The 70121-nt window shown below is 31.9% G+C and overlaps 10 protein-coding genes and 1 non-coding gene across 16 annotated transcripts in view; 6 read left to right on the forward strand and 5 right to left on the reverse strand.

Moving 5' to 3' along the window:
• The first annotated feature begins 5612 nt into the window (after nt 1-5612).
• LOC130969555 (serine carboxypeptidase-like 34) lies at nt 5613-16970 on the forward strand. The gene is made up of 10 exons (XM_057895330.1): nt 5613-6024; nt 13151-13261; nt 13948-14043; nt 14134-14226; nt 14374-14462; nt 15229-15540; nt 15636-15775; nt 15862-15954; nt 16058-16163; nt 16538-16970. Exons 1-10 carry the CDS (start codon nt 5751-5753, stop codon nt 16700-16702), a joined length of 1479 nt encoding a protein of 492 aa, XP_057751313.1. The 5' UTR covers nt 5613-5750; the 3' UTR covers nt 16703-16970.
• Nucleotides 16971-17591: 621 nt separating this feature from the next.
• On the reverse strand, nt 17592-17662 carry TRNAG-GCC (transfer RNA glycine (anticodon GCC)). Its single transcript has one exon. It is a non-coding gene; the product is annotated as a tRNA-Gly (tRNA).
• A 670-nt stretch (nt 17663-18332) lies between these two features.
• On the forward strand, nt 18333-20139 carry LOC130968661 (NADH dehydrogenase [ubiquinone] 1 beta subcomplex subunit 2-like). Of its 2 annotated transcripts, none has more exons than XM_057894055.1 (4): nt 18333-18507; nt 18595-18640; nt 18740-18796; nt 19735-20139. In XM_057894055.1, the coding sequence occupies exons 1-3, from the start codon at nt 18404-18406 to the stop codon at nt 18794-18796; spliced, it is 207 nt and encodes a 68-aa protein (XP_057750038.1). In that variant the 5' UTR covers nt 18333-18403; the 3' UTR covers nt 19735-20139. The 2 variants fall into 2 exon arrangements, with proteins under 2 accessions (XP_057750038.1, XP_057750039.1); XM_057894056.1 differs by having other exon boundaries at nt 18341-18507; nt 19738-20139.
• A 235-nt stretch (nt 20140-20374) lies between these two features.
• On the forward strand, nt 20375-21844 carry LOC130968660 (thioredoxin-like protein YLS8). Of its 3 annotated transcripts, none has more exons than XM_057894054.1 (3): nt 20375-21046; nt 21213-21227; nt 21295-21844. In XM_057894054.1, the coding sequence occupies exon 3, from the start codon at nt 21295-21297 to the stop codon at nt 21601-21603; it is 309 nt and encodes a 102-aa protein (XP_057750037.1). In that variant the 5' UTR covers nt 20375-21046; nt 21213-21227; the 3' UTR covers nt 21604-21844. The 3 variants fall into 3 exon arrangements, with proteins under 3 accessions (XP_057750037.1, XP_057750035.1, XP_057750036.1); XM_057894053.1 differs by having other exon boundaries at nt 20550-21046; nt 21169-21227; XM_057894052.1 differs by lacking the exon at nt 21213-21227.
• A 157-nt stretch (nt 21845-22001) lies between these two features.
• Nucleotides 22002-24984, reverse strand: LOC130968659 (uncharacterized). Its single transcript, XM_057894051.1, has 10 exons — nt 24647-24984; nt 24506-24567; nt 24120-24263; nt 23758-23868; nt 23418-23622; nt 23271-23329; nt 23053-23105; nt 22752-22974; nt 22559-22667; nt 22002-22461 (listed from the first exon to the last, which is right to left on the reverse strand). Exons 1-10 carry the CDS (start codon nt 24888-24890, stop codon nt 22199-22201), a joined length of 1473 nt encoding a protein of 490 aa, XP_057750034.1. The 5' UTR covers nt 24891-24984; the 3' UTR covers nt 22002-22198.
• Nucleotides 24985-28032: 3048 nt separating this feature from the next.
• Nucleotides 28033-29849, forward strand: LOC130969248 (protein ELC-like). Its single transcript, XM_057894892.1, has one exon. The coding sequence runs from the start codon at nt 28215-28217 to the stop codon at nt 29478-29480; it is 1266 nt and encodes a 421-aa protein (XP_057750875.1). The 5' UTR covers nt 28033-28214; the 3' UTR covers nt 29481-29849.
• Nucleotides 29850-32445: 2596 nt separating this feature from the next.
• On the forward strand, nt 32446-35421 carry LOC130965421 (lysine-specific demethylase JMJ13-like). Its single transcript, XM_057890187.1, has 10 exons — nt 32446-32641; nt 32779-32935; nt 33028-33220; nt 33305-33358; nt 33444-33523; nt 33627-33904; nt 34199-34594; nt 34674-34867; nt 34974-35026; nt 35400-35421. Exons 1-10 carry the CDS (start codon nt 32446-32448, stop codon nt 35419-35421), a joined length of 1623 nt encoding a protein of 540 aa, XP_057746170.1.
• A 204-nt stretch (nt 35422-35625) lies between these two features.
• Nucleotides 35626-39252, forward strand: LOC130967679 (putative pentatricopeptide repeat-containing protein At5g59900). Its single transcript, XM_057892647.1, has 2 exons — nt 35626-38744; nt 38848-39252. The coding sequence occupies exon 1, from the start codon at nt 35824-35826 to the stop codon at nt 38521-38523; it is 2700 nt and encodes an 899-aa protein (XP_057748630.1). The 5' UTR covers nt 35626-35823; the 3' UTR covers nt 38524-38744; nt 38848-39252.
• A 270-nt stretch (nt 39253-39522) lies between these two features.
• LOC130969343 (uncharacterized) lies at nt 39523-42648 on the reverse strand. The gene is made up of 7 exons (XM_057895016.1): nt 42224-42648; nt 42042-42100; nt 41192-41251; nt 41047-41116; nt 40591-40660; nt 40079-40105; nt 39523-39927 (listed from the first exon to the last, which is right to left on the reverse strand). Exons 1-7 carry the CDS (start codon nt 42428-42430, stop codon nt 39878-39880), a joined length of 543 nt encoding a protein of 180 aa, XP_057750999.1. The 5' UTR covers nt 42431-42648; the 3' UTR covers nt 39523-39877.
• A 20589-nt stretch (nt 42649-63237) lies between these two features.
• On the reverse strand, nt 63238-64137 carry LOC130968650 (peptidyl-prolyl cis-trans isomerase). The gene has a single exon (XM_057894042.1). The coding sequence runs from the start codon at nt 64047-64049 to the stop codon at nt 63531-63533; it is 519 nt and encodes a 172-aa protein (XP_057750025.1). The 5' UTR covers nt 64050-64137; the 3' UTR covers nt 63238-63530.
• A 1735-nt stretch (nt 64138-65872) lies between these two features.
• Nucleotides 65873-70121, reverse strand: part of LOC130967358 (uncharacterized) — an 18608-nt gene continuing 14359 nt past the window's right edge. For all 3 annotated transcript variants that reach the window (XM_057892172.1, XM_057892171.1, XM_057892173.1), the window contains 5 exons: nt 70089-70121; nt 69381-69759; nt 67286-68812; nt 66840-67044; nt 65873-66712 (listed from right to left, as the gene is read on the reverse strand). The exon at nt 70089-70121 is cut by the window's right edge and continues 26 nt beyond it. In XM_057892172.1, coding sequence (XP_057748155.1) covers nt 66612-66712; nt 66840-67044; nt 67286-68812; nt 69381-69759; nt 70089-70121 — 2245 coding nt within the window. In that variant the 3' untranslated portion in view covers nt 65873-66611. The remainder of the gene's footprint in view (nt 66713-66839; nt 67045-67285; nt 68813-69380; nt 69760-70088) is intronic.

Here is a 70121-nt window from a genome sequence, read left to right on the forward strand (position 1 = left end):
GATATTTTACTTTTCCTTCATTTGTAAATGAGTTAGTTACTAGATATTTAATTAGCAATCAGGTATTAGTCTAGCTGGCAATTAGTTAGCTAAATTGTTCATATGTAATCTTCCATATATATAGCGTTGGGCACTAACTAATTTGGTTAGCTTGCCATTTACCCCCTCACAAACCCTCACTTGTAACTGCAAGCACCGTCTCTCTCTCTCTCTCTCTCTCTCTCTCTCTCTCTCTCTCATAGCACGCATTTATCTATATGGCTTAAAAGTCACACTACCAATTGTTTCGTTGTATCTGCTATTCTTACCTTTTTAAACAATATTCTAAGGTCTTAATATGTTTTGAGATAAGTAAGATGATGAAAAGGCCGTACGTCTTGTTGTGTGATCATATGCTGCTTTTAATTCATATTTTTTTACTGCTACTATATTTCTATTTTTTTTTGTGGTCTCTAACCTATGCTTGCAAGTAAGGGTGGCAAACGAGTCGATATTCATTGTGCCGACTCACGTAACTCACAAAAAAAGCGAGTCGAGCTAGAAATTTAAGACCGCTATAATATGAAAGCTCGCTTAATCCGCACCGCTTAATCAATGGGTTTTGACGGGACGGGACGAGTTTGTCCGGCAGGACTTTTGGCTTTAAAATGATAATTGAATTTGGAACATTACTTTTGTGTTCGTATTTGAAATGTTTGTTCATTTTACTTTAAGTTATAATTTTGACTATATTTGATTGATTAGAGATTTGGACAATATTTAATTATATATTTTGGACAATATTTTGCGTTGGAAAATATTGATTTCATTATTTTATTTAAAAATTTTTGGTTAATGATTATGTTTTAGATATTTAAGACTATAAATACTTTAGTGTTTGTAAATTTAAAATTATAATTTTTTATGTCTTTAAAAATTATAAGTTTATTGAGATGTTGGTAAAATTATATATATTTTTAATATTTAATGGTTAATAATTAAAAAAATTGACAAATTTAGTCTGCCAATCCGCCATTAGACAGGACGGATAAAGATTTGAGATCGCCTCAATAAACAGGTAGGACAGGGCGGGCTTTTAATGAGGTGAGGTGGGACAGGACAGGCTAGCTCGCTTGCTATCCCTATTTGTAGGTATTTAATTTGCTCGCTTGATGATAAAAAGAGGAGTAATTGGAATAAAGAGAAAATAAGGATAGAGAGACTTATGGTTTATGTTATAAACCTTTATGCTGAAAATGTTTTGCGAATTTTTTATTTAGCTTTATTTTGGATGATTTGGGTTTATTGTCATGATTATTGTATAGCTACATCTATTATGAGGGAACTTAAATCTTTAACTCAGAGGAAATCTTTTTGTAAATAAAAAGGAAGTTATCCTATTCTTATTAATTTTCTTTAAATGCTCTTTATTTTTTAAAATGTTTGTGATCAAGAGAGACATAATTGTTAGAATCGAACCAGTGATCAAACTAGTTAGGTTACTATTTTGTTGGTTCAATCGGTTAATTTGATCCTATGTAAAAAAAATTAGTAAAAAATTTAAAATACATATCTTTGTTAATATTTCAAGAACCATTAACTCTCAAATTCTTTTTTTTTTTAATGAGTAAAGGGGCATAAAGCCCAAAAAACAGAGAACTACATAGAAATCACTCTGAGAAATTTAACCCCAGAGGCATCTGCCATAAGCGCCGTAGAGAGGAATGCCGGAGGATAAGAGAAACAGGTGAGCCCAATCTTACAGAAATGAACCTTCTTAGCTAACAAATCCGCACATAAATTCCTTTCTCTGTAGACATGGGAGACGCGAACATCCCATGGATGAGCAAGAAGCATCTTGATGGCACGCAGTAGGGGGTTTCTGCATCTCTTGAGGAAGCAAAGTTTTGGATAAAATTGGAAGCGTAGAGGGAGTCCGTCTCAACCAGGAGCTTCTCAATGCCTAGGTCACGAGCCAGCTTAATCCCTGCGTACAGGCCCTATATCTCAGCCAAAGTGATCAAACAATTCTCCAAAATCATCATGAATTCTGCAATCATTCTGCCTTGACAGTTCCTAATCATACCACCACAACTCGCCATGCTTGTTAGTGGGGGATAACTGAACCATCAATGTTCAACTTAAACCAATCCTCAGTTGGGAGTTTTCATTCAATTATATATTCTTTATTGGTACTCAATATTGAAACCCCAACTTTAGAAATGGCAAGACAATCCTCGTAGTTCTTGGCCAGGTAAATAGCTTGATTAAGTAATATATTAGGGTTAGAGAGGGAGTATTGAAATATGAGTTCCTTTCTACTTTTTCATGTTAGGTTGCAGGTGGTGATAAAAATAATGGGCCAACTGGTTCCATTTCTATTATGAGAACTCCACAAATTCTCTTTCAGCCAGGTTTGGATATCTGTCTGAAAAAAATATTGCTACCAATCTCTTTCAAGTTCTGCTGATGAAAGGGTAATCGTGCATAACATGGAACAAGGTCTTGTGGTTATTTGAATATTTTGGACAATTCGCTACTTCAGTAAGTCTTCTTCTAACTCTAGTCTCATTAGTTAAGAGGGCATTTTGAGATAGAAACCAAGTGAAGGCTCTCATATTTTTTCAAAAGAAAACTCACTGCTTAAGTTGGATTGGTATATTGCTAAATATGTGGATTCAATAGAAAAAATTTCTGTACTTGAGGGGATCCAACAAATCATATCATCTTCTAAATCCTATTAGAGTACTTTAATTGATCTTATCATAACGATAGTTTCACTAGGTAGAATTTGGTTTAGAATGCTAAGCTTCCAGGTATAGTCACCTACCCTCCAATTTAGGTGAGGTGTGAATTTATTCCATATTTTAATGATACCTTACCACGTATTAGAGCTACTATTTTTCAACCTTACTTTAGGCACCAATGCTTTTCTGCAGCCATACTTACTGCGAAGTACTTTCACCCAAAGAGATTTTTTGTTAATAAACTCTCAAATTCTAAGAGTAACTAATATAAAGATAGACATAAAATTAGTCAGTACTACTATAATAATATTTTAATTTAACAAAATAAGAATAACAATTCATGAAGTATATCAAAAAGTAATTTCAAAGTTTGAGTATCAATATATAATTAAATAGTTATATATAAGATTTTTTTTAGAATAAGTAATTTTTATTTTATTTTTATATTAAACTAGTTACTATTTTTTATTTTAGTAATTCATCAATTAATTTGTATTTATTACATTATTCAAGTATGTGTTGAGAAAAAATTAATATTAATAGATCATATAATTATAAATAGTAAAAGTATTTTATGATTAATAAAAGTATTTTTATTTATTTTTTAATTTATAGATATTTAATAAAATTTAATATTTATGTTAATAATTATATATAATTAAAAAATAATTAATTTAAAAATATTAAATATAAAAATTATTGAATTAAATTTTGCTATATATATATATTTATGTGTATTAATTAGAATATTATATAAAATTAAAATATATACTTTAAAAAGCATAAAAGATAATCGAAAACAAATTGGTGTAGTAGTTGTTAACCTGGTTTTTTTATTGATACCGATTTATTTTTTTAAACGGTTAAAACACTAAATTAGATCGAATTAGTGTACAGTTACCGAATCAATTGGTTAGACCGGTTCAACTTTTAAAGATTTATAATTTGTGATCTTTTGATTTATTATATGCTTCATATTTTCATTGTTCTGTTTTTATAAAGAAAAAATTTGTAATTAGTGATTGTATGATTCATGTTTTGATTGTTTTGTTTTATAAACAAAATTCTGTTTTCATTGTTTGGTTGTACTGTCCCTATTCTTGATCTCCACCGACTTGCTACCCCTTCTCCGTGTTAGATTCTTTTTGTTTCAGGCTTTGTTGTGTTTTTGTTTGTTGTGTTGTGTGTTTGTTTCGGACTCTGTTGTGTGTTTATTGTACAACACTATCATTTTTTATTTTACTTTTTGACTTAGCTACATTAAGACAATATTCTCTATTTTTAACTTGTGCATTGTAATTCAATCCAATTATTTTTAATAAAAGTATAATTATGTTAATTGTTAACAAATTTGCAGTAAGTTATTACATATTTTGATGATTAATTACATTTAGTTGGTGATATTTTACGCAGGATTTTAAATTTGAAAGATATTTAGGATGTTTATTTATAATTTATTTATTATTTTATTATGGAACAGTTTTTTCAATTAAATCACGATTAGACTGGTTGGACTAATAAATCAATAAACCAATAATTAAAACGGTTTGATGATTGGTCCGATTTTTAAAATCTTGGTACAGTTCATTAGTTTTTTTGTCAAACTAGTCGGTTTAGTTTGATTTTTACAACTATAAAGAGAAGAATTGTTGAGTTTGAAATTTTTTTTTATTATTTATTGTGATGACAAATATTTGGTTGATTGATTAAAAATTGATTCCAATTTATAGTGTGATATTTATGTTACAAAGTTTTAGGATTGACATTAATATATATAATAATTTGATTTGATTTAGAAAGAATCATCCATTAAAAGCAAGATATCAAAGAGATTAATATTGATAACTACCAGAGAAATGAACATAATATTAGTGTCATGGTTGTTTTCTTTTTTATTTGGTAGCATTAATCTCTTTGATGTATTACTCTTAATATGGTTGATTCTTTCCAAATCAAATCAAATCACCATACATATATTAATGCTAATCCTAAAATTTAATAACACAAATAATTACACTATAAATTAGAATAAATTCTTAACCAATCAACTAAATATTTATCATAACAATAAATAATGAAATCTTTTTTCAAACTCAACAATTATTAATACAATAATAAAAAAACAATTACTAATACAAAAAAAAATTATAAAAGAAATGTACAGAAAAATAGTATATAATATTTTATCTTGTTACAATGATACCTACTATTGTTAAGTCAACAAAAAAAAATGGTAACCACTATTTTTTACTTCAATCTATTTGTTTTAATTTTTTAATGCTTCACAAAAGAAATGTGTAATTGTGTGTGTATATATATATATGAAACTTTTTTTTCCTTCTTTTATTAACCAAACCTTTCTTTTATTTATTCACCTAATTGCAACAAATAAAAAGATAAAAAAAAACTCATACAAGTATACAATACTTGAAGAACAAAACTGTTACAAAACTTCCCTACATAATTAAGTGTTGTATGTATGTCCCGAATATTTGCCTTCACTATAGTCGAATGCCAGTTTCTAAATTAAAGAAAAAAAAAAATCTAAACAATATTTGTTACGACTCTTTAATTAATTATTATAATCTAAATTTAATTAAGTGGATGAAGAAACGCAAGATGAATTGATCCGAATGCATTGGAGGAGAATATTCAAAGATTTAAAGGAAAAGCAATTGACGAGTCCGCAAATGATGGCCGTAGGATCATATCCTATCCAATCAATGAATAAACATTAAACAGGTTTGAAAAAGTCCATCTTGTTCGTATTGATTGTATTGAAAGCAATGAGCCAATCACAAAATACATACACAAATTAATTAATAAATTTCCCTCTTTCATATATATATATATGTGGTACAGTTCATGCCATCCACACTACTTACTACTTATAACAAAGTAGTTTTCACAAGATAAATACTAAACTACACATACATGAGTTTCATTAATATATAATATAATTATTAATTACCTCTTTATCCTTATTTATACCAAAGCACAAGCCACATTCGTGAGATATCAGATATGGCTTTGTGTTCAGATATAAGATTCAATAATAATATTGTTTTGGTTTTGTTGTTGCTATTTGGCAATGAAGCTTTGGGTGTGTTTTCTTCGGTGGTGGCAGAACAAGAGGCTGATAGAGTTTACAGGCTACCGGGGCAGCCTGTGGTGAAGTTCAAGCAATACGCTGGTTACATCACAGTGAATGAGACTCATGGAAGAGCACTCTTCTACTGGTTCTTCGAGGCTACCGACAAACCTGAACACAAACCACTCCTTCTATGGCTCAATGGAGGTATCTATCTATTTCCTCTGCTCTGTTTTTTTCTTTCTGTTTAGTATATAGTTTCAAGAGGAATGTTAGGGGTCAGCAACTTTGGTAATTTGTAACTAGCAATTAGCTATTAATAGTGTTTTTAATGGTATAAGATTATATTCAATGGTGAAAAATTACTCACTTTTCTTTTGATGATTAAATACTGACTAAAAAACACAAAAATTACTGTCCCAGACTTTTCTTAGTTTCAATTTATTGAACTGCTACTTAAACAACCTTAATTTTAGACATTACATTACAAATTCGGATACAACATATTAAAAGGCACATAATTTATCGTTTGACCTAAAACCTCAATTGCATCTGGTATTTCATTTCACAAAAGTCAGAAATGCTGGTTCTAGATTCTAATACCTTTGGCAAAATCTTCATTACCACGTACACTCAAATTTTATACTTTTTATTAACTTTTAACACATTCGCATCTACTCATGATATTAATATAATTTCTATCTGTATTATTACATAAAATTCATTAGCTTATTAATAAGAACTGACGCACCTATTTAGTCAATCTTTTTATAGATTAAATATGTATCTTAAGTTTTAATATTTAAAACAGTAGCAATATTTTTTTTTTGTAAATTATATATAATAAAAGATATTTCAAAAAAAAAGGTTTATCGTCCAAAGTCTTCTATATTTCTTTTATATATATCTAATAAATTTATTTATAAATGAATAAAAATTATGGATACATTAATGCATGTTATTTAAGAATGTTTGAAGGTAGCGTTTGAATGAAAGACTCATAATGAAAGACAAAAATTTAAAAATAGAGATTGAAATAAGTTGTAGTATTATGTTTGGTGTAAAGTGGAAGACAAAAATTGAAATAAAAACGAAGTTTTAATTTAATTTGTACAAAAAATAAAATTAAAATTAATTAATTGAAATATAGATATTTTAAATATAGAATGTTATTAAAGTTTCAGTCTCTGTTCTAACAATTTCAATCTCTTATGTTCTCACTTTTTGAAAATAATAAAATACTAAAATTTTAGAGATATAGAGACTAAAATTATAGTATTAATCTCTAAGTCAGATATTAGTTTTTTAATTTTTGTTCTAGTACTTCAAAATAAACACTATCTAAGAGTGTTGGTTATATATTGTCCAAGAGATTTTTAGTTTGTCCAAAATAAAATAAGCATACAAGACAAATTTTCGATTGGGTAGCAGCCTTTGGAGTTTATTAACAGTTTTAATTGTATGGAATGATTGTATGCTTAAAAAAAAAAGAATAAAATGAGTATGACAATGAATGTTATTATGTTAGCAGATAGTTAGTTGTATAGAAAATTAGAAATATAGAATATTAATAAATAATATTATATATTTGAGTATTTTTATGAATAAAGTCTAATCAAATTAAATGATAAGAGTATAAAATTTAGAATAATATTATTTATAATTAATTTTTTTTATGTCAAATAAATTTGCTTGAACTTGATTAACTAAAATACTTGAATATATAGCATTATTTAATATTACATTTAATTTGATAAAGTTTTTTTTGAAGAAGTACAAACACAATGAATGTTTTTGAAAACATCTAAGGAATAGCTTTTAAAAATTGACTTATACTTATAAAAATTAAAAAAATTAATATAATCTTACACATTAATTAAAATTTAAATTTAAAAATTATTATAGTTAGTAGTCTTAGTACGTATGTATATTCATATCAATCAGGAACAATGACTGACAGTACTATATATGTGTAATATATTAAGTTAGTTGGAAACAATAATTGCATTAAAAAAACTAGATCCGTTCAAAACGATCATGGATGAAGACACATACATGAAATTAACAAGCTGCCAAGTACACGCCACTATGTTAATAATGCCCAGATTTATGTCACAAGAACTTCATCACAATATCATGATTATCCTTGATAGTAATGGACTAATAATGGTGTGTTTCATAAAATTAATATATTTTCAAAATTTTTTATTCTTTTTAGTTTCTTAATAATTATTTTTTGAAAGTTGTAGAAGTCATATATATTTGATAAAATAAAATAAAAAATAAAAATATTTTTTAATAAACATAAACAATAATAATAGTGTTTAATAAAATTATATTAGACATTTTAATTTTATAAATATTTTCAGTTTTTTACAAATGATTTCAATTTAAAAGCACTCCCTAATAATTTTTAAAGTCAAAAGTGTATAAGCTCATGATGAATATTTTGTTTTACCAAAGGTAATTGATTCTTTTAAAAAGTTTAAGCACATCACTAATAAGATCCATCCTAAGTCATATTGAAAATTTTAATTTCTTTTTGATTTGTGAAATAATATGTGATATTTGACATTTTTATATTTTCTATTTTCTGAATTTTTTTTTATAAAAAGCAGAACTAAAAATAATTAAAACAGAAGATAAAGGTATGTTAATTATTTTTTCCATAATCTAAAAAATAAAAATATTAGAAAAAATATTTCATATTATGAACATATATATCTGTTCCTATAGAAGGTATGATTCTGTATCTAGTTATCAATGATGAGTCCAATTTTAAATTTACACGTATATTAAGAAAATAATTAAATGTACGTCATTACTAAATTGAAAAATAGTTTAAAAATTGCCATCAATATTAAGTCATTGATAGTGGTAATATTAAAAAAAATTAATTAGTTATACTGGATAAGAGTTGGTGAAAAAGTTTAGACTGGATTCTTTTAAAGGACAATTATTTAATTTATAGCAAAAATAAAAAAAATCAAAATGAACACACCCAAAAGGCACTATTATATTATAAGTTAGTTTTCAAATCATATCCACTGGTTTTGAATTTACAATATTATTGTGCTACCAAAAGCAGGGACTTGTCAAAGAGTATAAGGGCTACAAGAAAAACAGCATTAGAAACATAAGTAAGCAAAATCAAACTTTGCCACATCCTAATAAAAATCAGAGTCATGTTATCATTATTAATGAATTTGAGTATAAGTTGAAAAAAGAAACAGAAAAAAAATGTTTGAGTAATTTATTCTACAATCGATTAATCCAACTCAATTCAAGTTAGTAATTAAAATAATTTTTTAAAATGAGGAAATTGATTAGACAAAAAATATAAAAATTAAATAATTACTTTTAGATTCATAACTTTTATTATTTTAATATTAGAACAATTAAATTTTTACTTTTTATATTACTAACTTATTCACATGAAATTTGGTAAAAAAAAAAATACATGAATTTAATAATAATTTATTAAACAAAAAGAAAAATATATAACACACATGGAGATCGAATAAAATTTTAGTTTTCACTCTCATACATATTTAAAAGCTACATAAAATACAGATTGAAACGAAATAAAGATAAAAAGGAAAAAAAAGAAAAAAGAAGACACCTACCATAATATTTTACACACTCTTGTATATATATCTGTATTTTCTCTCTCTCTCTCTCTATGTGAATAAGAACCTAAAATTTTATGTAGATTCTCCAAAATATAATACAATTTACTACTTTTATCCTAATAATTGAAGTTCAGATATGTAAAAAAAATTTGCAACGAACTTAACATATTCAAAGTTAGACAGAAACAACATTATAGTTACTTTTTTGTAGGGTTAAATTACATGTTAGTCTTACACTTTCAGTGAAATTATAAATTAGTCTCTACACTTTAAAAGTTTGTAATTAAATCTTTAAAGATAATTAAAATTTGTAATTTAGTCCCCGTTGTTCAAAAAGTATTTGATTTAACAGAATATTTTCAGCATATTCTGAGAATATTCTATTAAATCAACACTTTTTGATTGATAGAGACTAAATTGTAAATTTTAATTTTCTTTAGGAACTCAATTACAAACTTTTAAAGTATAAAGACTAATGTGCAATTTCACTAAAAGTGACCAACTGTGTAATTTAAATTTTTTTAATACTAAGAATTATAGTTAGTTTAGTTTTAGGGTTTACATAATAACTTTTCAGCCAACGACCATTTAGTTTGGCCATGAAAATGCACACACAAAGAAAGTTACAAAGAGAAAAGGAAAGGGAAAAGATTATTGAAGATGGCCTATATATATATTATAGTCAAGTAATTAATAAAACGTAATAAAAGTATTGAGTGTGTAATAATAATAATTGAAGATGGTGAAGTGGGCATGCGGGTACTGGAAAATTTGACTAATAAGTTGAAGTCAGTGGCTTCAAGTTGCAGCAGTAGGAATAGCCATAATGATTTTTCATAAGAGTAATAAATATTGCTTTGCATCCAAGAGATCAAGCCCCACCTTTGATAGCAACGTTAAGTTAGCACCATTATATATACCTTCACACCTTTTTGAAACCAACCCAATTTTTCTTGTTTCTTTGGCTATTCTTTATATATAAATACTAAATTATAAGGGAATCAATTTTGGTTGTTCGGATAGTTAATTTATTTATTTTCTTAAATAAGTGTTGAAAATTTGAACGTGTATAATAATTTTTCTGTCGAATTACTAAGAAGATATTTAAAAAAAAATACTATATTATCTTCTGTTATATTTTAAATAGACTAAATAACAAATTGATATTTCAGAAATTTGAGTTAGCAGCTAAGCCCATTAGTTTTGTATAAGGTACAAGCTTATTATTAACTTTTTCCGCTACATTTCATGAAAGTTTAGCATAAAAAAGAATTGTTAATTAACTATGGGGGAAATATGAGGGAGAATATATACTTAATACTCTATCCAATCCTTACTAGTCCTTCCATAATTTCAAACATACTATTATGAAAATAGATAAATAAAAAAAAACTAACAAAAATTTATTATTTTTGGCACTTTTAGTATTTTTAGTTATGACTCTAATATTTTTAGTCTATCGCTAATAATCTAATAATATATTTTTAGTTTATACTTTTAGATAATGACGATGGCTAACCTAAAAATAATAAATTTTATTGCTAACATTATTCGTAAACAAAAAATTACAAATTAAACGTCATCGTCAATGTATTTTTGTCTTTAGTGGTTTGATAAGTACATATGTTTGAACTTTGAACTCTAAATAATGCAACCAGGTTTAATAACAATATTTAAGCTGACGATAATCTTAATTTATTGAGAAGGTTATTAATTAACTATCTACGAATGCCCTCACTGAAAGATAATTTTTTTAATAGAAATTTATTTTTAGATTTTTGATAATATAAAAAATATATAAAAAATTATTTACTTGTATTACGAATATTTTTGTTAAAAATTAAAATTCTTAAAATATAAACAGACGTTGATCGATAATAATTAAATATAGAAAAATATAAAAACTAATTTTTAATTAGTTAATATTAGTAATTTTTTTTAATTCTAAAATTTTTTAATTTTTTGGAGAATTTAGATTGAGAGTTTATAATTTAGATTTAGTGTTTAAGATTTCTAATTTAAGATTTAAAATTTAAAATAAATGAAATAATTTTAAAAAATGAGCTAATATTAACTTAAAAAAAATTCCTAACATTATTCTAGTTAAATAATGCACAAAGTGTAATGTAGGTGTAACTTTCATATCTTCATTGAAAGTTGTCAAACAAACCCCCATAGACAATGATTGATTTTATCAAAGCTAGAAAATTCACGGCAAAATGGAACTAATTAATACATCAAATCAATTTTGGAATCTTAAAAATTGAATTAATAATAATAATAATCCGAGTTGGAAATTGGAATATATACGTTACTGATTAATAGAAAACTTCATGTACAAGAGAGAATAGTCATGTATATTATGAAATGTGACTAAGATGGTTTCTATGCATGTGTGTAGCTTTTATTCTAAAAATATCGCCCTTTATGAATGTTACTTTCAAAGTTAGTTATGCATTCACATCAATGTATTGAATATAGTTTTATTGCATTTATCATTTGAGCCAAAGATGAAAAAATGAGAGAAGGGGAAAGGATAATCTAATATATTTTCTCATCCATTGATTTCAGTAAGGACCAATCTAATAATCCAATATAATAGTCTATAGTTGAGACTTGAGACCAAGTAGAACATTTTTGTTTAATGAAAACCATGAAATAAACTTCAATTATATAATTAAACCAATCATTTTTTTTTTCTTGTCAAGGGTTTGACCAACCGAATTAATAATGATTCTACCAAATAAATTTTCTAGAAGGAAATTATTATTGTTTGCACACACGTAATTAGTCAGAAGTTAAATCACATGAGATGTTGATCAATAATAATAGGAAAAGTATATGGAACCAACTAATAATCAGCTAAGAATGGAACAACATAATTAATTATAATTAGTTTTATTAATTTATAATTTAATTTGTTTTTTAAATTATTGTTGACCACGTTCAAAACATGAGGGAAGATACGCTAGTGATAGGAGAGAATTTAGGGAACAGATGCTTTGATCATTAATTAGTTGGTTCCATATAATTAATTATGTTTTATTAATGCGTAACACATGAAACATAGAAATTATATCCAAAACAATCCAATTTACAAGAAAAAAAAACATCCGTGTGGCTATCAGTAGCAACATCCAGTTAAAGTCACCAGTGCCTCTGGTTTACCAGTTGGCTGATTCTTGGCTTATATAGAGTTGGTTCCCTAGCATTATTGATAATAATATACTTGCCCCACAAAATGAATTTCATCTCCTATTTAACAGTGAAAATTAAAGTCACTTTAGAAATAATTCTAAATAAAGTTTGTAGTCATAATTATTAACTGCCCAACCCTATCATTTTATTTTCTAGAATTTGTGCCTCTAGATTTACTTTCTTCAACAAACATGTGCAGGTGAATATATATACTCTCCTTCAATTTCATACTAACAAAGAAACTCTAAAGTCTAAACCTATTTATCCATATACGGTATTGATTAAAGAATTAAATTAATGAAAAAAGTCCATCTTTTTTTTTTTAAATATTGAATACATATATAGTATATAGTGTATTTTTTTTTAATTAAAAGCAAATAAGAAGTACTTTGTAATTTGCTACATGAATTGATGACCCATTATATTAACTATTGTGATGGTAATTGTACATTGGTAAAATTAATGTTACTGAAAAAGTTTTATCTATTATATCATTGTTTTAGGACCAGGCTGTTCCTCAATTGGTTATGGAGAAGCAGAGGAACTAGGACCCTTCTTTCCCCAAAATAGCAGCCAACCAAAGCTAAAGTTAAACCCTTACTCTTGGAACAAAGGTTCGTGGATATAATGATGAATTTATATTTAATTTCCGAAATAACAAAATTTATAGAATACACTTCCGAATTGATCTTAAAATTAATTCATATCAAATATTTTAGTTCGCAATAAATTTTTATTCTCTAAAAGTTTTCAAGAATTACTTTTGTTAGATAAATTAGTCTCTTAATTGTTTTAGAAAATAATAAATTTATCTTATAATAATATATTTTTTGAATATCTAATTGTCTTGTAATAAAATTTATTAAAAAATTATTTATCTAATATGCATATTAAAAATTTAATTGAAAATAAAAAAAGGTTAATTAATCATCTAGAATAATTTTTAACAATTTCTAAAGAATAAAAATTAATTGCATACGAAAGTATCTGATCTAAAATTTTTAAAAACTATTTAGTTTAGGTGTTTACTCAAATTTCTATTTCATTTTTATTGTTGTGTTGCATATTCATACATGACTAGAGCCAAATATTTTTCTTCTATTGTAAAATTAAGACTTCAAGGAACTGTTTTCTTAATTGATAACCTCAAAATAATTTTATGTTTATAAAATGGCGTCATATACATACAATAATTTAAGAAACTATGATTTACGAGGCACATTAAAAATAGTAATAAAAACCTAATTAATTGAATAATGAAACCATCCATATTAATTTTTGAGGATTTTGACTTATACAGCCGCAAATCTTTTGTTTTTGGAATCCCCTGTGGGAGTGGGATTCTCCTACACCAACACCAGCAGTGATATTAAGGCTCTTGGTGACAAAATTACTGGTAATTCTGCCATCAAATAAAATAATCTTAGGATTTATATTTTAATTATACTTAGTCTAACTCCTTTTGGATTTGGTGTTACATGGGCAGCTATTGATTCTCACATTTTTATCACCAAATGGTTTAAGCGATTTCCACAATTTAGATCACACGAATTCTACATTTCAGGCGAAAGCTATGCAGGTATATATTATTATTAACATAAAAATATATATAAACTTCTACAACACTATACATAATCCATTTCTTTATGGAAGGAATACTTTAGATTTTGGCTTCTTCAATTTTCAAATAATTTTTTTTTTTGGTTTATGTTGTGCCACATTTTAGGGCACTATGTTCCTCAACTTTCAGAGCTCATATTTGATAACAATCGTGATCCTTCCAAGGAAGACTACATTAAATTCAAAGGATTCATGGTGAATACAATCTTCCTATTTTCTCAAACTATGCATTAATTAATAATTTCTTGTTTTATTTATATTTAATACGTGAAATACTGTGTTGATTCATATCTTGTTTATCATTAAATAAAGCATGAACTAAATTTAAAATAAGTTTATGTTAAAAGTTGTGATAGAGTAAGAGAAGAAAAATAATCGAAAAAACAAAACGAAAAGTGAAAATTTACTAAAATAAAGAAAGTAATTATAAGATGGAGTCTAAGGTGGTTATTATACAGTATCAGGATAGTTATATAACTTGAGTTGGTCAAGCGGTCCATTCATTGGACAAATCCGTGACGGATTAGTCTTTAGTGTCGAACTAGAAGATATATCATGAAAAAAAAATAGTTATGCAATTTTAGTAATATTTAAAATGTATTATTAAAATTAAGATCACACTTTTTTATATTTTTATAATACTTTTAATTTTTATTTTTAAATAAAAAGTGTGTTTTTAAAATATTAAAAAATATTATTTTAATTTTAATAATATTTTTTAATTGTTGTCAAAGTTGATTAGTTGTAGTCACCATAACACCCACCCATTAATCTCTCTTAATTTATAGAAAATGTAACCAACTATCCTAATCTTCTAACTAATTTCAATCATTATAATTATATTCTTGAAGAATTTTATCATCGAGAATAGACAAAATAAGATATGAACTGACATAATATAATCATAGAATTAAATAACAATGTTATAATGTGACACACTTGTATATATGTATGTGTGCAGATTGGGAATGCACTATTGGATGATGAAACAGATCAAAAGGGAATGGTAGATTATGCATGGGACCATGCTGTGTTATCAGATGGTGTATACCATAACATCACATCAAATTGTGACTTCAGATATGCAAATCTAACAGATGAAGGTCTATCAAAGCCATGCAATGATGCACTCAAGAAGTATTTTGATGTGTATAAAATCATTGACATGTATAGCTTATACACTCCAATGTGTTTCACTAACACCAACAGCTCCACCAGAAGGGATACCCCTAAAGTTATCAAGGGCGTTGCTCCTCACACTTTCTCTAAATTTGTGAGATTTCATTTTATTTTCTTTTGTCACCAATTTAATTTAATTATGTTATTTTTTGGTACTCACCCTACCTAGTTTATTGTTGTTTTGAACAGGAAATGTGGCATCAAATACCAGCCAGTGGATATGATCCTTGTGCATCAGATTACACCGCAGCATATCTAAATAGGCCGGAAGTGCAAGAGGCACTACATGCCAATGTCTCCAAAATTCCCTACAAATGGACTCACTGCAGGTATCATCGGCTACATAAATCAAACGATGTTAAACTGTTTTGTTTTGAATTATTATATATGTTATCATTGTTTTTTCCCCTCTTAGTGATCAAATCAATACTTGGAATGGGTCACCTCAGTCCATGCTTCCTATTCTCAAGAAGCTCGTTGATGGTGGAATTCGCATATGGGTTTTCAGGTAAAAAGATATTGCATCATGCATACTATTGTACTAGTCTCTCTTTAATTTCAACTGAGACATTACAATAATTATTTTCCCATTTTGTAATTTACTTATATAGTGGAGATACCGATGGAAGAATCCCTGTAACTTCCACAAGATTAACATTGAGAAAATTGGGGCTTAGCATTGTTCAACATTGGACTCCTTGGTATACCAGCAGACAGGTATGTTAGATTATGCACAACTTATGATCAATGATTAAATTATATAGGTTTATTTATTGAATTTTCAATTAGGTATCTATACTTTTTTTCTTTTTCAATTGAATCCTTATACTATATCAGATTTTGTAATTAAGTCCTTGCTAACACTTGATTGAATATTCTGTATAATTTTATAAAATATTCTGTTAATTTTAACGTTTTTGTCACGGTAGGAACTTAATTACAAAATTTGATATGGTATATATAGAGACCTAATTGAAAAGAAAAAAAAGTATAGAAACTTAATTAAAAATTCGATGAAACTATAGAAACTAATAGAGTAATTAAACCAATTATATATTATGGGATACGGTTTGAATATTGTATTTTTACAGGTGGGAGGATGGACGATTAAATATGATGGGCTCACTTTTGTGACAGTAAGAGGTGCTGGTCACCAGGTTCCAACTTTTCGTCCTAAGCAAGCTCTTCAGCTAATTAGACATTTCTTGGTGAACAAGAAATTACCGGAACAACCAATTAAACAAGGTCCCTTTTGATTTAACATTTTGATGTTTGCTCCACATCAACATTATTGGAAATGTATTTTCTGTTCTTTATAGGGGTTTAGAATTAGTTTGTTCCACCTTTTGTTGTTGTGTGCTTATGTCCTGAGCCTTTCTATATTGTGATTATTGTCCTGTGTTTGAAATATTCATGTAATATAGATCAATTCAATAGTCTTCTTCTGTACTCCTTTTTACAAGTGTTGAGTCTTTTCTCAAATTATATATATAAAAAATACAAAATATGCAAAGTTCTATATCATTGTTTCTTTTCAGTTCATATGTGATCATGGGAATTGTAATATGTACCAGCTACTACTGTTAACAACACTGGAATTTGTTTACCTCACAAGTCCCTTCTATTTACAAATAAATAGACATGAGTCACGTTAAATTTCAGAAAACCTCAATTAGAGATGAGTTTAATTTGTCCATACTTAAAAGAGCACCAAATGAGTTAGCTATGATAATCCAAAACAACCTGGTCTAAGAGAGTTGGTTCAAAACCAATGAAGATGTAGTAAAGTAATGTCAGTTGAATATACTTGACTTGAATATGAATAATAACAAAAATGATGTACAAACAACCCATTTTCACAAGAAAAACGTTAGTTTGTTAAATGTCTCACTCTCACAAAATCCACACTTTTTATTATTTTCTTCTCCAGATTTCTTAGAGAACTAATATTTGTGTTACTAATAATTAGGTAATAAAATAGAAGATGAGCAAAGATTTGTTCTTAACCTTTTCCATTTTTTAAAATACTATGCATTCAACAAAAATTAACTCAAATAGTATAGGAGCTCGGTCGAACTTCTAATCATCAAATTGATGAGATGTGAAGGACCCTCCATCACAAGTTCTTTTCGTCATGGCTCCAAATGCACCAGCCGGGAATCGAACCCGGGTCTGTACCGTGGCAGGGTACTATTCTACCACTAGACCACTGGTGCTTGATGTTTAGCGATTAATATTGATGAGTTTTGACATTATTTTATTTTTTGATCAGGACCCGGGCCATCAACCTGCCCCAGACCCAAAACAGAAGCCCGATGCCCCAGCCTAACCCGGATTTCAAACCTACGTTTTCCTCTCCCCTTGGCAAATCGGCTAGATGATTGGAAACGTCCCCGTGCGGCGGCGCTCTGAACAATGACAGCGTCACCGAAAGTCCCCCTCGCCAGTCTGCTATCGTCCTCCTTTATTCACCGGAATAGCATCCGATCGTCCTCGTCTTCCTCGCCGGCAGCAACTAGTCGATCATGATTGTTCGTAGGAAGCGGCACAACTGATTTCATCCATAGCACAACCAGCAGTGGGCGATGGAGAAGATAGAAGCGTTTCCTGCTCGGCATCGAAGGTCGCTCTCACCCTCTTGTCACCCGATCATCGTGTTCATCATTGCCGGCGTAATCTCCACCTCCTCCCATCGTTCCCGTCTTTGAAGCTCTTCCCTCGCCGTTCTGAGGTACGGTTTTTATTTTTGAACAAAATCCTGAGGTACGGTTTGAATGGGCCATTTTTAAATAGAGGCCCAAATTATATGGGCTTTAGTATGGGCCGGGTGGATAGGATAGGGAGGGTGTTTGTGGTAGCGGGTCGGATCTGATTTGATTACTGGTCGTGTGTGACTGTGAGATTCCACTCTGTACTGAATCATTCCGATTTTCCCAATTCGCAGATCGAAGTCGAAAATGGGGGGAGGCCACGGCGAGGGCACAACCTACAAAGGCATAACCATACACCAACCTAAGCGGTGGCACACCGTCGCCGGCAAGGGTCTCTGCGCTGTTATGTGGTTAGTTTCGCTCGTTCTTTTTCTCCGTTTTGATCTGCACTTGCTACTGATCCATATTCACCATGTCTCGGCTTTTGTGTTCTTTAGGTTTTGGGTGTTTTACAGAGCAAAGCAGGATGGTCCTGTAGTGTTGGTAAAATCTTCAATTCTAACCTCTCTCAAGCTTTCTTTATTTCCATTTCGATCAAATTAATCAATCCAATTATTGATTTTTGTGTGCGTTTTTTTCTAGGGTTGGAGGCATCCTTGGGAGGGCCACGATGATCATGGCCATGGTGGTGGACACTAGGTATGATCTTCTTCAATTTCCTCATCAATCTTAGTGTTGGAGACTTGAGTTAATGAAATGTGTTATTATCTTCATATTGTATATAAGTTTTATGCACACCCTACTTGTTATAGTAGAAAAAATGAATATTGTCCACATTCAACGTGTCAATGCTCATCCAAAAACACACTATGTTTCAATGATGGTCTGTAAGTACATCAAAGTTAAACTTATTGGTTATTGCAATAAAATCCCGAATTCTACACCCGATCTGTCCATTCTGTTGCTGGCATATGCCATGTCGTTGCAATATTTTTGTAGTTGATGGTTATTTTGTTGTCCGAGATCATTGTTGTTACTTATTAATCAACTTATCAATAGTTAATAGATCATTATAGACATCTATGTGTTACAAACATTAGAAATCAAAGTCCGAAAACAGAAGAAAGGGAACCATATAATCAAATCTGATGATACATTGATTTTTTTTACCACCATTATGTTTATGGAAAAAGATTGGGAAGCAACTTTTTATGCCAACATTTTTCTTTCCCTTTAAATTTATCTTCTACACTTCGTTGGCTGAAAAAAGTAGGTTTCCTAGCAAAACTATACATTTTTTATGATTGTTATTTTTTAGTGGTGACACCATGAGATATAACTGATTCTCGTTTAGCTGTGGGAGTGCAAAGATTATGCGGTTTTCCTTCAAAAGTTTCTTTCTATTTTTTATGATATACCTGGTCAGATTGGTTGTTGGTTTGTTCCTAGTTTGTATATAAGAGATATATGGTATATACAATATACAACTTAGTGTTTGGCAAACATTTTGACAATTGATTGAGATTTAAAATTTCATCTAAATCTAGAAAGTCCATAGATACACAAACAGGGAGAAAAAAAATTTCAGAGGATAATTTACATAGTGATGTCTAACATGTATGCATTTGATTTTGCAGCAGACATCAGCTCAGAAAAGGGGAACAACAAATCTTGAAGAGTCTGTGTTTGCCGTTAGTTTCAAATGTTTACCTTATGGCATCAAATAAATTTAGCAGTAAAAGAAGAGATTTATTTTGCATAATTTCATGAAAAATAATATTGTACTTTCAGAACCATACCCTGTCAACTTTGGTGATAGTTATGATTGTTTGGATAAATGTTTCATGTCTTTTGGCTTTGGGAGTAATTTATGTTATAGACTCAATATTTGTGTATCTAATTGAGAACTTTGGTGTAACGGTGTTGTTGACAATCCTTTTCTTAATCCTTGCCTATAATTTGTTCCACCAATAACGATATTAAATTACTCCCAAAGTAAAGTAAAACATTATGATATATGGTTTATGATTTTATCTGAAGTATGGATTATCTCACAAAACCATGTATACAATAGAATTGTGTTAGGTATGCTCTCTCCACACACATTATTGTGATAGGATATTTTGTAATGTATGTTGATGGTTGAACTCTGAAAAATACATGGATTTTATTGAATGAAAAGGAAAATCCTTTTCATTTGTCACCACTTTGAACTATTAAACCCATTACCGTTCTCCAAAATTTATTTGTGGGAGTCAGTTAATGCATGAAATAAATCTTTCATTTTAATATGGAATATCATATTTGAATTGAATTCTGACAATTAACTTACGAAATTATATCTATTCTTATGAAAGTATAGAATTTATAAATACTTGTATAATTTTAAAACAAGTTTTATGCATATTCTAAAACTTATTTTACAATGGTTTTTTAGGATAGAATTTTCTAAAATAAACATAGTTGTGAAATTCGGAATTAATAACTAATTTCTAAAACGTTTAATTGTTCAGTTTTGTGGGCGTTCTGATAATTTTATAATTGAAATAAATTTTATTTCTTTAAAGAATCCTTTTAAAAAATAGAAGATAATTTTAGAAGGAAAAAAAGAAGTGTGTTTTTGGAGAAGGTCAATACGGCTGCGTTTTGAGGACGCTGAGAATATGCAATATAACGAACTTTTGTGAAGCGCGCTTCTAGACACTTCTGTTTTCTGTTGGTCTCTTCTTATATACGCGAGTCGCCATTATATCTATATAGAGATATAGAGAAGAAGAAGAAGAAGTAGAAGGATTGCGATTTGGGAGAGAAGTGAAGAGAGAAGAAAGGATGTCGTACTTGCTGCCGCACTTGCACTCCGGTTGGGCGGTGGATCAAGCCATTCTCTCCGAGGAAGAACGCGTTGTGGTCATCCGCTTCGGCCATGACTGGGACGACACCTGCATGCAGGTTCGTAACCCTATCCCTACTCTCTCATTTTCATTCATGCTCGAGGGATTCATTCATTTATCTCTATAATTATATACTCCTATTTGCAATTTTATCTCTTGCCTTCTTGTATTGTTTTGAAGGATTCATCTAATCTAATCTCAAATTGTTTGTTGCTGATGGGAAGCTTTTAAATTAAGAGGTAGATCACACTGCTTACCCTTTCATTTCATCTATTACTATGCGATTAACGCCTTCTGAAAATTCAGATGGATGAAGTGCTGGCGGCGGTTGCGGAGACCATAAAGAGTTTTGCGGTGATATACCTGGTGGACATCACGGAGGTGCCGGATTTCAACACCATGTACGAGCTCTACGATCCATGCACAGTCATGTTCTTCTTCAGGAACAAGCACATCATGATCGATCTTGGCACCGGTAACAACAATAAGATCAATTGGGCACTCAAGGACAAGCAGGAGTTCATTGACATCGTTGAGACTGTGTACAGGGGTGCCAGGAAGGGACGTGGTCTTGTTATTTCTCCTAAGGATTACTCCACCAAGTACCGCTACTGATTGCTACTTGTTCTTCTCTTTGATTTCATGCGCTTGAAAAATCTTCATTCAAAGTTATTGTAAACCCTAAACTCATTAGCCTTGTAGTTTGATTAGCTGAGTAGAAAACTAGAAATTGATCCTGCGGCCTCGGCCATTGTCTGAGCCCTATTCTAATGGTTGAATGTTAGTGAGACATGTACTTTATTCACGGATTCTGATGTTAAACATATGAAGTGAGTTCTTATGAACTCTTTCTTCACTGTTGTTAATAATAATCTTCCAAGCTTTGCCTCATGCACCCTTTATATTTTAAACTTGCTAAATAAGTAAATATACAATTTTACACCATAAACAGATATACTTCTATTAATATTCATAGATGTGCTTTATTTGAAAATAAGTTCAACAGAAGACTATTTTTCCACCATTTGGTAATTTAGGGGGTTAAGATCATGCATTTTTTATAAGAATGAAGTTGTCATAGGTTAGTGGAGAGAGATTAATTGTTATTTTCCCTTATTACGATGAGAAAGTTATACCACATGAAACTCTTACAATAAAATATAAACCAAAAAAGCTCTAAAACTACTCTTACGTTGGCTTTATTTATATTTTATTGGAAAGGAACTGGAGCACCCTGTTTCTTGTTCACTATTGCCATTGCCTTGTAGCGGGTACCCATGCCAATTGGAACACAATCATCTGAGCCTTCCCAAAAGGGTGCTTCACCATCACCTACAAGGCGCCAATAACCTGTCCTCAAAGATTCAGCCTGCTCCTCTGTGCAGTTCTGAAGCAGTGCTTCAACACGGAAATTTATTCCAAGGTTTCCAAGAAACTGAGATTGAGTAATTGGCCCGTGTACAGACACCTCTCCTGCATTCATATATTATTAAATTAGTTGGAAACTGAGATTTAGTTTTTGAGCAAATGTAAGCACTCCTCCTCGAATCGCGAGGAAATGCAAAAACACCTGAAGCTTCCTCCGCAGAATGTCTGATTGATGCAAAATCAACATAGGCACTAAGATCAGCAGATCCAGGATTATCTAGTATGTCGACAAACTGGTGTTTCCGTATCGCCTGAATAAATTCATAATCCATTGAACAATGTATTCACCAAACACATCAATTAAAGAGAATTTCTAAGTAGGGAGAGATATTAACCTGGAGACTGTCTGAGATGACTCCGTCCAAGCCATAGTCAATGATCAAAGCGCCACCGCCATCGGAACTTATCCTATTGACAATGGTCTCAGTTAACTCCATAGCTTTGGGGCAAACTTCAATTTGATTAAGTTTTGATATCTCCTCAGTTGTTGCCCACTTGCACCGCTTCAATAGATACAGAGTAGCAGGTGTCGGCTGTGGAGATAGAACAAAACGAAACCTGTCCATAAAATGTAAAAAGGTATCAATTTTGTCTAAACCAAGCATAGACAAAATTAGATTAAACTGAAACACTCACGATGAATCTTCAGCGACATCGACCATTTTCTCACACCAGCCACGAGATGCTCTCTGTTCATAGAAAAGAAAATCACACTATAGAAATATGATGCCAATAAAATGGAAAGCAGAAAGGTTGAAATAATGTGAAAATGACAGACAGCCAAAACACAGTGGAAGATAAATTGAAGAGGTCCTTGGTTTGAATTCATCTAAGCAACACAAGCATACTATTACCTGAAATTGATGGATAGGTAGGGCATCAAAGAACTCGTGTGCAATGATAATTGTTGGCACTGCCAATCAAAGGAAGAACATGGTCATGACATTCTTTGAATATAGTATAACAATACAATATCTATGTTATTGCACAACATAACATACTTCCTGAAGGAACCTCTTCCAGCAAGGTATGCCATGAAACAGGAGTACCAGCCAATGAGCTGATGGTTCTTTTAACAGTATCTTGGGCTTCATTCTCTTCGTCAACACATTTCAACTTTTGGTGCTGAAGCTTCTGTAGTGCTGGACTACATTCCACCAGGTGTACATTCAATGACTTTGTGAAATTCTTAAATTTTGAAGCACCCTATAGGATGTTGAAACTTTGCTAATCATAATGATATCTTGTCTTTAAATGCACAATTAACAGTATAACCAAAAGATCCAGAAACTTGAATAGAGGTTCCAATATAAAGCATATCAACATTGTGTGGTTTCATACCCGAAGAAGATCAGCCATAAGAGTTCCTCGACCTGGACCAAGTTCAATCAGATTTACTCTTTCGGGTTGCCCCATTTGCTCCCATAGACACATCACCCAGACACCAACCATCTGATTTTTACATAAACAAGATCAAAATAATCAAATTCGAGACTTCACCTAAACCCTGGAGGTTAGATAAACATTAATCATAAAACTCAACTCATAAGCTCATAAAAGTTTAGTCTCAAGATGGTAAAGTTAGCTTCTGGACCTAAATTTGCACCCTTGAACAGGACATTAGAATCCATCTACCAAGCTATGAAAATGGAAAACACAATAGAACTAGAGTTCATGGCTCATAAAAGAAAAATTGAACTTACCTCACCAAACATCTGGCTTACTTCAGGAGAGGTTATAAAATCACCTTCTGCTCCAAAAACATCTCGATTGATGTAGTAGCCAGCTTTAGGATTCGTCAGAACTTCTGACATGTACTCACCTACTGAGATTGGGCCTCCACGAAACTGGAAATTCAACAATAATAAGCACCAAGCCACAAGCATTTACTAAAGCTGAATATTTCAATACTACCATAAGGGTTTAAAAGGGGGAAAATAGTTTTTTTTTTTTAATATGATATAAAATTGAATTCAAAACTATTAGTTATAGATTGTCAAGTTCAATGATAGGATATAAAGTTTACAACTTTTAACATACTACAATGATAGAATCCAATTCAAGCAAGGAAGGGAAGAAAAAGGTGAACCTTGATGATCCCTTTGAGGTGCTTGACGAGGTCAGGATCCGAATTGGGCGTGTGGGAATGGTCTGAGAGAAGCAGTAAGAGTGAGTGGTAGAAAAAGAAGGAGCAGAAGAAGAAAGGAATGGAGGTTGAGGAGAATAATACCAGGTGGGTTGTAAAGGGAAGAGCGGTCGATGGAGATTGAAGAGGGTGCAGAATGAGAATCAGAAGAAGAGCTCTTTGTTGGGTCGTCCACGTTTTCGACGAAATGAGTGTGAGGAGAAGAAGAAGAAGAAGAGGATGTGGCGGAGAAGAAGGAGAAGGGAGAAGAAAGCATGGAGCGTTTTGGCGATGGCAAGTAAGCAGTGTTGGCTATGTAACTGCGATGGCGTAGAAGTTTTCTCAGCATTTTCGGTGCTCGTTTCTCTCTTCCCTTCGTCCCAGTAACTTTGCTCAATGTTCAGGCCTCTTTGGCCTTCGCCTTTTTTGCACAGAATTGAAGCTTTCTCGATAATCTAATAACACTTGCCAAAACCAAACCGGTTAATAAATCGATTGAGTAACTGGTCATGGTTTAATGGTTTAATCATAGGGAGATGCTCTCGTAAAGACGCATAAAATATTTTTCTGTAAAGACGCTTATGTGTCGCATTATTATTGAACGTATTAATGAATCGATTATTTTTTAACTTTTTAACAAGAGCAATACTAGGGGCCAGCAATATTTGTGATTGATAGCTATCAATTAACCATTAATGATGATTTGATGGTGTGAGATTGGTGTGTGATTTCATCCAATGGCTCACCTTTATCTACTGGTTACATGCTGGCCAAAATGCAATAAAATTACTGGCCCCTTAGATTTTTTCTTTTAACAAATTAGAATAAAACCGATTTTTTATAACAATAACAATAAATCTAATTTTTTTTAGACATTTAATTGTATTTTTAAATTTTTAGAGATTTAAATGTCTACAAAACAAAAAGTTAGAGATATATTTGTTTTTTTATCAAAAAATTTAAAGATATTCGGTTTAGATTATGTAATTCTATTGGATCAAATTTGGTCTAATAATTATAATACAGACAATTGGATTTATTATTGTTGCTATAATAAACCGATTTTGTTCTGGTTTATTAAAAAATAAATTATTAATCGGTTTAATAAAGATGTCCAATAATAACATAACATATGTAAACGTCTTAAAAAAATATTTTTAATGTATTTATTAAAGTGGTCTACTTAAGATAATCAGACGATAATGATTTAATTAAATATAAAATAAAATTATTAAAAATATAAATAAATGTTCAAACACTTAAATTTAATAATTTATATAACAATAAAATTCAAAATTTCACTATTCAACATAATAAACTGTAATTGTTGGGCAACACAGATTTGTGTTTGTTGATCATTGTTTTACATCCATCTTCAAAACAAAATTTTTTTAACAATTTATGACAATGATCAAAATAATTTATCATGTTTAGACTAATTTTTAGAGGTAGCTAGGCAAATTCTATACTTAAAAGATCAGATCAAACTCATAATCACAGAATCAATCCAGAAAGATCAATATCCATAGTAATTATTGTACATACATTTATTGGAGACAGGTTATTAACTTGTTATTTACAAGCATTAACATGCAAATAGTAATTCAGCAGCTTTTTCTTTTCTCCTCAGCTGATATTTGGTAATTAACATGCAAATAGTAAGTACTAAGAGTCCTTTGGAAAGTAGTAGAAGTTACTCTTTTTTATTTTTGGATTATAAAAAATCACAATCTGTGTTGTGTGTTTAGCATCATTTTAAAAAAAGTTTTTAACTTTTTGAAAAAATAAAAATATATGACTTTTCTACTTCTCGATAAATTATTCTACCACTTCCTTAAAAAAAAATTTAATTTCAAAACAAAAAAATCTACTTTTCTTCTTGATTTTGTGAAAAATACTGATCCTTCACCACTATTTTCACCCAAGATCTGTTAGAAGCACTAACCTTCTACCATCATTCCTCCAAATCTCACCATATTCAGGTAATGATTTATCTGATGGAAGTATTGATCCTCTACCATCATTTTTATTTTCAGACAATATTACATCTGACTGCATATATTCCTTCTAAGTATTTTTTTATCATTTTATCATTATTTTTTATTATTAAATTTGTATTTAACTGTGGTATGAAATTTCAGTTTTAATTTTATTTTTTTCACAAATGATTTTATAACTTGCTATTATTTTCATAGTTAATTATAGCAAATTCTTGACCTCAATAAAAGAGAAGGAAGTTCTAATAGGAGTAAAATAAAAAATAGCAACATAATATACATGGACACACATTTTATAATTATTTTTTATTTTTACCTACCATATCATACACAATATTAGTGATTAGGTTAGGTAAAATCAACATTCAATATTAAAAAATATTTGTTATCATCGTTATTTTAATATTCATTCTCTTCTGTAAATAAAAATTACTTTTTGAGTTATTTATCCAAATACTATAACTTTAAAAATTCAAATATAAAATAACTTATTTATAAGCTACTATTAATAAAAGTTATTATATTTTAAACTCTTTTTCCAAATCAACTTATTTAAGTAATCCTAAATATACAAATCAAAACAATGATCAAGACAATGCTTGTCGGCCTTTCCAGTTTTTCCAAATAATGCTTAACAATGATGTTAGTTCTTAACTATATTGTTGATCAAAATAATGCTTTTCCTTTATATTTTGATTTTAAAAAAATGGATTTTCACAAATATTTTTGATAAAACAAATCTTTAAATATTTATTTTGTAATTTGATAAAATGACCATAGTGATAGGTTAATAATTTTGTCATTTTGTGAAACAAAACAAATATTTAAAAAAATTTATTTTATCAAAAACAAATATAAAGATTTATTTTGTTAAAATTAAAGTTTTTAAAGTGTCAAAATAATTATTTACTCCACTAAAATGTACCACACTATTTTTCATTTTAATTTTACTAAAGCATAAATTACTATTTGATCCCATTTGACAAATGAAGATAATTTTATATTTTTCTCAACATTATTATTTTTTTGAGTTTTGTTATTCGAACATAGTTAATTTTTAGAATATATGTGACGTTATTAATTCTAAACATATGATGCTTTCGTTAATTACTTCTTTCTCATTTTCTTTCAATTAATTTTTTGAAAATGATTTCAATAAGTATAAAGTCTATTTTAATTCAGAAAAATACAAATAATATTAAAAATTGTATGAATAGAGCAATTGTTTTTGATACAGATATTTATTCGAATTGGAGCCAATTATAAAATGAATTTTAATGTCTAATAAATTTAGATATAAACCTAATCAATTAATTTAGTTTTATCTTTTTTGTTGTTTAGTCACAAAAAAATCTATTTTAATTTCTAATTAAGGAAAAATAGCATTTAACCCTAAAAGAAAGGTTAGAAGAAATAAAATAAAAATTGATTTCAGTTGAAATTGAGAATTGTATTGAATTGGTGATGAATCTCACACATTAACGCACGCGTAAAACCAAAACGTTAAGCAACACAAACAGAAACTTCCTCTAACTAAGCAAAGCAATTTCCTTTCATTCTCAGTTGCCCAAAACACGTTCTCCCCACTCTTCTTCAATTTTCCTCACTCCAAATTCAACACACAAAATCCCCAAACCCTACTTTCACCACCACCACCACTCACCGCCGCAGCCACCATGGTCCCACCGGCGGTGCAATCGCCGAACCCACAACTAACCCAGCAGTTCCTAAGCTCTGTCCTCTCGCAGCGTGGCCCCGCCGCCCTGCCTTACTCCGAAGACACAAAGTGGCTGATCCGGCAGCACCTCGTCGCCGTCACCACCACGTACCCCTCCCTTGAGCCTAAAACCGCCACCTTCACACACAACGACGGCCGCTCCGTCAATCTCCTCCAAGCCGACGGCACAATCCCGATGTCGTTTCAGGGCGTCACTTACAACATCCCCGTTCTCATCTGGCTCATGGAATCTTACCCTCGCCACGCGCCCTGCGTCTACGTTAACCCCACGCGCGACATGATCATCAAGCGCCCCCACCCTCACGTTAATCCCTCTGGCCTCGTCTCCGTCCCTTATTTGCAGAATTGGGTTTACCCTAGCTCCAATCTGGTCGATCTCGTTCGCGATTTGGGTGTTATCTTTGGCCGCGATCCTCCTCTTTATTCCCAGCGTAGGAACCCTCAACCTCCGCCACCTCAAAGCCTAAATCCCAATTCAAATTTCGGATCTTTATCGAGTAATTCGGGGAATTCCCAATCTGGTTATGTCCAGCATCATCAGCATCACCAGCACCCTGCTCCTGCTTCTCCTGCGAGGAATAATTATCCTCCATCACCTTATGGAAGCTTTGGTGGTGGTTCTTCTAGGGTTCAGAATTTGCCCCACACTGAGGATCCAACTGAGGTTTTTAAGAGGAATGCGGTTAATAAGATTGTGGAGATGGTTCATGGTGATGTTACTGCTTTGAGGAAGACCAGGGAGGCTGAGATGGAGGGTTTGTTTAGCTTGCAGGGTGTGTTGAAGCAGAGGGAGGAGGTTCTCAATAAGGGTTTGAAGGAAATGCAGGAGGAGATGGAGGGTTTGGAGCAGCAGTTGCAGATGGTTTTGATGAACACTGATGTTCTTGAAGGGTGGTTGAGGGATAACCAAGGGATGAGGTTGGGTAGTTTGGAGAATGCCGAGGATGCTTTTGATTGTGTGGATGTGTTATCTAAGCAGATGCTAGATTGCACTGCTTCGGATTTGGCTATTGAGGACACACTCTATGCATTGGATAAGGCTGTTCAGGTTGGTTCCGTGCCTTTCGATCAGTACTTGAGGAGCGTGAGGGCGCTGTCGAGAGAGCAGTTCTTTCACCGGGCGACAGCCGCAAAAGTTAGAGCTGCTCAGTTGCAGGCTCAGGTTGCTAATATGGCTGTTAGGACACACCATTATGGCAGTTGATAGTTTTGGTTGGTTGTGCACAAGATGGTTCTTCGTTTGGCGAAATCCTTCTCCATATTGTGTTGTGCACTTGTGCTGGATACAGATTCCTATTTGTTGAAGTCAGTGATTGTAGCCTTTAGCATAAATTGGTAAGCCTTAGCCTTCAACAGCTTTCGGATTATTATTGAGCACAAAACTTGTTTGGGGAATGAGGCTGTATCGATGATCATTATACAGGCTTAATGATATGATTTCCTTCGAAGACTTGGTTTAAGAGGTTTTTAGAGCTAGAAATATACATGCTTAGTTTACTTCTTATTTATTTGTCTCACTTTTGTATTTTGGAATGGGTATATTATGATTCATATAATTTTTTGCCTTCATACACAGATATTAGGAATTGTGTTCTTATATATAAAGAAAGAAAGAAAGAAACGTGTTGAATAGAGGACCCATAATCATAATTCAATAGCTCTTTTCCATGGTTTTTCAGAATTTTGCAAGCCATCAGAACTAACAACTAACAAGTGCCTCCATATAGTTAATTAATTCTCCTCACATGACTATATGCACTTGTGAAGTACTCTTTCAAGAAAAAGGTTATACTACGTTGAAGTTCAATAGCGACACCAAACACTTCTGACACCTGTGTAAAACCACAATTTTTATTAATTAATTGTATATTCACATTAGTTTTTAATTAATAAAACAAAGAGATTATGTGTTGATTATTAAAAAAAATACTGGTGTCGAAATGATGTTTATTACAAGGGTCTATGTTTTGGGGAATTTGTTGAAGTTTATGAAGTTTTGGCAGGGAATAGGAGAAAAATTCATGTGTGGCTGGTTAGCAGTTGGCAATTGCTTTTCAAAAGTAGCATATTAAACTATATTTTATTAGAGCTGGGAGACTTTGTTTAATCTAGCAATTTTGCATATGATGAAAGAGAAATAAGTTTGCATATTAAAATAGCTTATAACAAGTCTAGTAATTTTGGATATAATGAAAGAAAAATAATCTTTCGCAAAAGGAATTGCATAGCCTCTTCTAGAGCTCTATCTCCAAAATTGTCCTTGGTGGCATCTGTGAGTTCTGTTTGGACTCCCCCCTCCCAAATTCAGTTAAGATTAAATGTGATGCTAGTTCTAAGATGGTGATGACATTGCGGGGTTTGGTTGTGTTATCAAAAAGTCTGATGGTTTGTGGCAAAGGGGCTGCTGTGGAACACGATCTTTGCGATCTGGAGAGGGCTCCTCCTTGCCTGGGAGGTAGGTTACTGGGAAGTTACCTGCGAAACAGACTGCCTAGAAGCTTTCCTCTTGATCCGAGACAGTCAAGCTCGGTTTTGCAGCTCTGATAATGAGCCGGTGTCCAAAATTCAGGATGTTCTGAAGTGGAATTGGAAGGCTGATGTTGCTCTGATTCAAACCGAGGGGCTGATGGTTTAGCAAAGCTTGCAACCCTGGATAGATTTCCTCATGTTGAGCTTATTGACCCCTGGCAAGACCTCAGTGCTATGATGCAAAGGGGCCTAGCTGTTGTTCCTTAGTTCTGCTGTTCTTGTTTTTCTTTTCCATCCTTGGACATGAAAAAGAAAAAAGAAACAAAAGTATTTGTTTTGAAAACGTTTAGAACCAGTCAAATGAAAAGAATTAGTTTCCTAATTGGAGCAATGTTGTTTTTTGTTAGTTATTTTGAATATAAAGGAAACGATTTATATATTCAAATAAGTTTTACCATTTCGTCTTTTTCTATATCTTTTCTGTAACTTGTCTTCTTTTATCCATTCATCATTACATTTGAATGAATTCTCCCTTTTCTTTTGCTGAAAATACATGAGTAATTACTAAAACAAAAGAAAAAGGTGAGGAGAATGAATATAATGTAAGGGTTTATTGCAGCACCGAATAAAAAATAAACTTGAATGGTAATGTAAGGAGAAAATAAATACTTATACAACAATGTTTATGGGATGTTATAGAATTGTAAGATGTTAACCACTTATTTATGTGATATACTGAAAATTGTATGTTTTTAAATTTTAATTACTGTTTGGTGTCGACTGGATCATGTAGGAGAGTGTTTGGAGTATTTTTCTAAAATTTTGATTATTGCTCTATCATTTTTCAAAAAAAAAAAAAACAAAAGAACAGACACTTAAAAAAAAAAAAGTAATTGGGATGTATATTTTTTAAAAAAATCAAATATAGATATTTATTAAAATAAATATCACAGTATAGTGACATATGAATTATAAAACAATCATTTATTTTTTCTCTTCTTTTCTATTTTAAATAAAAAAATATATTTATTAAAATAAACATTGCAGTATAATGACATATGAATTATAAAGTAATCAATGATACTTTTTTTTGTTAGTAGATACAGATGGAAATATAAAAATATCGAGTTCACTATTGACCACTTTTAATTGTGAGTACTGAGTACAAATTCAACAAAGAAAAAAAGTTAAGGGATCAAGAATGAGTGCAATTTTTCAATAAATAATCTTGTATACATGTGTACGATCATGCAATTTTCTATAAAAAAAAACTAATAATTTAATAAGCTAATCTCTAAAAAATTTCTTTTATTAACAAATGAATCACTGAATTATCTTTATTAATATTAAATAAATAATTAAAAATAATTGATAAAAATTTCATCATTAATTATTTAACTAATAAAGATAGCAATATAGTAGTTGAATCCATAGGTAACTGAGTTAACTAACTCATATGAAATTGACACGTGTCTTTTGGCAGGTTACTCAACAAATCAGTGGCAGTTTTGGGCCAAAAGAACAGTTAATATTCTGATATTAACCTATTTCATTATAAATTTCCTTCTTAACAAACCCAGAGAGAACAAAACTGAAGTAACAGTTAATAAGGAAAATTAACAACACTGAAGAGCACTTTCACTTGGGCTCATACATTATTCTTTCTGTAACTGGATAAAGCATCATATAGAAGAAGTTTTATGGGTTTTTGTAGATTTGGAAGAACCAAAACAAAAATTGGCAGACACAGACAGTGTGAAGAGAGTATATTTGTTTTGAATGATTTGGAATGGATCTCTAAAATTCCAGAATGTCCAGTGTATCATCCATCAGAGAAGGAGTTCAAGAACCCTCTGATATATCTACAAAAGATTGCTCCCGAGGCTTCAAAATTTGGTATATATATATGAATCATCATAACACATTATCATGTGCATGGTGACTTAGGACAAGTAGTTTCTGCATTTCTAGGCCCCTTCTTTTTCCTACTTCATCAAATCTTTTTGTTTTCTTATTACATACTTATGCTGCAGGAATATGCAAAATTGTTTCTCCTGTAATTGCTTCTATTCCTGCTGATGTTGTCTTAACGAAAGAAAATAAGAACTTCAGGTTTGAAACAAATGTGCAGCCTCTTCGGCTTTCTAAATGGAATGAGAAAAATATAATGAACTTTTCAATGAGTGGAAGGTAAGAGAACATTCCCATCATTCTTTAAAACTTTTATGGTTCCCAAAAGTTGCAAATATTTTATTTATTGCTTCTTAATTTATATATGTCAGAAAATACACATATCATGAATTTGAGGCTCTAGCAAATCAGGCTTTTATCGGTTCGGCCGATGTGGAAAAAGAATTCTGGCATGAGATGGTGAACGGAGAGAAGGGAACCGTTGAGTACGGAGTCAATATTGAGGGCAGTGCCTTTTCATGCCATCCTAATGACAAGCTTGGAAGAAGCAAATGGAATTTGAAGGTTGGATTTTTATTTTTTGCTGAATCTATATTACAATTTGTTTCTGCATGTGTTTATTTTTCTAACTCACTGAATTGATATCAGAATTTTTCAAGACTGCCGCAATCTACATTGAGATTAGTTGGCAAAGAAATTCCAGTAAGAAAAAGTTTCCAAAGATTTTTTTTTAAGTTGAAGTTAGAACCTCTCTTTTCTACTAATTTCCATGTGAATTTGCTTCTAGGGAATAACTGATCCTATGCTTTATATTGGGATGCTGTTCAGCATGTTTGCATGGCATGTAGAAGATCATTACTTGTATAGGTATTTTTTCATGATTCAGTTTGCTACTCCGTTAATTATCTTCATCACCATTATTGCTAAACTAATTTTCTTTCATGTTATTTCTGTTTCACTTTATTTGCAGCATAAATTATCACCATTCAGGTGCTAACAAAACTTGGTATGGAGTGCCTGCTCATGCAGCCTCTCAGTTTGAAAATGTTGTATTGCATCATGTGTATAACCATAAAATCATGTCGAAACATGGCGAAGACGAGGCTTTCCAGCTTCTTGCGCATAAAACTACAATGTTCCCTCCAAATATATTGCTACAACATGGTGTTGCTGTTTACAAGGCTGTGCAGAAGCCAGGGGAGTTTGTCATCTCCTTTCCTAGAGCATATCATGCTGGATTTAGTCATGGTAATGTATCTATTTTAGATCCATGCCATTTTTTTCTCTGTGTACTTCGTGTTGTATTTTGTAAGTATCTTAAGACAGAAAGTATGAGATATTGCCACAGTGACAAGATAGAAAAGTTGTGTCTCTATTCTTATTCCATTGTCCCTAGTTTTTGAGTGGATAGAAGATTGCACAAATTTTTTTCTAAGAATGTAATCTTTTGTGTACTTTTTATCTTGAGATAGTTATCAAATGGAGCATTATGCAAATATATGAGTTCTGAAGGTAGAGTAATTTGATCCTTTGTTTATGCAGGTTTTAACTGTGGAGAAGCAGTGAACTTTGCTATTGGAGACTGGATTCCAATGGGGGCTATAGCTAGCACTCGTTATGCATATCTCAAAATGCTTCCTATAATTCCATTTGAGGAACTTCTTTGTAAAGAGGCAATGCAGTTTTATAAGTCCTCAAAAGTAAGAGGTTCAATGAGCAAAAATATTGATTTCCAATCTTATCTTGCAACTGTTGCGTCTTTCGTGCAGCTTATGCAATTTTATGAGAAGGCCCTTTCGCGACTTAAAGCTTCCAGAGAATGTTCAATTTCTTCGAATACTGTAGGTACCTTGATTTGTAGCAACTGCCATAGAGATTGTTATGTAGCTTACTTGATGTGCAAGCACTGCTATTCTCTTCCCATTTGTCTTTACCATGGTAAGAGTATTATTATATCTTTGTTTTGAGAAATCTTACCATGAAAATTTGAATCATACTCTTTATTTTGTTGTTTTAGACATTGCATTGCAGAGGTGTTCATGTGGGAGAAAATATACTGTTTATAAAAGGGACAATTTTCTAGAATTCGAGGATGCTGCTAAGAGTTTTGAACAAGAAGAATGTGTTAAGTTAAAACTTAAAGGGAAGGTGAATTTTGAAGTAGACATGTTATCCCCTGGAAATGATTATGATTGCATCCAAGATTCCCATGTAAGAATATACAAATTAAATCATGAGAATGACTATAGTTTTGATGGTTAGGAATGCTTTTTTTGGCATTGTCTAAGTAATGTTTTCTTTTGAAACATGAATACAGAACAATCCTTGGCATGAAGAAAAAGGTAGCATCCAAGCAATTACTTCCATGGGGTTAGTTTCTGAACAGAAAACAAGAGAAATGACCTGCTTAAAGATCAAGTTAGAAAAGATGAAGAAGGAAAAAACAAAGCATGGTAGAAAAAGATGCTCTCCAACAGTGAATGGATACCAGAAAACAAGTACAGTAAAAATTGAGAGAAAAGCGAAGGTTAAAAAATGATGAGTTGCTCATGCATGAACCTGGTCACTAACTTTTAGACAAGTCCATGCATCTGTAACTATTCTTATTCATTAATGATGTGCATATTAGTTTAGAGCTTAGAATTTGTTTTGTTGTAATTAGTTTATTTTTGCTATTGGTTTAGGCAGTATAGGATTTATGAAGGAATGTACATTGACTTTTATTTGCATCAATACTTTGCAGTTTGCATAGTTCCCTTGTGTAAGCTATTTTTTTTTTCTTTTTAAGTAAATGTTCATTACATGAAATAAATCTGTGCTAATAACAAAACACCAGAATAATATTTCTAAGTAACTAACACAGAAAAAAAAGAGTATGACCAAGTTGGTTAGATATCTAATTTTTTATTTTTTTGATTCTCAAGCAATTTTCAAGTAAAAAAATAATCTTTATGAGCAAAAAACTGTTTTCCAAAGTGTTTGTTTTTAGAAAGATTCATATCTTATCAAAATAAGTTACGGATCTGGGTAGGGTTTTGTGGGCACAGCCCAAGACCAAAAGAATATTGAAGAGGTGAAGAAGAACGTTAGCAGCGGGGTTCGTTCGAGTGTTGCAGCATTCCGATGAGAGAGTGAGAGAGAGAAAGTAGCTGTTTTTGAACACCGCAATGAATATCACGCTTCCACGGAGGGTTCTCCTCAACAACCAATCTTTCCTGCGAACATTCTCATCGTCACCATCATTCAAACTCGAAGACCAAAACGACACTCGTTTTGTCTCACTCCTCTCCGACATCGTCCGAGGAAACCAGAGCTGGAAACTTGCCTTCAACGACCCTTCTATTTCCTCCACATTGAGGCCCCACCATGTTGAACAGCTCTTGATCCGAACCCTCGACGATTCCAAGTTAGCTTTGAGGTTCTTCAACTTCCTCGGTTTGCACAAGAGCTTCAACCATTCCACAACATCCTTTGCCATCTTGGTTCATGCTCTTGTTCATCAGAAGCTCTTCTGGCCCGCCAATTCGCTCTTGCACACTCTTCTCTTGCGTGGGTCGGAACCAAAATTCGTTTTTTCATGCTTCTTGGATTCTCATGGCAAATGTAAGTTTTTGTCAAATTTGGGTTTTGATTTGTTGGTTCAGAGTTACTTGCAAAATAGAAGGGTTTTAGATGCTGTGGTGGTTGCAAAGCTCATGCTTGAAAACAAGTTGTTGCCTGAAGTTAGAACACTGAGTGCGCTTTTGAATGGTTTATTGAGAATTAGAAGGTTTATAATGGTTTTGGAATTGTTTGATGAGTCGGTGAATGTGGGTGTTCGACCGGATTCTTATACTTGTTCGGCTGTCATTCGGAGCTTGTGTGAATTGAAGGATTTTTCCAAGGCTAAGGAGAAGGTTTGGTGGATGGAAGTGAATAAGTTTGATCTGAGTATCGTAACTTATAATGTCTTAATTCATGGGCTATGCAAGGGTGATCGCGTTTCGGAAGCTGTTGAGGTTAAAAGATCATTGAGTGAAAAGGGTCTGAAAGCAGATTTGGTTACATACTGCACCCTAGTTCTTGGTTTTTGTAGGGTGCAACAATTTGAGGCTGGATTGCATCTTTTTAATGAAATGATTGAATTCGGGTTTGTTCCGAGTGAAGCTGTTGTATCAGGGCTAGTGGATGGGTTAAGAAAGCAAGGAAAGGTTGATGATGCTTATAATTTGGTTGTTCAGGTAAGCAGATTTGGTTTTCTGCCAAATTTGTTTGTTTGTAATGCATTAATCAACGCTTTGTGCAAACGAGGAGATTTGGATAAATCAGAGTTGCTTTATAATAATATGTGTTTGGTGAACTTGCATCCCAACGATATTACTTATTCTATTCTGATTGATTCCTTTTGCAGAAGGGGGAGGTTGGATGTCGCGATATCTTATTTTGATAGAATGATAGAGGCTGGCATAGCAGAAACTGTATATGCATACAACTCTATGATAAATGGCCAATGCATGTTTGGAAATTTGAGTGCCGCCGAGTCTTTGTTCGCTCGGATGATCAATAATGGTTTGGAGCCTACTGCGACAACCTTTACGCCGTTGATTAGTAGATATTGCAAAGATCTACAACTACGAAAAGCATTCCAACTGTATGATATGATGATTGAAAAAGGAATTTCCCCAAATGTGTATACCTTCACTGCGCTTATTTCTGGGGTTTGCAGTGTAAATAATATGGCTGAAGCATCCAAACTTTTTGCTGAAATGGTGGAAAAGAAAATCACCCCAAATGAGGTAACATATAATGTTATGATTGAAGGGTATTGTAGGAATGGTAAAATTGACAAGGCCTTTGAATTACTTGATGATATGCTTCTGAAAGGCCTTGTTCCGGACACATATACGTACAGACCTCTTATCAGTGGCCTTTGTTCTGCTGGCAGGGTTTCAGATGCTAAAAATTTTGTTGATGTTCTACACAAACAGGACCGTAAATTAAACGAGATGTGCTATAGTGCACTTCTACATGGTTATTGCAAAGAAGGAAGATTGGTGGAGGCATTGAGCGCTGCTTCGGAGATGATTCAAAGAGGAATCAATGTAGATTTGGTTTGCCATGCTGTTCTCATCGACGGTTCACTGAAGCAACTAGATAGGAAAACACTATTTGGTCTCTTAAAACAGATGCAGGATCAAGGATTGAAACCTGATAATGTAATATATACAAGTATGATCGATGCATTCAGCAAAGAAGGATCTTTCGAGAAGGCTTTCCAGTGTTGGGATTTGATGCTTACAGAGGAATGCTTTCCCAATGTTGTAACATATACTGCTTTGATGAATGGTCTATGCAAGGCGGGTGAAATGGACAGAGCAGGTCTTCTTTTTAAAAAAATGATGGCTGCAAATGTCCCTCCAAATTCAATCACATATGGCTGTTTTCTTGATCGTCTTACCAGCGAAGGGCATATGGAGGAAGCTATGGGTCTCCACCACGCAATGCTTAAAGGGCTTTTGGCGAACACTGTAACATACAACATCCTTATTCGTGGCTTCTGCAAGTTAGGTAGATTTAACGAAGCCAGCAAGGTGCTTTCTGAAATGACCGAAAATGGCATTTTCCCCGACTGTATTACCTATTCAACTTTAATTTATGAGTACTGCAGAAGTGGCAACGTAGGAGAAGCAGTTACATTGTGGGATACCATGCTAAACAAAGGTCTTGAGCCGGACTTGGTTTCATATAACTTGTTACTATATGGTTGTTGTATTAATGGAGAGCTCAACAAAGCATTTGAGTTGCGCGAGGACTTGCTGAGGAGAGGGGTGAAGCCAAGGCAAAATTTTCGACTACTGCACAAGGGACAATGTAGGAGCAGTGGTTAAACTGGCATACCATACTAGACAAACTAGAATCTGATTTGGTAACAAGTAACTTCTGCAGATGTGGTTTTTGTGTAACTAGAGAGTTCAACATGTCAATGGAGTTACACAATTGAAGATTGCTATGCCATATCAAAATAGATAGCATTGCTCTCTTGGGGTTGAATTATCTGAAAAAGTTTCAGCATTGCAATATGGCGTCATATTCAAATCGGAAGGACCTGGTAAAATTCTTGTTAGCTTTGGTTTCAATTTGCTTAATATTATGTATTACTTACATTTAGCTCTTTCATCTCCTACATATACCATTTACAATTTTTGGTGCAGACTAAACGCGCCAAACATGAATACTGAGGAAGCTACCTATCAATACAAAAAGGGAGACAAAACATTGTGTCTTCCTTTGGTTCCACACACATGCACTAACTGCTAGTTTATACTCCCTGTCAATAAGTGCCTTTTATGACTGGTTCATGATGGATTCTTTTTTGAATTGCTTGTACGAATACTTTCCCCTTGTACATACACAAACCTCAAGATAATTTTGCAGACTTGTGGAAGCTTATAGCAAGAATCGTGTATATTATAATTCTTCCTCAATGTATTCCAGAGGCCTTTGCTTCAAATTTTAGGGCCAATGTTTCTGACTTAGTTTATTTGTTTTCCATCCCTTGTAACTGTTACTTATATCTATGAAGAAAGAAGGAGAATGCATGGCATGTTTCCAAGTTATGGTGATTATCAGTGAATTATAATATATGTCCTGCATTTCTTTGTTTGATATTAATTACTCTTATATTATGCAGTAAGATTAATGATTTAATTTCTATGTGCTATCTTTGTAAAGATGGTTTACTCAATTTATGAATTTTTACGATGATCTAAAAACACATTTGATTGGATGCTTAGAAAACATTTACTACTATCATTGATTAACTATTAAATGAAACTTTAAAATGAAATAAATTTCTAAACATGTTCTGTAATTTTATATCATAACAATAAACACGTTCTAATTTAATTTTGTATTAATGATGGTGAAATAGAATAAAATGGAAACCGTCCACACACTTCCCAATGTCTTATTCTTCCACCTGGCATATATCCCACTTATCAAAACATTTCACATAAACTTAATTGCAGCATTCTGTATTTTCAGTACAGATGATTCCTATTTTCAAATTAAAGTTTTCATCATCATCATTAGTATCAACTAAATGACTAATTGCAAATTCTCTGTGGGCATGCAAATCTAAGAAGGGATGTAATCTTGTAATCTCCAAGAAGTTTGATCAGTTAACCTTCATGAAAAGTTGAGAACTTAGGTAAAGCCTAATCATCTTGATTGGAGAGAAAACTATAGCAGTTTCAGTCCACCTGTTACATCATCTACCACTTCAACAGGTCCTGCATATTAATATATATCAAAATCAGATTAAATCAAACTATACTTTGGGCTGTTTATATAATTTGGGGGGCAAGTGGATGAGAAACTGCTACTGGGGCATGACAAGAGGGGGGGATGAAAAAAAGAATGATAATTAGAGGAGACCATTACCAAGAATTGCCATCACAGTTCTGGAATCTGGAAGAAGAAAAAAATGGGAACAGTAAATTAAGGCAGATATCATAAAAAGTAGAAAATGGAACAAATGAATCAAGAAAATCCAGCTAGATTTAGTTATGCATTCTATCTAATATTGAGCATGTAGATAGCGTTACACATAGTCCAAGGGATTGGATTAAGCGTCTCTTCTGTTAGAATGTACGCATGATCGTGCAATTTCAAGGATGAATTAAACTCCAAGATAATAGGTAAGCGGAAAAGGGGGCAATAAGAAAACTATTTCATTTTAAAATGATTGCAGGAAACTATCTCTACTTTCAATTCTAGCAATGGATGGCCCCATACAAAGATACCGGACATCAAATGCAGGACATCATTTTTTATTTCATATGACGCTGCTATGAAGTAGTAAATTTAACAAAACACAGTGGTGAAATTTCCAACTATGTGGTGGATACTAGAAATCAATTAGCTACAAACTAAAGGAAGTTCCCACTACTCACTTGGTGCAATCTGTGTTCTCCCAGCATCAATTGTGATATGGGTGGGTAACTTCAGTGATTTAGCCCTTTCCTGACACATTAAGCAATTTTACTAGAGCAAACCAAACTTCAGAGAGAAGAAATATGCATTAAAGAATTCATGGCAAAAGGGAAAGAAAACAAAGGTAATATTGGTGCTTGAGGACAAAGTGAATCAAATTTATGGAGATGCAAAATTGAAGAATAAGAAGGCAAATGAGTGAAATGACTAGTTGATTTGAAACAAATATATATATAAAATAAGTGGTAAAGAACGGTTTAAACAACTTAACAATTTAACATATTTTACCCTTACAATTCTTTTCTGTTAAAGTATAAGAACTGTTATATACAGGCAAGTATTCAATGTCAAGATCTTAAACAGCTTAAACGATAACATAACTAGTGCAGTGTTAAATTGCAGTGAGCAATACTTACTTGCAAAGCTAGCATATCTTCTTCACTTTCAATTTTCACAACCACCTTAGGCTGTGCACACATCTCCCACCTGCACATTGACAACATCAGACTTAAGTTAGCTATTCATGATGACCTACAAATGCTGCCAAGGTTGCTATAGTACCTATTCAAAGCCTTTGGTGCTCGATGAAGGACCTTTTTATATAGGCCTAAAGTTGCATGACTGCACCAAATGAAAAGGTAAAAAAGGATAGTTAGGTTTGAACCATTAATCAATTAAAAAATGTTCACAAAAATGAAACAATATAATCAAAAATATTTTCTTGTTTGGGGAGATGGGGAGGGATGAACAACAAATAAGTAATAAACAAAGTAGAAGCAATACATTAGTTCATCGTGATCTTTATACTAGTGTCCTTCTACAAAATACAACAGCTTGTCATGTCAGAAGCTCAGAATATTAATCAATTTGAACGTTACTAAAGCTTCAAATTTGCAAACAAAGCAAGTAATATCATCAACTTCAAGCATTTTCCAAAGTTCAAATTGAAGGTTCACTTAGTAACATCTGTCCTCGAATGAAATATTCTATAAAAGGCAGAGCTAGCTATCCACTGTCATTTTCAGAAGACATATACAAACAATCTAACAGTGGCATAGAGCCATAGAATAAGACGCCAATACTTGATGAGCATAATTACACATTCTAAATAGTAAAACTCAAAATTCAGTTAAAATATTACACATTCAATTTTATGAAGATTTAGAATCATTCTATCCTGGTCTCACCCAAAAAAAAAAAAAAAATCTTTCATTAGTCTTTACATTTACATATCATGCTTTTCATGAACAAGCACATAAAATAAAAAAATAAATAGAAGCAAAACATATACAAGACACACTAAGCAGCTGATAATAAGTCAGTAACCACATTGGTAATTTGAATAACCAAAAGTAATGTAAATAATATCATAATAAACCACATATGAATTCAAAATAACACCAAGCATTACCTGCATTGAGCAGCAATCTTCCCTTTGCCCATTTTAAGATCATTCCGTACCACCAATACCTGCATATATATAAAATAGGGACAAATCAACAAAAGAAAGCAAAAAGGAGCAATTTTTAAGCTACCCATTATGATTCACCAAGTGGGTCAGTGGAGAAAAAAAATGGGGAATTTGACGAATACCATTTTGAAATCATCGAGAATGTTAGCGAGCTGTTCAATCTCAAGGGACTCTTTGGGTTTAGATTTCGTGTTGCTGTTCCGGTTGGTGTTGTCAATGGAAAGTTTAGGTGAGAAGAGGAAGCGAGGTGGGTATTTGGAACCAATGAAGTAACCCAAAGCAAGGTATCCAGCACCAACAATAATGGCACTCAACCATGTTAGTTCCATTTTTTCAAGCACACCTCAGATTGAAGAACCCTTTGATTTGATGGAACTGCTACTGAGAAATGCTTTGAAAAGATTAAAGGGAACAAAAGAGTGTAGGTTCAGAGAATCAAGATTAAAGGAATCAGTGAATTAGACGTTAAACTATCCTACGGTTATGGTTTATGGCGTTTATAGGGTTTTCGGAGTTAAAAGAAGTACAGCTCTGTCAATGAAGAACCATAATTATGAATTTTGTTTTATATCGATTAAATATATGTGTAATACTTTCTTATAGGAAGTTTTGGTGTTTTTCTTTGATATGACTATTTTTTTCTAAATTGATATTAATTGAAACGGATCATCCAATTTATGTAAAAAGGAAAAATAAACTACACATTAAAAGGTTTAATTTATACTTTTATTTTTTTATTTTTTGAAAGCGAAAATCGAAGAAATCTGATTTTAATATAATTTTTTTATTTTTAAAATACTTAAATCGGACAACGTGATTAGTAATTTTTTTTAAAAAAATTAAACAATGTAAATTGAAAAGAAAATGGAAATCAATGCTTCCGATTTTCACAAAGTCATAGTAGTAATTAGTAAACATACATGTTAAAAAAAGTTGACAATATAAAGTGTAATTTTTAATTTTTGATTGTTCTCTTTTTTATATTTATTTTTAGTTCTATTTATAAAATTAATGATAATAGATCACATTTTACTCCTTCAATTATTTTTAAAAAAATTGAAAAGATTCATTTTATAGATACTCAAATGAGTATATTAAAAATAATACGTGTATTCACTCATTCTCACTTATGTTATGACTTTTTTATTTTTTTTTAAATTTATTTAGATTAATTAAAATTTTTTTTACTAAAAATATAGATATTTAAACTAACAATTTTTTAGGTAAATATAAAAAAATTATACCATTTAAATTATAGCTCATTAATATTTAGAGCGATTAACTTGCATTGTAATAGTCTTGTTAGAGTATAGCTAACAAAAATTGTTTACACATGTTCAAGATTCTAAACTAGATGCTCTTTTCTTTCTTTGAATAGAATTTCTCTGTTTTTTTTTTTTTGTAAAATTACATGTTTTTTCTTCAAAAAAGATAAATACAAAAAAATCACATAATTTATTCTTTCTTTTTTGTTTATTTTTTATTTTTTTAGAAAATGAAATAAAAAATTTGAGTGTGAAATAAAAAAATTATAAAAAAAAGAGGAATTGTTGTTTAAAAAAAATATAAAAATAGAAAAATAATACCAACATTTTTCAACTGTAATATAAAATTTTTTTAATTTTGATATTAAAAATTTTTAATTGTAACATAAAAAATTTTTAATCGAAATCTTTTCAAGATTTTGGGTTTAACTTTGACATTGAAATTAAAATTTTTTTAATTGTGATCAAATTTCTTAACCAAAATTTTCTCAAGGTTCAAAACTAGAAGAAAAAGACAAAAAAATTTTAATTTTACAGAAATTTTATAATTTTAATATTAAAATTTTTTAACTGTAATATAAGAATTTTTAAATTTAAAGAAGGAAAATTTTTTTTTCTCATGTTCCAGAGTTGAAGAAGAAAAAAAAAGGTTATGGCACATTAAAATTTTTTAACGATTACATAAGAATTTTTTAATTGAAATTTTTTCAAGATTTTGGACTTGAAGAAAAAGAATAAGACATATGTCAGCTGAATATAAAAAAAAATCACAGATTTAAGATAAAATGGTTAGTGGCCTGACGATGGAAGTAGGTAATGGTAGAAAAATCCGATTTTGGGAGGATAACTGGGTTTAGGGTGGTGCTCTGAAAGTGAGTTTTTTAAGACTCTTCTCTATTTCAAGCCAACAAGGATGTTGCATTGGGGATTGCGGGTTTTGAAATGGATTAGAGTGAATATGAAATTTTCGATGGAGAAGGGAATTGTTTCAATGGGAGTTGGAACTTCTCCGTCAGTTCCATGAGAGGTTAAGGCCAGTGAAACTATCATCCGGGCGCGAGGACAATGTGGTGTGAAAGTTTGACAATAAAGATATTTTTTCTACGAATTCCTTTATGCAGGCCATATAATCGGATACGTTGTCGGATGACATCACGAGCTATAGCTTCACAAGTCCACTTTGGAAAGGTTTCGTACCTCCGAGGATTGAGTTTTTTGGATGGTTTGTGCTAGTTGGTAGAGTTAACACCAAGGAGAGGTTGACTAAACTAGGAATTAACATTCAAAGTGATAGCATTTGTGTGATGTGTACTAAGAAAATCGAATCTGCTGAGCATTTATTTCTTCGATGTGAGGTAATATGGCATGTGTGGTGCAATTGGGTGCGGTTGTTTCGTAGAGAGTGGATAATTACTGGAACCATTAAAGAACTGTTTGAGAGTTGGAGTGGCATGCACAATAGACAACAAGGGCAGAAGATGTGGATGACAGCATTCTTTGTACTGATTTGGAACATCTGCTTAGAACGTAATGTACAAATCTTCAATAATAAAAGAGCAAGCATTGAGGTAATTCAAACAAGGACGGTGTTGAGCTATACAGAATGGCGTGGTTGTGATCCAGTGGGTAGCTGATGGCAATACTAGAGTTGCCAGGAGATTGATTTATTTTGGCTGTTGCTCTGTATGTTTCTTTTTGTTTCTGTGTCTGTTCCACTTTATTGTGTTAAGCTTCCTTTATTTCCAAAAAAAAGAAGAAGAAGGTGGTATGAACTTGAAGAAGAAGAAGAAGACGACTTAAGACATGTATGTAAAATTTAGTTATATATGATTTTGTTTTAATTGAAATAAAAGTAACATATGAGTCTTAGATATATTATTTTAATTTTGTTGAACTTAATTAACTAAAAGACTTGAATGTATAATTTTTCTGAGTATTTTAGGTATAAAAATTTAAAAAGGTTTAAAGTTTTAATTTTAAATATGTTGTTTTACTCACTCAAATTAGTAAAACCATTAATCATTTTTTTTTGTTAGATGTTTTAATTGTAAAAAAAATTATTATTTAAGATCGTTATTTGATGTAAGGGATTATAAGTCAATTTTATCGAGTATCCTCTCTCGGCCAAGGGAAGGCTTCTTGTCTTTCTTAGGTGTTCGATGTTCAAGTTTATACTTGACTAAAGAAATAGTCTTTTTTCTTATTTACACTTTGACTAAGTCATGCGAAAACGAGAGAGGATGCTTTTCGACTTGTTTTTTTATTTCTTACGATATCTCTAAATTTGACATTTATTTAAATAGATGAATAAACAAATTATTTAAATAATTTAATTTGGTTAAATTCTAGACTTCTTAATTAAGAAATCAAGTGATGAACTACCAGTTTATAAAGTAATTTCATTGTTCTTTTTGGGCACTGAAAAATTTATTGTTATGTTCTTGCTACCTATAAAAAATTGCACGGGCCCATAAACACCAAAATCAAGACTTAGATGGGTCTAATGTCCCATCCCATTGGAAGAATTGGACACCATTACAAAAAGCCGAAGCGATACAGGGCTGGGAATTAAGGATTTTGAAACATAAAATATTGCCTATCTTGCCAAACAAGTGTGAAGGGCAATGAAAAATGTAAATTTAATTTGGGAGCAAATATTAAAATCGCTATATTTTTGGGATGACAATTTTTAGACAGCAACATATAAAGGAGACTCCTCATGGGTTTAGAGAAGTAATTTTATGGAATGGAAGGAACTATTAAGGAAAAGAGTCCCCGGAGATCAATAAAGAGATTCTTAGCAACAAAGAGGACTACTTATATTAGCCGTACAAAAAAGATGAAAACTATACAATCAAAATAGAATATTATATTGCCAAAGAAAATAGGCAGGATAATAAACATAAAAATCTTTCAACAAGTGAAGACAGCAAGGAGTTATGAAAAAAAATATGGAAAATGAAAGTTCCACCAAAAATCAAAATTTTTTTGTGGAAACCATGCCATGATATTTTACTAGTAAACTTTAATTTGCACAAAAAAAATGGTGTATATATATAAAATTATAGGAAGTACCACAGTACTTTCTTAGTATATTGATATTCCAATCTTTTTTAGCATTAAGATATATAATAAAATAATTAGAAGGCTAAGATTGAATAGATATATATTGAGTAGTTTTGCTTTTTTAAAGAATACCATACAACAAAGACAAGTTGTTCCCTTAGCCCACAGAAAAGAATGAAGAAATTACTATCTTGTACTTGTGTTGTGTTGTTTCCTTTTGATACACTCTTTACTTTTCTTTTCTTTTTCCTAACCAATTTTCATTGATCATTTTACCTCTCTGTTAGTTTTTTTTCCTCCTTTTCGTTCCTTTAAAACAAATGACTTCCTTTGGCACGATGTACTTTATTTATCTATTTATTTTACAAGGATATTATTATTATATGAGATAATACTATTTTGTAATTAGTTTGTTTCTCTTCTACATATATAGTACTTACTTAATTCAATTTTCTCTTATATTAAATATATTATTTATTAAATGCATATTATTTTTCAAAATTTTAAATATGAATTGTTTTAATATTAATCTATTTTTATTAAGTTATTTAAAAAAGAGAAAAAATAAAAAAAGGGTAAAACGACCATTTTAATATTAGTATAAGTTAAATTTAATTGCTCAAGTAAGTATTATAATAATATTAGTAAAATTTGTGCAAGAATAATATTACTTATATTTTAATTTTATCAACTAAACTCATTTTAAAGTATAAGTATTAAATTTATTGTGCTAAATTTTTAAGGATAATATAGAATTTCACAATAAATTAATTTTATGATATTCGTTAATTAAAGAAATAAATTTATTAAAATATTTTAATTAATTAATTAATGATAAGCCTTAAAAAAAACTAATCTCATCATTCTTGTTAATTAAATTATGATATAAGATAGTGGTATGGATAGTTTTATGGGTAAGACTTGGCAAAAAATAACTTAAAAATTAACAATAAATAAGTAATAAGGGATTGATAGAAAAAATAAATAATAAATTTTGTGCATCATTAATATTATTGGTGAAAAATATTTATTAAAAAATTAAAATATTAAGTCATTAATGAACATCTTTAAGTGAAAAACATCTATAGTCAAATTAAAAAAAAAGCTAGAATTATAGACTCGTGAATTTTGTCAAGCTATAATGAATTAATTTTTTTTGTATATAAGAAACTATTTAATAAAAAAAATTTAAAATTAATATTGTTACGTAGGTAATCTGAAATAGGTGAATTGGGCTTGAAAGATTAGCCCAAACGTCAATGGAAGGTGGTCTCCAACTTGGTTTACGTCTGGGAGCCGCCATCTGAGTTGTATGTGTGAAAGAATGTGGGTGGTACCTGCAAAGACACTCCGATGCTTAAGTTAGCAAGGGGGTAAGCAGGTTTAGAGAGTATTGGAACTTAGAGATACTTGAGGGGTGTCAGTGTATTTATAATGGTGATCCAATAACCACCGTTGGAGTAGTTCCACTTTTGAAGGTGGATAACCGTCCCTTTATCTTAGGGTAGTTGGGATATGGCTCTTGGAAGTAAATTGAGAGATTTCAGAGATAGTTACTTATTTGAATAAGTGTTATCTGACAGCTATCCATCGAGCCCGACTTCTTTGGGAGGTCGGTGGGTGGCGAAGGTCATTCTTTGGAATGGGCCTTTTAGCATGTGTTTGGACCTGGGTCATAGTGTTGGGTCAGGATATGAAAAAATATTAAATCTATTTTTGTTAAATTATATTAACTAATTGCTTACACTTATAAGTTAAAAGTTAAAGATATCTACTTATACTATTTATAATTGATTAAATAAAAAATTTTAGAATCATAATTGTGCTAAATTAATATTATTTTGTTTTAAGTCTTTTCTCCTATTTGTTTTATGATAAAATTTAGTTTAACATTTTAAAAATAATGATAATTCTTATCAAAGAAATAAATGAGCATATATGAACTTTTTTGTTGTGATTTTTTAGAATCTATTTAGAATAATCATTTTAATTTAGATTTTAATAAATATTATTATTAATATTTTTTCATACCGTATGATAATTAAGAAAAGTAAACGAAACAAAAAAGATTTTAATATTAGTAGAATGAAGAAAATATTGAATAGAAAAATATATCAACTTCACTATTAAGATGCATGTGCAAATTTTTTACTTATATTATGTGTTAATTTTTTAAGATAATATATTTAGTTTTATTTTTAATATAGAATAAATAATATTTAGTTTCACCTTTAATATATTATAAATAAGTAGATAAACAAATACAAAGAAACAGAAAATTTAAAAAGAATAAAAAAAATAAAAAGAAAAAAATATTTTTAATTATAGAGATATATTTAATATTTATCACCAATTTTTTTCTTTTATTTTTCTTTGTTTTTTTAAATAAAATAATATAGTAAAAGACAAATTTCAATCATATATTATAAAAATATTTTTAAAGCGAAATATTCATGCTGCATTTAAATACTATTATATAAGAAAAAACTAAAAAAAATTATTATATGTAAAGTAAGTAAGATTGTTTTTTTAGTTTATCTGTACTTATTAAAGAGAAATAATATTAACATTAAATACATTGAATAACCTAAAGAAAAAAATAAAATAATACTATACATCCAAATATTTTTATTAATCAAGTATAACCAAGTTAGTTTAACGTAACAAAAATCAGTTCTAGCTAATATATTCCAATTCTTATAATTTAATTTGGTTAGAGTTGGTTCATAAAAAGATTTAGATGTGTAGTATTACTCAAAAAAGTATTTATTTGGATTAATTTTTTTTTTTGGTGAAAAACACTTTTTAAAATAATAAAGTATTTTTATTAAATTTTAAACATATTTAGATGTATTTAAAACAAAAATTTTTACCAAAAAATTAAATTATTTGATTTTTTAAAAAATCAATAATACTCTGATTTTAAAAAAAGTAGAAGTAAAATAAGTTTTAATTATTTTTTTTATTAGACATATCATTTATCATAATTAATAATTACCATTTATACCTTTAAAAATAAAAATAAATTACTCAAATTGAATAATTTTATTTGAACAATGAAAAAATAAATTGTAACAACATAATATTATCATATTTGCAAATATTAAATTTAATAATTTGTCATGTATCATGTACAAGATAAGATTAAAGTTTATGATTTTAATTTTTTTTTTCAATTAAAATCAATATGCCAATTTTATAAATCATAACTTCTTAAATTAAGAAAAAATATATAAAATAGATACATAATTATTTAATCAATATAAAATAACATGATATATATAATTTTTGAAATATAAAAAAGTGTTATTTCTTTTAATAAATTTGTTATATTTATAAGTTTATCTCACATTATTGGAAATAATTTTATTTTTAAGTATTTTCTAAACAAAAATTTTTTTTTATGAGACTTCATAAATAATATAATTTATAATAAATAAAGAAATAAAATTTTTATATATTATTTTGCTGTGCAGCGTTTTTTCAAGTCACATATGTTATCTTTTGTTTTTTTTTTTTTATGATTGAAGGGCTATTTTTATCTTTTTATGAATAGCTACAAGACAAAATCAACTTGCAACTTAATCTTACATGGAACATTAAAATTTCAATAAAGTAAATGGAACACCTGAAAATTTTCCAAAATTATATATTTTTTAATTCTCAATGTGTATTCTAAATTTCTAGGGATCTAGCCTCTAGGCTTTTTCTAGAGCTCCCATTTCCATTTATTTTTTCATGCATTTTCTCGCCCTCGCATCTCAGAAAGATTATCTCGAATTTACAATCGTCTCAAATAATAAAAAAGAGAGTTATTCAGTAAAGTAATTCTCAACGGATAAAATTTTCGTACTCGATGTAATCGTAGTATGTGGGAACAAATGAAAGATTAAAGTATTAAAAATAGCATAATTTCAGCTACCCAAAATGCAATTAAAAAAAAAAGAAATAAAATCATAATCAGTGCGATATCCCAGCAAAATCTACATGATACGAAATTATCTTATTATTATTATTATGTAATTATATACGATGTAATATATGGTACCCTTCCGATATTTCCTTAAATAATTGATATCAACAGTACCCACTAGCCAGACACAAGCACGTGTTATCTCCCATCAACACAAACAACCCATTTCCTTATAACTAGGTTACACAAATAGACAAGTATTATTTCAGGAACAACTCACTTCACTTTACAAAATAGTACTTTGCAATTTGTATATCTTCCTATAGTTAGTTTACACTAAATAACGACGCATTATGATAAATTACATAAGTACAATCCAACATATAGTTGTTCATGTATAAAAACTGATTTAAATAAATATAATTTAATATTAGATAATTCCAAAAATTTATTAATTATTATGACAAAAAATATTATTATAGAAAACTATTTTTGTTAAAATTTAATTATGATAATTTTATTTGTTGGTATTATATTTATTTCTAGAATTAAAATAATATGAGTAACATTATTTGGAATTATTCATTCCAAGTTACAGTGTATCTCATTAATAGAATGGCTACAATTATTTTACATAATATATCATCTTTTGAACAAATGCTTAAGCATAAACCTGATTATCAATTCTCAAAGATATTTGAGTGTGTTTGTTATCCTCTTTTGAGACCTTACAACAAGCACAAATTTAATTATAAATCTGATATGTGCTTATTCTTGGGATATGATAATAATCATAAAAGCTATAAATATCTAGCACAAAATGGTAAACTTTATATTTCTAGAAATGTGGTTTTTGATGAGTTGAAATTCCCATATGCTTCTCATTTCTCTACTAATCAGTGTTCTCAAGTTGCTACACCAACAAATCAGATTATCATTGGATCAGCACCAATTCTATCTAAGCCTCCAACATCTCATAATACAAACCCAACAAACCCACCTCCATCTAAGACTATGCAAACTGAGATGGATGCTGTCTCTAAATGCAACACTTTTGATCTTACTTTTGAACAAACCTTTAGTCTAGTCATAAAGTCTCAAACTATTCAAATTGTAATCTCAATTGCCTTAAGTAGAAGTTGGCATTTGAGACAAATTGATTTTGATAATGCATTTCTCAATGGAGAATTACATGAAATAGTGTATATGACACAGCCACAAGGTTTTAATGATACTAATCCTCCTCTTGTGTGTAGATTAAAGAAAGCAATTTATGGTCTCAAACAAGCCCCAAAAACATAGTTCTTAACCCTATATGCTACTTTAAACAGATTTGGTTTTACAAGCACAAAATCATATCTTTCACTTTTCGTGAGAATAACATCTACTTTTGTTACCCTATATACATCTTGTACTGACTCACGATTAATTGCCTTTTTAGATGCTGACTGGGGAGCGGATACAGATGATCGAAAATCTATTACAGGATTCTGTGTATACTTAGGAACCAATCTGATTGCTCGGAAGAACAATAAACAACATGCTGTTAGTAGATCAAGTACTGAAGCAGAGTTTCGAGCACTAGCAGCAGCTCAATCTGAATTGATTAGGACACAGAATCTCTTCCATGAATTACATTATACTCTCACTGCACCTCCAACCATATATTATGATAATCAAAGTGCGTGCTTGCTTGCAGCTAATCCTATTTTGACAGTAAGTCCAAGCACTTTGAATTGGACCTTCACTTTGTTTGAGATCAAGTAACTCAAAGGAAGTTGTATGTCAGCAACATTCCTTCACAAGATCAAATAGCTAATATTTTTACTAAACCAATCTATCTCACTCTCTTTACAAAATTTTGCAGCAAACTCAGAGTGAGCTCAAATCTCACTCTCAGTTTGAGGGGGGCTGTTAAAGATCAAGAAAAAGATCAAACAATAAGAGTTGAATTAGAGTTACATTCTATTTCTATATATATATATATAGCAGGTAGCTTCTGTTCATACGGAACAATACTTTGTATACTAAAATACTAAATTCCAATACAATTCTGTTTTCTCTCTTTTACTTTACACTCATTCTTGTTCTCTATCGATTCAATTCAATATTTCCTTCATTGCATAATACAAATTTTAACACATCTAAATATATTTAAAATCACATATCCTCCAAATTTAAAAGAAGAAATATGAGTTGAAAATAAAACATACATTCTAGATCATGAATTTTTGTCGATCAAAATGTATAAAGTAAGAAGAGTAAGAAAATAAGATCTATGAAAAATGAGCAAGAGAAAAATAAATCAGTGAAAAAAAACAAAAAAAAAAATCTAATCAAAATGTTGAGAAGAAAAAGAGAATTTATAAAAAAAATTAAAAAAATAAAATCAATGAAAATAGGACAAAAAAGAATGGAAAAAAAAGAGTAAGAATGAGATTAAAGAAAAAATTGGGAGAAAAGAACTCCAACAATAAAAAAACAACGGAAAAAAGAAGAAACATTTTGAGTTCCAATCCAGGTGTAGTGCTTTTGTTTTAGGCCTTTAGTCGCGTTTGTTCTGAGGTATTGAGACAGATACTGAAAGACTAAGACTCAGTATCATATTTGTTGGTTCAGAAACTGATACAAAAATTTCTGTCTCTGTTTTCAAAATTTCAGTATTTCAGTATCTCCAAAAAGTAAGGATACAGGGGACTAAAATTTTTAGAAATGGAGACTGAAACTTTAATAACATTTTATACTTAAAATATTTTCATTTCAATTAATTAATTCCAATTTTAATCTTTGTACAAATTAAATTAAAATTTCATTCTTATTTCAATTTTTGTCTCTCACTTTGCACCAAACAGAATACTGAAATTTATTTCAATCTCTGTCTCTTAGTCTCTGTCTCTCAATCTCAATCTTTCTGTCTCTGTCTCTCCACCAAACACTACCTTAAAGCCCTTCTTAATAAAAAAAAAGACAACAAACTAGTGTAGTTATTACATTCAATTATAATAGCAACAAATTATACTAATTCATTTGATCCACATTATTTGTATATAATTTAAAAAAACATAAATCAACCTGATATAGTAATACATAAAAACAGTAGCCAAAGTAAAACTAATTCAACATAAGATATTAATATAATTAGGTTTTCTTTTATTTTAACTATAAATATAACATATATCAAATTAAATAACGAATTTAAATAACACAAATAAGTGTGATAGTTCGATTAACCTAAATAATAGAATAAATAAAACAATTTTAAATAAGGTTAATATAAATAATTAAAAATAAGATTAAAAATTACTTTAAGTAAATATTTGAACAAATTAAATTATTATTAAAACTAAAAATAATAGCAATATTTTAATTTAATTTAAATTAAAATAATATAATTATATAATAATAAAATTAAATAAAATTTATTATTTTACAATTAATATCATTATAAATGCATTGTTTTATATGAAAGACTGAGCTAGAAGTGAGCTGAGTTGAGCTCAAGCTCGACTCATGAAAATTGAGCTCAACTCATTAATAATCGAATGTATTTTTTAAGCTCAAACTCGACTCACTGAAAGCTCACGAGCTGACTCGAACTCATGAGCTGACTCAAATAACAGGAACATAACCTATAATTTTATATCAATAAATTATAATTAATATATTTTAAAAAATATTAAAACAAATTGATTTTATATATTGTCTATCTATTAATTATAAATTTTTTATTTATGTCCTACGTTAAAATTATATATGTTACGTTAGGTAACTGGAGATTAATGGACTGGACTTGTGAGGTTGGCTCAAACGTCTAGAGGAGGTGGTCTCCGACTTGGTTTGCGTCTAGGAGCCGCCGTCCGACTTGTGTATGTGAAGGAATAGGAGGTGGTACCTACAAAGACACTCCGATGCCTAAGTCAGCAAAGGGTTTGAGCAGGTTTAAAGAGTATTAGAACTTAAAGATACTTGAGAGGTGTCAGTGTATTTATAGTGGTGATCCAATAACCACCGTTAAAGTAGTTCCTCCTTTTAAGGAGGATAACCGTCTCTTTATCATAGGGAAGTTGAGATATGACTCCTGAAAGTGGGTTGAGAGATTTTATGGACAATTACTTATTTGGATAAGCATTATCTGCCAGTTATCCTTCTCGCCCGACTTCTTTAAGTTGGAGTCTGTGTTGAATCCGACCTCTTTTGGAGAGGTCGGTGAGTAGCGAAGGCCAATCTTTAGATTGGGCCTTTTTGGCTTATTTGAACCTGGGCCTTAATGCTGGGTCATGGTATGAATAGTGCCCCTACTTAAGTCCGATCTCTTTCGCTTATGAGTTGGGTTTGAGTATTTGAACTCAGACTTGTAACCGACGTGATATGAAAACCGACGTGATTTTCGAAACGACATGATTTGAAATTTATCAAACGTCGCACTCGTTTAGGGTTTTCGTATTTACACGTGGGAGCGGTTACATTGGTAACGGTGCATTTCTTTAATGATCGCGTCAATTTACCATTCTGCCCCTGTTGTGTTTATAAATACTTTTCCTTCTCTTTCTTTGTTTTCTTTTTGAAAACTTTTTGCTTACACTCTCTATTCTAAAAGAAACTATTCCTTCTTCGAGTGCTTTAGTCATTGCCGCGCCTGCTCCTTTCTATTTTCGTAAACAAAGGTCAGTTCTTTTCCTCTTTTATTATTGAATACTCTACTTTTTATTTTCTAGAGGAGTTTTTGCGTGTTCGTAACGAGTCTGACTATAAGTTTAGTGACTTTGTTTTATTGAGGGGCTTGCTTTAATCTTTTAGAGGTTCCGTGTATGATCCCTTTTCCTTTTTCTTTGTAGGTCATTATTGTCGCTTTTTCTCCTATTTCTTTTTACTCGAAAAGATGACTTCTCACGTTTCTGAGTGGGTAGACGTTACTGTTCTTGGGGAGGAACCCATAGTAGACACAGATTACATCACCGACCTCCTTTTTTTTCTTGGGCTCTCTCTCTTTCTCTTTTGACGAGTGAGAGTGCCCAGGTTGCCAATTTGGCTCTCGCAGTCTGGCATTTTTCTCCATGTTGATGTACTTCTCATCTCTTTCTTGTACATCACTCAGGGAGATCGGGTGCCTTTTTGAGATGGACTGGGAGAAGGGGCCTTCTCGGAGTCCATTTACTAGACCCATAATCACTGCCTCCGTGGGCAGGTCTTGAATTTCTAGGAACGCTTTGTTGAACCTTTCCATGTAATCCCTCAAAGGTTCTCCGACCTCCTGTTTTACTCCTAGGAGGCTTGGTGCGTGCTTCACCTTATCCTTTTGGATAGAAAATCGCATAAGGAATTTACGTGAGAGGTCGTCGAAGCTAGTGACCGATCTTGGGGGAAGACTATCGAACCACTTTATCGCTGCTTTCGTCAAGGTTGTCGGGAAAGCCTTGCAGCGAGTAGCATTGGACGCGTCGGCCAAATGCATCTGACTTTTAAAATTGCTTAAGTGATGCTTTGGGTCAGTAGTTCCATCATAGAGGTCCATATAAGGGCTTTTGAAGTTTCTTGAAACTTTTGCCCTCATTATGTCTTCACTGAATGGTCTTCTCCTCCCAAGGGAGAATCTTCTCGGTCACTATGAGAGTTTCGACTTCGGAGAGTGAATTTTAGTCTTAGGAGCTTTTCTTCAAGCTCTTTTCGTCGTTCGATCTCGCTTCTTAAATTTCTTTCCGCTTCTCGCTGTCGCTCCAATTCTTGTTTCAACTGCTCCAATCGTCCCTGGTGGCCATGGAACAATCCCATGAAATCAGTTGCATGGGGTTGTCCTTCTTTTCCTGATACATGTCCCTCAGATGAGTTTCCTTTGGGGTCCTTTACCCCTGATATTCCTTCTTTGTGCTGGTTAGTCACCCCTTGATGAGTGACTATCGCTCTATCATTATTATCAATGTCCTGATTCTCTTGTTCAGAATCAGATGATGTGTTTCCATCTTCGTGCAAGTCATCCGTCATCACTGGTTGATCTCTCGGGTCCCCAGCAACGGCGCCAATGTTACGTTGGGTAATCGGAGATTAATGGGCTGGACTTGTGAGGTTGGCCCAAACATCTGGAGGAGGTGGTCTCTGACTTGGTTTGCGTTTGGAAGCCGCCGTCCGACTTGTGTGTGTGAAAGAATGGGGGTGGTACCTGCAAAGACACTTCGATGCCTAAGTCAGCAAAGGGTTTGAGCAGGTTTAAAGAGTATTGAAACTTAAAGATACCTGAGGGGTGTCAGTGTATTTATAGCGGTGATCCAATAACCACCGTTGAAGTAGTTCCTCTTTTTAAGGAGGATAACCGTCCATTTATCTTAGGGAAGTTGAGATATGGCTCCTGAAAGTTGGTTGAAAGATTTTAGGGACAGTTACTTATTTGGATAAGCATTATCTGCCAGTTATACTTCTCGCCCGACTTCTTTAAGTTGGAGTCTGTGTTGAATTCGACCTCTTCTAGGGAGGTCGGTGAGTAGTGAAGGCCAATCTTTGGATTGATCCTTTTTGACTCATTTGGACCTGGGCCTTAATGTTGGGACATGGTATAAACAATATATAAAAATAAAATATTAAATAATATATATATATATATATATATATATATATATATATATAAAATCGAGCTAGCTCACGAGCTAATGAGTTGAGCGTATTCAAGTTCAAGCTCGACTAATTTAATTTATAAGCTCAATTCCAAGCTTAAGCTCAGCTCACTAGCTCACGAATTCAGCTTATTGGGCTATTAACGAGTCAAGCTCGAACTGGCTTGACTCACTTCCAACCCGATAAAAGATAATATTTTTTTAAATTAAATTAATCTTTATTTATTATATTTAATTCGAATAAATAATAATTTATTTATTTTATTATGCAGTTTGTAAATTATTTTTTTTGTGTCTAATCAACAAAGAAAAACATAAAGCAAAACACCTATCCTAAATCAGACATAATGATTTGCTTGAAAGCTTTACACGGCTCAGACCAAATAACATGATTGAGATTACTTTTAGCTTTATATCTAACAATTCAATCTCCAACTTTATTTGCTTTCCTACGTATCCAATTAAATTGCACGTACCAGGGTCTTGATAACAACTCCTGAATCTTGTTAACTAAATCAACAACTTCGGATTTGCACTCACGAGGAGAGTCATGTAAAAGATGAAGAATGTCTAGACAATCTATTTCACACACTATGTCTCTCAATCTGCAAACCCAAGCTAAAACAAGGCCCCTCCAAATTGCAAAAAACTCACATCAGGTGATGGACCGGGAGAAGAGCTACCAGAACAACCCGCAATCCAACCCCATTAGAATTTCTAATAAGACAACCAAATCAAGCCAAGCTCAAATCAATAAACAAACTAGCATCGCAATTAACTTTAAAGCTATTATCTACAGGAGGTTCCTAGGACAAACGGTTCCTGAAGGTACTAAAAGTACACCTGTTTATATATAATCTTAGATCCATGACCGTGCTTCTGTTGAGAGCAACCACCTTGTGATCTGTCCAATGATTTTCAGTATTGAAAATGTCATTGCACCTATGCCTCCACAACTATCACACTCCGGCCCCTAAAAGAACCTCTTTACCAGACATGATCTTCCAAAACCAGGCTTTCATAGAAAATACTTCAACTGAATCAATAACTCGAGGAACTAGCATCTGCTAAATAACTTTGGAATATACACAATCTTTAAGACAATATTCTACTGTCTCCTGAGCCACATTGCATTTCTGGCACATAACCGAACTAGCTAGATGTCGCCTGAAGCAGAAGACTTTCGTCAGGAGAGCATTATGAACTCCAAACAACACAATCAATTTGATCTTTTTCGAAAGATTCAAGTGCTAAAGCCAGTTCTAGTTTCTATTTTCATTCCAATTCAATTTATTCTTTAACAACCAATGATAACCCTCTCTTGCACTATACCCTTTTGTCCCTACAGAGCACCAACTCCACCCCAGTTTCATGTCAGCCAAAGTCAGAAAGTGCAGGTAGTGAACAAAATGCTTGACCTCTAGAGGAATTGTCGATACAAGTCTCGCCACCCTCCCAAGATTCATCATGCCACAAATTTGCCACTACAAAATCAGACTCAGAGATATCTGAACATAAGGAACAAGATCACAAAGCCTTCCAAAAGGAGTCCCTCATCATACCACACAGATTGCTGCACATCCCCAATGTTCCATCTGAATCCATCATTTAGAGCATCATATACTTTGAAAATATTCTTCCAAATGGCTCAAGCATTTTGATTGTTATTGCTGCCAAGAAAAGTTGAATTCTGAAAATATTTATGCATCATAACCAGAACCCACAACTTGTCTCTATTATTGAAGTAATTCCAAACCAATTTGTCAAGAAGCGCCTTGTTAGTTGAGTAGGTATCCCTAACACTCAAACCACCCACCATTTTAGGAGTTATAGCAACATCCCACTTAACCAACGACAATCCTCTCCCGTTAGTTTGGCCTCTCCATAAAAATTATCTCATCAAATAATCTATCTTTTCACAAGTATACTTCGGAAGAAGAGTAATCTGCATGTTGTAAACTAGAATAAAAGGCATTACTGATTTGACCAAATAAAGTCTTTCTGCCTTATTCAGCAAACACCCATTCCAACTAGCAAGCTTCTTCTAAATCTTTTCAATAACATCCTGAGCCATTTTTCTAGAAGACCTTTCATGCCTAATATTCACCTCTAGATATCTTCCCAAGTCTTAACAAAAGTGGATAGTAGAAACTCGTGAGAGCACCTCTTTCCTTCTCTCAAAAATATTCTTTGAGCACTGAGTCTTAGATTTACTACAGTTCACCTTCAATCCTGATGCTTTGAAAAATAATTCCATAATCTGCATAACCTCTCCTACCTCAGCTTTTGTAGCTTTACAGAAAAGTAGGAGATCATCAGCAAACATCAAATAGAAAATTTTAGGGTCATGCCTAGAAACTGACACAGATATCCACAACCCTTGAAAAATTTGATGAGTAATAAAACAAGTAAGAGCCTCCATACAAAGCACAAAAAGATATAGAGATATGGGATCCCCTTGCCTCAAACTCCTATTTGAGTTGATATTCCGAAATCTCTAACCATTCCTCAAGATAGCTAAGGAAGATGACATCACACAGGCCATAATAAGATTAATAGTAGCTCTCAGGAAACCAAATTTGACCAACGAATATTTAAGGAATCTCCAATCCACCTTGTCATAAGATTTCTCTAAATCAATCTTAAAAGTCATTGTCCCCTTTCTAGACTTAGTGTTTCTCATCAAATGCATAATTTTTTGTGTAACAATGATGTTCTTCATAGTACCTCTTTCTGGGATAAAATCACCCTGGAGCGGGCTGATAATATCCTAGAGAAACGGTCTGACCCTGTTCACCAACACTTTCGTAATAATTTTGCAAAGAACATTACATAAACTAATGGGACGAATATCTCTTAATGAAGAAGAAGCTTCCACTTTAGGAATTAGAACAATGAAGGTCTCAAAAATAGCAGGATTTAAAATCTTGCCCTCAAAGGCTCTCTTAACTAACCCCCACACATCATAACTAAGAGAATCCCAAATTTCTTTATAAAACAGAGCTTGAAAACCATCTGGTTTCAAAGCTTTGAAAGAATTTATGATCATTACAACTTTTTTCACCTCATCTAATGCCACCGGTTCAACAAATCTTTGACAGACCTCATTGCTAGGAGAGGGGCAAAAATTTTTTTTCATAGCATTCAGGTCAATATTCTCCCTTGTAGATACAGTTTTTGAAAGAAAAAAAATTGTTTCCTACTCAAGCCCCTACATCTCAGTGGCCTAGGTTCTATCATCTAACAACAACCCATGAATTTTATTCCTTTTTTGCCTAATAACCGTTTGCAGGTGAAAAAATTTAGTAGTCCTGTCACCACATCGAACCCACTGCTCTCTAGATTTTCTGTACCATAGAAGCTCTTTCTAAAGAAGGATAGAATTTAACTCTTAAATTTTTCGTTTTTTCATCCTCAACTCCGGATATTTTTTATTTTCAAGAGAAATGTGAACATCATTCAACTGTTTCTCCAACTCCCTTCTTTTAACAAAAGCATTTTCAAAAGTTTCTTTATTAAAAGTAAGCGTATTCCTCTAATTCTCTAGCAAACTCCTCACACACATGGGGGCTCCTTTTTTTCAAGCTGTATGAAAAATATTTCAAAAAAATAGATTAGTCATCTAGGAAGCTTGAAATCTAAAGGAACGGAGACCCTTCTTAGTTATCCCAACCGTTGTACATATGATTACCAAGGGACAGTGATTAAAGTGAAGAAGCGCCAAAACCACATTATAAGTCTCAGGAAACAGCAAACGCCACTCCTAATTAATGACAAGTCTATCTAATTTTTTTGCAACCTGTAACCCACTGACCTTTCTGTACCAAGTGAAACTCCTCCCAATAACTCATATATCAAAAAGTCAACAATTTGCCAAAGTATCTGCAAAAAGATTAGCTCTAACATTACTGAACGTTCCTCCTCTAATCGTATTTTGCAACAGAATCTCATTAAAATTCCCTAACACAATCCACAGACGTTATATTATATTAGATATATTGATTAAATCATTTTACATACCCATTTGTCGATGGACATGGAGATTAGCATACCCTGTACTACAAAAACTAGAAAGATTGCTCAGAGATTTCAAAACTGATACATTAATTAGCCACATCAATTATTCGCACAGTCATCATAAAATTAGAACAAAAAATCGAAATACTCCCATTGTGCCCTCTAGCCTCAACAATCCCAACATCCTGATAACCAAGTTTTCTTCAAAATGATCTCATTCTCTCGAAAAGAACATGAGTTTTAATAAGAATAAAAATCGTTGAATAAAATTTACTAACTAATTCTTTACAATGCACCGAATCATTTGTTAAAAGTTCCTCTAATATTCCAAGATAAAAAATTTATATCTACACAATTCTTAAAAATAAAATGAACATAAACGAAAATCAACCTCAGTAAAGGTCCCTTAATGAAGCAATGACGGACCTACAACATTCCCACTACTTCCTTGCCTCTCCCCAACTCGTGGTTGCATAGAAATGCTTCCCACCGCAATAGTAGCCACCATCGACGGGTTCTGATTCTGTTGATTTGACACACCATCATTGGCTTGGAACACCTTGAGTTTTGCAACGAGGTAGGGCGTAGCCACTTGTGGCCATTTTTAAAAGTAGGGGTACTCGATGGCGCAACTGTAGTGGCACCCTTGATTTTTATCCCATCCTTCTTTGGTTCTTAGCGAACTTGAGAGGAGTAAAATTCGCTACCTGACCTAGCATGTCCTGAAGGCCCCTTAACTTCCTTCTTCGAGTCATTCCCAGTCCAGCTCGTTTGTTGCTAAAAAATGAGAGGTTTCTTACTTTTAGTAGCAGATTGGGCCTTCCTTATTTAGTTCACTTTCCCTCTTTCTTTGCCACAAATCTTAGTCCAGCCGTCTTCTTCTCCCAATGTAACCATCCCTTCCTTCCTCCCATGCAGTGTGCTTGCTTTCATCTTCTTTGTAAAATCCGCAACTGGCACGGGATTAATGGGTATATAACCAAATTCAAAAACTTGCTGAACCTGATGGGCGTTTCTCATGATTCATCGCCGTGTCAACTGCTCCTACCTGGTCATCCACAGATGTCGAGATAACCACAGTCACGCTACATTTAGGGGTCGCAATTGTTAGGGTAGGGTAGGGTTTGGAGCCAACTCTAACCCTACTTGCGAGTTGGGAATATCCCAATGCTAACCTTATCCGTTCTTAATCCGCAAGTACCCGATCATATCTGCAGGTTACAAAAAAGATGCAACATTGTTATATAACTTGATGATAATTTAAAATAGAACTGACTTTTATATAAAAAAAGTGTTAAATTATCAATTAATGATCTTCTTTTAGTAGCTAAAAACTTTTTACATTTAATAAGAAGTCTTTAGTTTAACATCCACTTCAAACATATTTTTATTCAAGTATATAATATATACATATATAAGCTGCGAGTTGGTCGAATAGAGTTGAGACTCAACCCACACAAAAACTCTACCGGCTATGAATCGAATTAACAATTCTACCCGATCGAGTGGGGTCAAATTTGCCACCCCTACCTGCAACATATCCAAAGCAATGCCCAAAACAATTGCACCTCTCAAATATCAATTATAAACATTCATATTCCTCGCGAATAAATTTGTCTTTCTCTCCCAACTTGATTGCAAGGTCTACCTTAATTGATTTACAGTAGAGATAGTAAACATCATAACTTTCTCATAATAATACAAAAGATCATAACTTAATCGTATTATAATGACCTAATATTATTTATAAATCTCCTAATAAAACCTTTTTTCTATCTTTCGTGATATTAAATTTGGCGAAAAAATAATCGAACCCAACATTCAAAACTTTATAATCACCTATCTCCGTACTTTTTTCAGTTTATGCACTTCTTCAGGGAAGCTAACCTTGGAGGTGTTTGGAGGTGTTACTTTACCAATTCAAAGAGATTTCAGAAAAGAGTGAGGGGAGAGTTGCTGTAGTCACGGAAAACTCACGGAAACCAATGTACTCTTCCCAAACCTATACGAAGGGAGTAGTGCTCCTAAAACCTAAATACTAAATATCCTTTATAAATTAATAAATCAAAATAATTAAATACATGATATAATAAATTATAATTAATTAATTGAGATCAATTATAATAAATAGTGTGATATTTATTTAATTAAATTAATATAAAATTAATTCATCATAATAAATTGAGAAGCATGCCAAATCATTCCATTATTTAAGTGTAAAAATCAGTAGAAATTCAACAGAATATATTAAGATAAAAAGATTTAGAGAATAATTATGACGTAAATCCTAATTTTATTGAAGGTAGCTCAATCAGTTTTATGTTTATCATCATCACAAAGACACTAAGAGAAAGAGTTAAATGACGAATGGGAAACGGGTTCAACTCTACGCAGAGAGTAACATCACCACGAAACCCTTACACGAATCAGAAAAGAGATTATCATTTGAGAACACCAAAACGACACCGATAAGTACCATACATCAACTTTTCAGAGAGAGAATCAGAGAGAAAGAGGGAGACACCACCACGGGAAAGAGACTGAGCTTCCGATCAACGCAATAGTTCTAAGAGAGTTGACCGCAATCGGCGATCACAACAGGCTTGGAGGTCTTGCCGGAGCTAGATCCGACCTTCTCGACCGCCTTAACGACGTCCATTCCTTCAACAACTTGGCCGAACACCACGTGCTTTCCGTCGAGCCACTCCGTCTTCGAGGTGCAGATGAAGAACTGAGATCCGTTCGTTCCAGGTCCTGCATTCGCCATTGAAAGGATCCCAGGACCGGTGTGCTTCTTGATAAAGTTCTCATCGGCAAACTTGGAGCCATAGATCGACTCACCTCCGGTGCCGTTTCCAGCGGTGAAGTCACCTCCCTGACACATGAAGTTAGGGATCACACGGTGGAAGGATGATCCCTTGTAGTGGAGAGGCTTGCCGCTGCGACCGACGCCTTTCTCACCGGTGCAGAGGGCCCGGAAATTCTCGGCGGTGCGGGGAACCGTGTCGGCGAAGAGCTCGAAGACGACTCTTCCGGCTGGTTGTCCTCCGATGGACATGTCGAAGTAAACCTTAGGGTTAGCCATTTTTGCTGTAGAGAAAATAAATTGATCGATTCGTTTTGCAACGAAGAAGAAGGATGAGAATTTTAGGGTTTTTGACTATGAGAGTTCAGAGGGAAGTGTAACTGATATTTATAGTAGCTCGTGGTTCTGAAAATCTTCAGAAGTCGCCGTTGGATTTGGACACGTGGCACGTTTTGAGTGAGGTGAAGTAACTGTGGTTGGGTTCGGGATTGACCAGGGTTAGCGGAGCGGATCCGAGGACACGGATATGCTTTTGTCTTTAACTCTTTATGCCCCAACTTGCCCTTTTTTCCCTTTGACACCCAGAAAACGACGCGGCTTCGAGGCATAGTTTAATTTGTTTATTTTTCTTCTATTTTTAAATAATCCAGGAAAATTGATCATGATATATCCGTTGCGCGAGAGTTGCTTGATGTATCAGAAAGATTGTACGGGAGCTCATGTGGTGCCAGAATGTGAACAGTGGTTGATTTATTTTGAAGGGACCAACATGGAGAGCTTAATCTAACGGTGGTGATTCGTTAGAAACTCTGGTATATGTCAGGGGATTTGTTATTTTTTTTATGGCAAAAATCGTCGAAAAAACGGGCATAGTACTGAAAAATAAATAGCAAAAGTAATGATTTATGGTGAAATAGTATAAGATTATAGATGGCAAAGATAACTGTAGTGATATTTTCTTTTCCTTTTTTTTCTTTTGAAACAAACTAGTGATATTTTTAGGTGTGTGGGGTACAGAATGACAAATTAGAGGTGAGAAACAAAAGACTTGACTTTCATGATTGGACCTACGACAACTAGTATATATATATAAATAAATAAACATATTAATAAAAATATAGTTAATTGGAAAAGACCATTAATAATTTAAAATTAGGTGATTGCTATGGTGCCTAAAAGTGCTTGCCTAACTTACTAAAAAGGGTTAAAAATTAATATTTAATATTTAAATAATTATTAAATATTCAAAAGTTATCATAAAAAGTAAGTTAGGTAAAAGTTATAGGCACCATAGAATTCACCTTAAAATTATTGATGCTATTGTCACAACTTTTTGCCAATAACGGGATATATGTGTTTATCATGTCAATAATGAAGCACAAAACTTATATTTACAGCCAGTTTTTGCTTGGGTTAAAGTTGCTTAGCATTCATACACGGTCTGCGAGCTAAAATTGCACTTCCTCTTACCTATCCATTTTTTGCTTTTACATAATAAATTTTCAAAAATAAATAACTTTCTAAAAACGGAAGCGTAAAAATTAATGAAACTTTATAACCTTAAATAATTATTCCTCAAATTAACAAATTGAAACTGGAATAAACCTTTATCACCATATGCCGGTTTTTACTTATTAGTTAACGAAAGAATCCCCGCTTAAGATAATATTCCAGTATTCCCCCAGCCACAAATGCAGACTATTTTCACGAATTCTACAAACAAGCACATATTTACTTATACAAAACAAACCCCCTCTCCCCTCCGGCTCTTGAACTTTATTTCTGTAAAACTAATTAACCACAATATTGATATTTTTTTCTGTATTAACAAAATAAATCTAAATAACATATTAAACTGTTAATTTATTCATTAAAAATTAACTAAAATTAACAAAATCTTTTTTTTTTTAAATTTCGTTATCTTTTAAAAAATAATTGTTAATTTTTTTATTTTTTAATTTTCTTTTTAAATACATTGACTAAATTTATTATGTAAAATTAAGAAATATTAATAATTTTTTTAAATTATATTTACTTATAAAAATTAATTAAAAAATATATTAGTAATTAACAAAACACAAACATATTCTAGAAAAAGATCATTGACAAAAAAACTAACCAGTCTCACGAAGTTAATTAAATAATTTTTTTTTTTGAAAGGCTCGTAGTCTTTTCAAAAAATTATCAGAACCCAGATAAGTATTCATATTTTTTTTCCCTTTCTTTTCTCCAAAGATCATTCCTAATACTCGTAACAAGAAGTTAGGATAATAAACTTGGTAAAAAGAAGAAAAAAAATCAAAAGCTAAAAGCGAGACCTTATTCCTATTATTTGTATAATGTTAACTAAAGGCCTATAGCTCCAGTATTGCATGAAAATCATTCACCTACTAATTCTAAACCATAGGCAAAACCAGAAATTTGGCATCCATTGCAAAACACTCATACTGCTATGCCCTTTACAAGAGGTCCTGATCATGGAGATCCAAAAGACGATGGGCCGATGGAGTCATCACCATCACCGACTAAACATGGCATGACACAGGGACCTCCTGAAGGAAACCAATTTTCGAATGACAATGATGTAGCGCACTACATATCAATAATCACTCCCACTGATGAAGGATGACATCTTTTTTTCCTTTTTTCTTTTTTTTTTCTCCCCACAAGAAAGGGATAAACACAAACATATGCTACAAATATGAAGAATAATAATCCACATTTATATATCATGATGTGGAATATCTAGCTACAAGAAAGTAGAAGAAAAAAGAGTTGTGACTAATTGGCACTACGAAAAATTCTGTACAATCAATAATGTTCTCTTATCCAGGGGATGACTCACATGAAATTCTCCGCCTGCAGCAATCCAGGATAGACACACGATATCATCTGTTTTAAAGACTTGCTAGATGCTTTTAGAAAAGCATGGCCCTCCATTGCTGCCAAAGGCATCAAGAAATAAATATTAGACACACTTTTCCAGTAGGCATAAAAAATCTAAAGTGAGAATATTAAAAAGGGCAAACGAATCAAGTGCGGGTACAGACAGAAATATGAATATATTACCACTGAATAAGGATTTGACTTCTTTTGAAAAATCATCCACACGACCTAATACAGGTCTTATTCCACAAATTTGTAGAACACAAAGTTCTAAGTGCAAGGCCATTTCAAAAATTTGCAGCATTAAGTTGCAAACGTTCTGTGTGTCTCGAGAGGCCCTCAGTTTGTTGGAATCACAAAGCTCAGTAACAATAGCAATTGCTTGATCCTGCACCACAAAAGCGAATAAGCTCAAATGAACTTCAAAATATGCACATTTTTTTTTCAGATGTGCCATAATGAAGTTGCGCCTTGAAATTAAAATATAAGGAATGAATGAACTGCAAATTAATGTAATTCTAAGTCAATGTGTAAGCACCCTTGCATAATAATAAATCATTCAGAATTCTTCTATATCTTGGCAAATTATAACAAATGAAAGCAGCGCATGCTTCTGAAATTCATTGTACCTGCAGTCCATGCAAAATTTCTGGCATAGGAAGCTCAGGAAAATGTGCAAGATCAACAAAGCCAACCTCCTCAGCCCTTTTAGCAGCACCCTCGGCTTGTAAGCAGAGAAATTTTAATAGAAGAAATGTGATTCTATAAACCTGCACAGCTACAGCGTCAGAAAAGTGTGTTTTTGGAGAAGGATCAGTACTCTCAGATGCTTCACCAGAGATAGATATTGCAGTTGACAAGGAAGAGATCTTCTGTTTTGACACACATCCAAGTGGTGAGAGAGCAAACCATCCTTTTCTACTACTGATGTATGAAGGGTTCAAGAAAATTTCAAAATCCTCTTTCGTAGTAGGTGGACACAATAGAGGGGCATTCTGGCTTGAAAAATCACCAAGACGTTGAGTTCCCCTGCTAATAAAGGCTAAAAGATGGATACATTTCTCTCTGAGCTGTCTATCTACATCTTTTATCGCCTTAATCCATAAACTCCAATGTTTTGCAAGCTCACACATGAGCATCAAAGTATGTTCCGTTTCTTTAAGAGTGGCAAAAGAAATCCCTGATCTCTGTGCCCGAGGTCTTTTCTTGTCATGATCATCAGAAGGAAGGGCTGGGGCATTTAGAGAAGAAAAAATAAGATGAGCCTTCTCTGAGAAAAAGTAAGGTATCATGCTGTTCACAATAGCAGTTCCGGAAGAACTGTCTCCTAAGGATTGAAGGGTAGATGTAATCACAGCTAATCCAAGTCCCCAAATGTCTTGGGGGGTTTCAGACTTCTCATATGAGCTGACTGGATTCTGGCTTCCACTTCTAGAGAAAATCTCACAAGATTCGGCAAACAACACTCTCAGTGATGACAAGAAACCAGAACTATAAAGCATCTCAGCACCCCCTCTAACTCGTGCAACGGTTAAAAAGAATTTCAATATCATTGGAATCGAGGGCGAAGTTTTATCTTGGAGTTTTAGCATAACAAGCTGCAGCTGAAGATGACTCTGCAGGATAGGTAGCCAAGTCCTCGGCATCAAGAAGCTTCTCAATATCAAGTCTATAACAGACAGTGACAGCATACCATGCTCTGAAGTTGTTATGCAATTGCAAAGAACGGGTAGCAGGCCTAGGGTTGCATTTGAAACCTTTGAGAAGTTCTCGTCAGAACTCTCATCTGCCACCCCATCTGAATGTGATTTGAGGGAGTTGAACTGTAGTACCAAAAGCAGCAATGTCAGCAATAGCACCATGATATCATCAGCCCCAGAAGGCAACCTCTTAATTTCACTCAACAGCTTGAGACCTGAACTTGCACATTTCAAAACAAGTAGGGATGCAGATAAGGGGATGCTCCTTCTGACAGTTCTCATCAAGTGGAAAAGCAATTCTACTTGAGAAGCAAGAAAATTGAATACATCTTCGGAGGCATCAAGAACAGGTGATAACGTTTCAATTGTTGCAAGCAAAGACTTGCAAATACTATCTATGCAGGAGATTACAAGTTCATCTGGGATCCCCTCTTCTTTAGTAGCCTTCCCTAACAACTGCATGAATACGTGAAAAAATAAATAAATAAATTCAATATTGAACAGAGACAATCCACCACCAAAGGGCAGAAAGATGAAAAAACTTGAATGATTATACCAATTAAAAAGAATTTATCACGTTAGGGTATATATACCCTGTAACAAACTACAAAGATTGGATAAAAGTTTTATGCTGCCATTCAGGAAAAAAAAATAAAGGAACTCTTCATGAACAGATCATTTCACTCCTATTGGGCATTTATACTCAGCACGATAAAACCACTCGAACCATAGCAGTATACTATTAGCAAAACAAAATGTTATAATCACACCTTCACATGACAATAGTTAAAAAATGAGGAAAATAGTTCTGGATATTTTATTGCAGCTTGTTAAAACATCCTATTTTCCATATATCAGAATCATGCATAGGCACTAAGCAGATTTGCTGAAATTCGTAAGGAGATAACTAAGCAACAGCACTATTGAGCAATCATGTGAGTATTCCAAAATTTGAAAGTTATAACTCTAGCTCTATCACTCAGTTGGAATATGAAATAAAAGGTGTTCAAATTTAAAGTCTCACATTATCATGGCAAACAGCCAAAACAGCTATTAATCCTTTTGATGCAGAAAGCCTTGAACTTGACAGCAACATAATTGAGTTTGCATCCTGCAGAAAACTCAACATAGTTTCTGCAATATCCCTAGATGTTCTCCAATGAGAACAATCCCAAACATCTAGTTTCATATCTGCTCGCAATCGTTTCAGGTCAAACAAGTATACATTCTTCACAAGAGAGTCTTCATTGAACTGGTGTTGGTAGGTTCCCAAAAAATTTGATTCAATGAGATACTGAGATAGTTCTTTGAATGGTCCAATACCAATTTTTCTCCCTTCAAGCTCTCCTTGTAAATGATAAAAGAGGTCACTGAGTATCAACTTCTTCAGTTCTTTTCCCTCACTATACAAATTAAGAAATAGAACCTAATTATGATAAAGGTGAAGTCAAGATATAAATTGTACGATGGGGGAAAAAAGATTACTTGTGACTATAGTTAAATTGTTGAGAATCTCATTAATAAATTTGGTCCTCAATTTGTTATTTCAGCTTAATATTTGAGATAGAATGATGGGTAAACAGAGAAAATAAGTGGTTTAAATGTTAATTGGAGAAATGTATGATAATATGGAGAGCAAAAAGAAAAACAATTCATCAATACTGCAAGTTTGTGATACTCAAACACAATGTAAATGATATAGAAATCCTTTTAATTAAGAACTAGAAATCACCTGTAACCGCGCTGTGAATATTGAGACAACAAT

The sequence above is a fragment of the Arachis stenosperma genome, chromosome 3, assembly GCF_014773155.1.
Source record: "Arachis stenosperma cultivar V10309 chromosome 3, arast.V10309.gnm1.PFL2, whole genome shotgun sequence".
Lineage (NCBI taxonomy): Eukaryota > Viridiplantae > Streptophyta > Magnoliopsida > Fabales > Fabaceae > Arachis > Arachis stenosperma.

Excerpts from the sequence above, each read along its gene's own strand:
- LOC130969555 (XM_057895330.1), top strand. The coding sequence starts at position 5,751 with ATGGCTTTGTGTTCAGATATAAGATTCAATAATAATATTGTTTTGGTT. Across the intron at positions 14,044-14,133 it reads TCTTGGTGACAAAATTACTG|CTATTGATTCTCACATTTTT; the intron begins GTAATTCTGCCA and ends TTACATGGGCAG. Across the intron at positions 16,164-16,537 it reads CTTGGTATACCAGCAGACAG|GTGGGAGGATGGACGATTAA; the intron begins GTATGTTAGATT and ends GTATTTTTACAG.
- LOC130968661 (XM_057894055.1), top strand. The coding sequence starts at position 18,404 with ATGGGGGGAGGCCACGGCGAGGGCACAACCTACAAAGGCATAACCATA. Across the intron at positions 18,508-18,594 it reads GGTCTCTGCGCTGTTATGTG|GTTTTGGGTGTTTTACAGAG; the intron begins GTTAGTTTCGCT and ends TGTGTTCTTTAG. Across the intron at positions 18,641-18,739 it reads AGGATGGTCCTGTAGTGTTG|GGTTGGAGGCATCCTTGGGA; the intron begins GTAAAATCTTCA and ends GTTTTTTTCTAG.
- LOC130968660 (XM_057894052.1), top strand. The coding sequence starts at position 20,927 with ATGTCGTACTTGCTGCCGCACTTGCACTCCGGTTGGGCGGTGGATCAA. Across the intron at positions 21,047-21,294 it reads GGGACGACACCTGCATGCAG|ATGGATGAAGTGCTGGCGGC; the intron begins GTTCGTAACCCT and ends CTGAAAATTCAG.
- LOC130968659 (XM_057894051.1), bottom strand. The coding sequence starts at position 24,890 with ATGCTGAGAAAACTTCTACGCCATCGCAGTTACATAGCCAACACTGCT. Across the intron at positions 23,623-23,757 it reads TTATGGCTGATCTTCTTCGG|GGTGCTTCAAAATTTAAGAA; the intron begins GTATGAAACCAC and ends AACATCCTATAG. Across the intron at positions 23,106-23,270 it reads TACCTATCCATCAATTTCAG|AGAGCATCTCGTGGCTGGTG; the intron begins GTAATAGTATGC and ends TTCTATGAACAG.
- LOC130969248 (XM_057894892.1), top strand. The coding sequence starts at position 28,215 with ATGGTCCCACCGGCGGTGCAATCGCCGAACCCACAACTAACCCAGCAG.
- LOC130965421 (XM_057890187.1), top strand. The coding sequence starts at position 32,446 with ATGGGTTTTTGTAGATTTGGAAGAACCAAAACAAAAATTGGCAGACAC. Across the intron at positions 32,936-33,027 it reads AACTTTTCAATGAGTGGAAG|AAAATACACATATCATGAAT; the intron begins GTAAGAGAACAT and ends TATATATGTCAG. Across the intron at positions 33,359-33,443 it reads TAGTTGGCAAAGAAATTCCA|GGAATAACTGATCCTATGCT; the intron begins GTAAGAAAAAGT and ends ATTTGCTTCTAG.
- LOC130967679 (XM_057892647.1), top strand. The coding sequence starts at position 35,824 with ATGAATATCACGCTTCCACGGAGGGTTCTCCTCAACAACCAATCTTTC.
- LOC130969343 (XM_057895016.1), bottom strand. The coding sequence starts at position 42,430 with ATGGAACTAACATGGTTGAGTGCCATTATTGTTGGTGCTGGATACCTT. Across the intron at positions 41,252-42,041 it reads AAGATTGCTGCTCAATGCAG|TCATGCAACTTTAGGCCTAT; the intron begins GTAATGCTTGGT and ends CATTTGGTGCAG. Across the intron at positions 39,928-40,078 it reads AACTGTGATGGCAATTCTTG|GACCTGTTGAAGTGGTAGAT; the intron begins GTAATGGTCTCC and ends ATTAATATGCAG.
- LOC130968650 (XM_057894042.1), bottom strand. The coding sequence starts at position 64,049 with ATGGCTAACCCTAAGGTTTACTTCGACATGTCCATCGGAGGACAACCA.